This window comes from Globicephala melas, chromosome 17, assembly GCF_963455315.2.
Source record: "Globicephala melas chromosome 17, mGloMel1.2, whole genome shotgun sequence".
Lineage (NCBI taxonomy): Eukaryota > Metazoa > Chordata > Mammalia > Artiodactyla > Delphinidae > Globicephala > Globicephala melas.
The window spans coordinates 17,799,778-17,859,024 of NC_083330.1; the positions used below are offsets into that span (position 1 = coordinate 17,799,778).

The following is a 59,247-nucleotide window of genomic DNA, read 5'->3' on the forward strand; positions in this document are numbered from 1 at the left end:
GAAATGTTTTTCTTACTCTACAAGTCTGATCAGCCTTGCATTTCTACCGTACATTTTTGCACAAAATAATATTATATTTGGAAGTCTGCCTTTGCAAATCTTATTTTATGGCATCATAGGAAGCTTTACAGTGATCACTCCAACACTGCTTCACTTTCTTACAAAAGGCTATGTCGTTCGGTTGTACCATGAGGCCACAACAGACACTTATAAAGCCATTACTTATAATGTTGTGCTTTTGGAAACGAGTACAGTGTTCCACCAGAATGATGTGACAATTCCAAATAGCACACATGTGTTTACCACATTTTATGCTAAAACAAAATCACTGTTAGTTAATCCAGCACTCTTTCCAAACCCTGAAGACTATAACCATCTAATGGGTTATGACAAACCATTCACTTTTGATGTGGAAGAAACCAGTGAAAAGAAACAGCTTAAAGAAGAGAAATGAGTCTGTCGTTTTTATGTTTGCTTAAATGTGATTTATGTTCCAGTGTATAATAATTGCCTTTACTTATGATTTTTGTTAGTGACTGATTGTTAAAAAACTAATTTGAAATTGTATCACAGAACTTTTACTTTCCAGAGAATTATGTTCCTTTGTAATAAAAAAAAGTTACATTTGAAAAACAAAACATACAATACTCTATCATTTGTGTTAAAAGGGTGTGAAAATACATGTATATGCTGATATATGCATGGTTACTTTTATATAATAAGTGTGATTGCCTCTCAGCTGGGGATTGGATGTCAGAAGCAAATGGGAAAGTTATTTTTCCTTTGTGTTTGGATTTTTCTAAGGATAAAGATATTACCTTTTCCCACATTGAAAACTCTTTAAAAATTCACAGATTATGGGAGACTGTTAATCTGCTTCCTTTGGCTCAGAGCACAGGTTTTTGCCTATCATCTCTGGCATGGCTGCCCACGTTAAAGATATCCATGTCCAGTAGGGTGTGGTTAGCTCTTGGGGAAGTGGTGACCTAAGTAGTATCGTCTTCAGTGGTTCCATTTGTCCCTCCATGTACACTCTCCTTTGTTACACCCTGACACAGTGGGAAAATTGTATGTACTACACAGATGGATAGTACCTTTTATAAAATAAAAGTCTCCATGCTAATGTTAAGTTGGTTCTTGTGAAGGATTTTCAGCCAGGAACAAAGGGCCTCAAATCATGCTATTTAGACTAGAAGATACTGATTAAGTGCCTAGAGGGTGTCAGGTACTGGGCTAGTTGCCAGCGTCACAGTTGAGAACAAAACACCCAGTCTGTAGAGAGCTGCCTAACATCTATCACCTGCCACGATGATAAATCTAATCTTTCTGGCTTGCCTGTGGTATGAGGGAGGTGGATGGAGAAGCAGCAGGGACATCACTAGTTCTTAGGGGAAAGATCAAGTCCGAAGCTGCTAGAAGGTTATAGGAGACAGCTTAAGGTAGAACAGTGCTCATCTTTCTGAGACTTAGAGCCTGCCCTCTGCTAGGATCAGCCAGCTTGTGGTCTTAGTAGAGGGCGGGCTCTATTCTTAGATGAACAAGCTGCCACCACCTCTGTCCTCAGTTTGGGCCTCTGCCTGTCTGCTTTTCTGTCCTTTGTCACCTAGATGTGGACCTGTTGCTATCTTAGCAGTTAATGTGATTTATATCTTTCTGTAAAAAGATTATTCCAGGGCTTCCCTGGTGGCGCAGTGGTTGAGAGTCCGCCTGCAGATGCAGGGGACACGGGTTCGTGCCCCGGTCCGGGAAGATCCCACATGCCACGGAGCGGCTGGGCCTGTGAGCCATGGCCGCTGAGCCTGCGCGTACGGAGCCTGTGCTCCACAACGGGAGAGGCCACAACAGTGAGAGGCCCGCATACCACAAAAAAAAAAAGATTATTCCATAATCAAATACTCATTATCAAATGTTAGATAAATATTAGAAGAAAACAGTGTTGTTAACATTTCAAAGTTTTCTCTCAAGGGTCAGTTTTCTCATAACTTGTTTTTAGTACATCCTGTCTCTTTCTTTAAATGTCCTATATCCATGCAACCATTTTGTCACCTGTGGAGTGGAGTGAAAATCCTATTTTTATGAGTATCAATAATTCCTCAATTGTTTAGAGAAAAGAAAAAAGGCTTAAAGTACTACACGAGAAAGATGACTTCTCAAGGGCATGATTTGGAGTGAGACCAGGATGTAGAAAAGGATCAGCATGCGTAGGATACCATAATGGTTCATCACTGAAATAAGTCCGCAGAAACAGCTCAGGCCAAGGTAAGAAATATACGCACGTCCTTCCATGCCACTTTACCACCCTCTCCCCAGGCAGAGTAATCTTGGAAAGATTAGGAAGGTGGTGAGTCTCCCTCTACCTATGGGAAGGATATTGAGTCAGTTTTATTTGAGTCCCAAAAGGCAGGGTGATCCCCTTGGACCTCTGGGTTACATCAGATACTGTACCCTTTGATTATAAGATATAATCCTTTTCCTCAACGTAGATTACGTCATGCTGAAAGACTTCAGCTTTTGGAAGCAAAAGTAACAAAACGGTCATTAGGTATGAATGACAGCCTTAGCTTGGACACATTCGTTAAAATTATACTCTGATTTTTTCAGAAAAAGTGACTCATCATCCAGATTCATTGTTTCATCTAGACCACTTGCTGTCTACTTTTATTTGGAACCAAATCCCAGACATCATAAGATTTCTTTCTTAAACTTTTTTTTTAATTTTTATAAATTTATTTATTTATTTTTGGCTGCATTGGATCTTTGTTGTTGTGCGTGGGCTTTCTCCGGTTGTAGCGAGCGGGGGCCACTCTTCGTTGTGGTGCATGGGCCTCTCACTCTGGTGGCCTCTCTTGTTGTGGAGCATGGGCTCTAGGTGCACAGGCTTCAGCAGTTGTGGCACGTGGGCTCAGTAGTTGTGGCTCACGGGCTCTAGAGCGCAGGCTCAGCAATTGTGGCACACGGGCTTAGTTGCTCTGCGGCATGTGGGATCCTCCCAGACCAGGGCTCGAACCTGTGTCCCGTGCATTGGCAGGCGGACTCCCAACCACTGCGCCACCAGGGAAGCCCAGATTTCTTTCTTAAATATTTAATTTTGTAATTCTACAAGATAAAGACTTAAAAAAATAACAATACCATCATAATACCTAAGCTGCCCTTGACCCCAGTGTTATCAAATACCCAGTCTACTCAAATTTCCAATTGTTTCATAATTTTCACCCCCATTTTGTTTGGATTAGGATCTAATTAAAGTTCCCACCTTATTCACACCTATTTTCTAAGTCTCTTTTAAGACTTCTAATCTATGGGCCCTTCTATATTTTTCACTTTGTTTTTGTTTTTTTAGGCCCTGCCACATGGCATGTGAGATCTTAGTTCCCCAACCAGGGATCAAACCCGGCCCCCGCCCGCAGAAGCACGGAATCCTGACCACTGGATTGCCAGGGAATTCCCTCTTTCACTTTGTTTCCCCCGCCAGCCCCTGCCCTTTGCAAATCATCTGTTGAAGAAACTGAGTTTTTTGTTCTATATATGTTTTCATGGTCTAGATTTTCTGATTATATCCCCAAGGTGTAGTTTAACATGTTTGTCTGTCTACTGTATTTGTTATAAATTGAGGCTTTATCAGGTTGAGGTTTGATTATTTTGGACAAGACTGATTCGTAGCTGATGTTGTTTGTATTATTTTTCTATTGTTGCATAACAAACTGCCCCTAAAACTTAGAGGTTTAAAACATCAACAGACATTTATGATATTGCACAGTGTCTGTTGGTCAGGTATTTGGGAATGGCTTAGTTGAGGGGGTGTGGCTCAGGTTCTCTCATGGGGTTGCAGTCAAGATATCAGGCGGTGCTCCTGTCATTTGAAGGCTGGGCTGGGGCAGGAGGAACTGCTTCCAAGGTGGCTCACTCACATGACTGACAAATTGGTGCTGGCCTTTTGGGAGGAGGCCTTGGTTTCTTACCACATGGATCTCTCTTTAGAGCTACTTGTTTCCCCCAGAGCAATTGATCCAGGAGAGCAAGGTAGAGGGCAAAATGTCTTTTATGATCTACTTTGGAAGTTGCACATGATCATTGTGCAATATTTTCTTAGTTACACAGTCACCCTTATACATTGTTGGAGGGGACTACACAAGGATTTGCATACCAAGAAGGTAAGGGTCATTGGGAGCCATCTTGGAGGTTGGCTACCACCATGTTCACCCATCAAGAAGAATACAATGTCTTTCTGTCTCTCTCTCTGTGACGTTAGCAGCTACTAATGCTCAGTGCCTAAGTTTACTAATTCATTAGGTGTTGCAAAATGGTTATATTCTATCATTCCTTTTTCATATATTAGCTGAAATACTTCTAAAAGTAGAGAAAAGAGTATGAGAAGGCAAGGGAAACTTGCCTCTCTGTACTATTTGGTTACCGGTAGTTCAGTTTCTATAGAAAAGTCAGGATAAATGCTTGATTCTTTCCCTTTATCAGGTTTCAAAATAGAGTTGGTTTCCTAGCATCATCTGCTGATTAGACTTTAAAAAAATTATTATGAGCTGATTGATTTGAATATATTTGATGTATTTCAATTCATCGCAGTTACTATCTTATTAATGATCGTAATAGTCTACAGGTAGGCTGAATGTTCATGTCTGGAAGCTGTGAATGTTATGTTAAATGGCAAAAGGGATTTTATAGGTGGATCTTGAGTTGGGGAGATTATCGTGGATTATCCAAATGGTTCTACTGTAATCACAGGGCCCTTATAACAGGGAGGCAGGATATCAGGGGAGAGGCGATGTGACGATGGAAGCAGAGATGACAGTGCTGAACTTTAAGATGGAGGAATGGAAGGATTGCAGCTCTCAAACTGAAAAACGCAAGTAAACAGAGTCTTGCCCTGGAGTCTCCAGAAGAACTAGGTATGCTGACTCCTTGCTTTTAGCCCATTGAAACTGATTTTGGACTTCTGACCTCCAGAACTGTAAGAGAATTCATTTGTATTGTGCATATGTGTGTGTGTTTTCCGCATAGCATGGCTTGTGGGATCTTAGTTCCCCAACCAGGGATCGAACCTGGGCCCTTGGCAGTGAAAATTCAGAGTCCTAACCACCGGACTGCCAGGGAATTCCCCATTTGTATTGTTTTTTTAAGGCACTAAGTTTGTGGTTATTTGTTACAGCATCAATAGGAAACCCATCTTTGGTCAATGGGACTGTCATCAAATTGGGTGTCTAATATGATAAGATGTTTTAGGCGCATCTTGAACCTTTTCTGCCTCAGACCTGGAAACAGTAATTTCTCTAGAGTATTTGTTCCTTTTAGTGGGAAATGGTATTTTGAGACTACTAGAAGCATTCATGGATTTGTCCTCTTTTTTCCCCCACTTAAAAAATATGTAAAATACATATAACATAAAATTTACCATCTTAACAAAATTTTTCTTTTTTTGGCTGCACTGGGCAGCTTGTGGGATCTTAGTTCCCTGACCAGGGATCAAACCCATGTGCCCTGCAGTGGAAGCATGGAGTCCTAACCGCTGGACCTCCAGGGAATTCTCCATCTTAACCAATTTTAAGTGTACAGTTCATTAGTGTTAACTGTATTCACATTGCTGTGCAACAGATCTCTAGAACTTTTTCACCTTGCCAACCTGAAACAATACCCATTGAGCAACTCCCCATTTCCCCAGACTACGCCCCACCCCATGGATATTTACCTTAAAAAAAATGGGAAAGTAGTACAGTTCTTTAGTAAAACCTTTTACGAATATGATTATTTTCCTCTAAACCTGTAGGTTTTTAAGGCCCCAACTCCATGCTATTTTTTGGCTACTAATCCCAGACCATGTCCTTTAAAGAATTTCAGGTAGCAAAGCACCTAAAGGGGTGGCTGTTTTTCTAGAACAAAGTGAGAGTTTTGGAATGAAATACATTCCACACACAAAATAATGACCATTTTAAGGTATTCCCTGGACCTGTAATTTGCTAAAGTGAATGCATTCTCAAGCCTGGTGAGACCCCCCACCCACCATGCAGAACTACAGCTAATGTCCTGTGTCTGGGGTCTCATCCAGCTGGGCTCTACCCTCTGGCTGAACCTGTTGCCGAGCAGAAACACTTTGTGTGAGCCTGTTCAGTTCAGAGCTTTAGGTTCTGCTTTCTGGCCGTGAGAATTGTTGTATAAAGAACTTGTGGGAGGGAATTCCCTGGCAGTCTAGTGGTTAGGACCCCACGCTTCCAAGCCCAGCGGCATGGCCATAAATAAAGAAAGAAGGAATAGGAGAGGGTGCTTAGGGTTTAAAAAAAAAAAAAACCTGTGGGAGAGAGAATAGCAATGCAGAGGGATAAAGAGTGCTAGTCTTTTGATCTTTTAAAGAAGACCTACAGGCTGGTTTCTTTACTATTGATTGGGAAATACCTGATTTTGTTTTTAAAGCTCTGTGCTCTCATTTGTATCACGTGTTCGCAAAGAGTACATTCTGAATCGTTTTCCTTTCCTCTTGCAGCAAGTGCTCAGATATTAAACACACACACACACACATTCAAAAGAGGAAACAGTCGGATAGGAACTCAGAAATCATGTGACTGATGACTAAGTTAAATTTTTTCTACTTATTAAAAAGGAAGAGTCTGATGATTAGTTACTGACTGTCCTTGCATTTTTAAAGTTTTGAAGATCCTGAATCATGTTCCCATTTATGCTTTTTTCCGCCCTGTTTTCTTCCACATTTACTGAACCTGGAGAGAAACGCTGGATCTGTAACTCCTCTGACACAAGTGTTTGGTACTCCTACTGTGGTAAGTACGAGGGCAAAAGCAGGTACTCATAATGTGAACTGTTCCAAGGGCAAGTTTTCACAGGAACCTTTTTCTGCTGTCGCCGGGATGCAGGAAATGACCGTATGTTCCGGCTGCTGGGGAGGCTGCTGGCAGCAAAAGTGATGTCTGGTTCCTGCCCTGGGTGGATTTTCTCGATCCGTCACTGGCCTCACAGGTCTCTGAACTGTGTTGCACTTGACCTCCAAGTGCTTCTGTCCTTTCCTGTGGTCAGCTATCTCTACCTTGAACCCAGTTTCAGATTCTTCCCAGTTTGGGCAGAACTATCTGCTTCTGAGATTTTGCCTCAGCCCCAAGACTGACCGGGTCTTCTTGAGAAGGTAGAACAGTCCTAAATACTGCTTGAAATTGATTATAACTCCAGGCCATGATTTTTTTTTTTTTTTTTTTTTTTTTTTGCGGTACGCGGGCCTCTCACTGTCGTGGCCTCTCCCGTTGCGGAGCACAGGCTCCGGACGTGCAGGCTCAGCGGCCATGGCTCACAGGCCCAGCTTCTCCGCGGCATGTGGGATCTTCCCGAACCAGGGCTCAAACCCGCGTCCCCTGCATCGGCAGGCGGGCTCTCAACCACTGCGCCACCAGGGAAGCCCAGGCCATGATTTTTTGTTTTCAACGTTATGTTGGGTGTATAACAGGTGCTCTGTGTTTCAGGCTGTGGTTTTTGAAGGCTCTTGGAATTACCTCCCTAATTGGATGTAAGGCTGATTCTGTCCGTTATTGTGTGACCTTGAGCAAAGTCTTAGTCTCTCTGTGCCTCAGCTTTTTTATCTGTAAAGTGAAAGTGATTTTCGAACCCATTTTACAAGGATTGTTTTGAGGTAAAATTTTTAGCACAGAGCCACATAGAAACAATAATATTGATTACTTTAAAAAAAAAATCAGCCACACTCTAATGCTATTTACTGGTTGGATCACTGTTGTTTTGTTTTATCTTGTTTTGTTTAGTTTTCCCTCTTTCTCTACAAATATCTGCTGGTCTGAAAGCACAGCTTCGGGGCTTGACTACTGTTTTGGTTTGGTGCTTTGCATTGTGTTGCTCACTATAGGTTGGTTGACCTTTTCTACCCACTAGTGGTATCAGGAAGGTTTAAGGGGATGCTCCCGAAAATACTTGCTAGCTGAAATCCTCATGGGAAAAAAGGATTTATGGTCTAATCATTTGGGGGAGATTTACAAATGTACTTTGAGTTCTGAGAAGTTCTGCAATAAAGAAACCTATTTAATCCCCCAATTTTCAGTTTTATTTTGTTTTATTTTTTGAGTGTGTTTACAATCCTGCAAATACACTCTGGCAAATATTAATATAAAGTTACTTCTGGGGGGCTTCCCTGGTGGCGCAGTGGTTGAGAGTCCGCCTGCCGATGCAGGGGACACGGGTTCGTGCCCCGGTCCGGGAGGATCCCACATGCCGCGGAGCGGCTGGGCCCGTGAGCCAAGGCCGCTGAGCCTGCGCGTCCGGAGCTTGTGCTCCGCAATGGGAGAGGCCACAACGGTGAGAGGCCCGCGTACCGCAAAAAAAAAAGAAAAAAGAAAAAAGTTACTTCTTGGGAATTATGGTAATTGCCAGATGTGGGAACAAGACCTAAGTGTATGACTAGTCTCAGGCTGGTGGCTTTTTTTTCTGTTTGTGATTATGCTGCATTCCCTGAAAATTCCCCACCCCGCAAGGTCAGTTTACACTGCCCTGTTCCAGGCCCTCTTCAGTGCACTCGGCCCCCTTCTCTCCACTCCTTTGGCGCTTCTGCTCCATGCACTGATTATGCCACCTTCTCTGTGCTGTATTTCCTATGGCCTTTATTTATATAACACTTCATATTATTATTTAGCTTTTAATCTTCCAGTAACACTAACTCAATTTGTCTTCTGATTTGATTTTTGAGGAGAGATTTTATGTTTCTCTCCAATGCTGAGAAATTCTGTGGTCCTTTCCTGCTGCCCCATGGATATAGGGACCGTGGAGAGCAGGTGGGATATACAGCTAAGCGAGACCCTGCTTGCTGCCATGCCCCTCTCCCCTGCCCCTGCCACGTCAACCTTTCCCTGCCTTAGAGAATCCATCCTGACTGAGATGGAAATGCCTCATTTGTGGGAAGCACTGATCCCTCTGGGTATTATTGTCAGGAAGTTGGTGACGACAATTCAGTCCTTTCTGTGAGGATGATTCCCATTTGGCCAAGCTACTGGGCATACATGGTATACCTGTTTGCTAGGGCTGCCATAAAAAACATCACAGACTGGGTGGCTTAAACAGCAGAAATTTATTTCTCACAGTTCTGGAGCCAGGAAATCCAAGATCAAGGGTCAGTTGGTTTGATTTCCTTCTGAGGCCTCTCTCCTTGGCTTGCAGATGGCTGTCTTCTTGCCATGTCTTCAAATGGCTTTTTCTCTGTATGCACTCATTCCTGGTGACTCCCTGTAGGTCTAAATCTCCTCTTCTTCTAAGACACCAACGGTATTGGATTAGGGCCTACCCATATGACCTCATTTTAACTTAATCACCTCTTAAAGGCCCTGTCTCCAAAGACAGTTACATTCTGACGTACTGGGGGTTAGAACTTCAACATATGAATTTAAGGAGAACACAGTTCAGCGCATAACATACAGAAATGGCAAGAATTGGCTGTTTTATCCTCCACCTTTGGAAAAGGCAGAAAATGTGGCTGTCTGAGTCAGTCCACAGAGCCCTGGACATACACCGTCCTGTAACCTAGAGTTGTGAGACTCAGCTCTAACCTTTTTTTGGGCTATGGATAGTCCTGAAACTCAAGGAATTCATGGATTATTTAATTAAACCAATATTCACTGAGAATCTGGCATGTGCCTGTTCTAGACACTGAGGATATTATCTAGCAGTGAACAACAAGACAAAAGTCACGGGGCTTCCCTTGTGGCGCAGTGGTTGAGAGTCCGCCTGCCAATGCAGGGGATGTGGGTTCGTGCCCTGGTCCGGGAGGATCCCACATGCCGCAGAGCGGCTGGGCCCGTGAGCCATGGCCGCTGAGCCTGCGCGTCCGCGTCCGGAGCCTGTGCTCCGCAGCGGGAGGAGGCCACAACAGTGAGAGGCCCGCATACCGCAAAAAAAAAAAAAAAAAAAAAAAAAAAGTCACGGCCCTCCTGGAGTTTCAATCAGTGAAATATTCAGCATGTCAAATGGTGGTGATTGCTGTGAGAGAAAAATAAAGCAGGGGAGGGGATAGAGAGTACAGAGATGGGGATGGGGGTTGCATTTTAAATTAGGACAGGCAAGGAAGGCCTTACTGAGAAGGTGACTGTTTAGCAAGGACAGGAATAGTTGAGGGAGTGAGCCACGCCCATATCCAGTGGAAGGGGTGGAGGGAAGAGCAAGCACAGTGGCCTTGAGGTGGGAACGTGGCTGGTGATGGAGGGATAGCAAGGAGGCCAGTGTGGCTGCGATGGAATGAGCGTGGGGGAAGTAGCAGAAGATGACATAGAAGGGAATGGGGAGAGGGTGAGGGCCATGTAGGTCAGGGAATGACTTTATCTCTTACTACGAGTAAAACCTGGTCTGGCTCCTGGGTTGATAATAATCTGTAAGGCGGCAAAAGTGGAAGCAGGCAACCTGTTGGGAAGCTGTTGCAATAATCCAGGTGAGCGAGAGAATGGTGACTCGGACCAGAGGGGGAGCATTGGAGGCGATGAGGGGGGGTCTGGTTCTGGAAGTATTCCAGCATGGTCCTCTCAGCTAAGTGAGTGTATCTTGACATTTGGAGTGTCCCCCCAACTCCAAGCAGGCCAGCCTCTTTACTAGCCTTTATTTATACTTGCATTGATATATATGTGTACTATTCTCTAACCTGAAATATTCGTGTCCATCTTTCTGTTTCATGGAAACCTCTGAGGTCCATCAAAAGTCCTGCCTCCTGTACAGAGCCTAGTCAAGTCAGTTGAATTTAATCCTGTTTACTACGTCTTTAATAGGCATTAGGTTTCCTTATTATGCTGAGGAATACTGAGAATGCAAAGGTTATGTTAAGGTGTAGCTGGTATCTTCAAGGAACTTCTGGCTTTTGTCTTACTTATGTGTAGTAGGAAGGATAACTAAACATATCACCAGGATTCATTTGTTTATTCTACAAATTCAACATGGCCACTGGGAAGTCTAAGGGCCATTTGGAACTAGGACTCTTATACTCCTTTCCAAATCTGTTTCTTCCTAAATCTTCCCTATCTCATCATCCACCTAATTCCTTACCCCCCAACCAGGGGTATCCTTAATTATCTCCCTTATTTTTCACATCGTATTTATCAATGATTCCGTTTTTAATATCCCCAGAATATATTCTAAAGCCAACTACTTTTTTTTTTTTTTCCTGACCACACTGTGTTGCTTGTGGGATCTTAGTTCCCTCACTAGGGATTGAGCCCAGGCCATCACAGTGAAAGCACCAAGTCTGAACCACTGGACTGCCAGGGAATTCCCCAACTACTTTTTTTTTTTAATTTAATTTTTATTTTATATTGGAGTACAGTTGATTTACAATGTTGTATTAGTTTCAAGTGTACAGCAAAGTGATTCAGTTATACATCTACAAATATCCATTCTTTTTCAGATTCTTTTCCCATATAGGTTATTACAGAATATTAAGTAGAGTCCCTTGTGCTATACAGTAGGTCCAGTTGATTATCTATTTTATATATAGTAGTGTGTATATGTTAATCCCACACTCCTAATTTATCCCTCCTCCCTACCTTTCCCCTTTGGTAACCATAAGTTTGTTTTCTATGTCTGTGAGTCTGTTTCTGTTTTGTAAATAAGTTCCTTTGTATCAGTTTTTTAGATTCCACATATAAGTGATCTATGGTATTTGTCTTTCTCTGTCTGACTTACTTCACTTAGTATGCTAATATCTAGGTCCATCCATGTTGCCACAATGGCATTATTTCATTCTTTTTTTTTTTTTTTTTTTTGCGGTACGTGGGCCTCTCACTGTTGTGGCTTCTCCTGTTGTGGAGCACAGTCTCCAGACGTGCAGGCTCAGCGGCCATGGCTTATGGGCCTAGCCGCTCCGCGGCATGTGGGATCTTCCTGGACCGTGGCACGAACCCGTGTCCCCTGCATCGGCAGGCGGACTCCCAACCACTGTGCCACCAGGGAAGGCCCTGTAGTAAACATTTTAAATGACCATTGAAGGATGATCAAGTACTGTGAATGATAGTGTGTTTGTGGCTGTCGGGCTGGGGAGGTGTGGAGGAGTCAAGGAAGGCTTAACAGCATTGTTGATATTTGAATACATTTTGAAGGCAGACAAGGAGTTTCTAGACCGATGAGGACAGGGCATTCCCGTCAGAAGGAACTGCATATTTATGTAATGGAAATTCTGCTAAAGAGGTAAAATGAAGTGCTGTGATGGCTCAACTCCAGCTAATGCTTCCTCCCTTGATCTCCAATAGTACTTAATACCAACACTCAGGGTGGCACTGGTTTCATTTCCTGTGCCAACTGCAGTTGCCTGGACTGTTGGGTTAAGAAGGATTCTGAGGCAGAGCTCAGTGGGAAAAAGTGCTATGATGGATTCACAATGCTGACATTTGTGGTTGCAGAGGAAACCGGAGGCTCTTGTACTGTGCTTTTGCTGAACCTGGCCACTGCTTTCTTTGGTATTTAATAAACCAAATGTAGAATTTTACCATAAACATGGTGACTTTAAAGTAATAAAGCTATTTTCTGTTAGTTCCCCAACCTTTGCAAATAAATTAAAAGTCACATGCTATGTACTGTTATGTGATCTTTTGATCCTTACATCTAATTTTTTTAATGTATGGTGGTCTCGTCTTCCTAGAAAAATCTTAGGCTTCCTGACATAAAGATTAAGGTTACACTTCTATTCTCCGCCCTCACTCCACCCTACCCCACTCTGCCTTGCTCTGGTGCTGGCTTAACACTGAGCACCCACAGGGGTATTCTGAACATTTGTCTGATTGCATTGACTTGTCGATGGTTTCATCATAATCAGACCAACTTCAGACATGTGGGAAACTTAACTGAAAATAGAGAATTGCCCTTATGACATACAACATGGCCCTGGTGATTCACTGCTTTTAACTTGTTCCCGGCTTTGCTCCAGAGTCTTGGTTGTCTTGCTCTGAGGGTCTTCTACAAGCTTATCACTGAGAAAGAAGAGACACATTGCACTGTGCTCGGTAATGCATATGGAAGTGCCCACATTTCAATACCATGTCAACCTTTCATGGTAAGAAAGTTAATAAGTATATTAATTATGCAAACCTTCAAAAATATAGGTGAATAAAAAAGAAAAGAAGGCACCATAAGCCTATCACAGTTAAGAGTTAACCACTATGAACATTCTGATATTTTGGTAAATATTCTTTTAGATATATAATGATATATGTTGAAAACAGTAGAAGTAGAACCATATTGTATATACTGTTGGGTAACCAGCATTTTTTAAACTTGATAGTATACCATAAACGTCTATAACATTAAATATCATAAAAATTCATGTTAATGACTGTATATTAATTCAGTAAAAAGATGCACAATATTTATTTATTCAGTCACCTCTGAACATTTTTTTACTTGAGATATAATTGATATATAGCATTATATTAGTTTCAGGTATACAACATGATTCGATATTTGTATATATTGTGAAGTGATCACCACGATAAAGCTAGTTAGCATCCATCACCTCACATAGTTACAATTTTTTTCTTCTTTTGGTGAAAACTTTTAAGATCCACTTTCTTAGCAACTTTGAAATATGTAAAACAGGGGGCTTCCCTGGTGGCGCAGTGGTCGAGAGTCCGCCTGCCGATGCAGGGGACGCGGGTTCGTGCCCCGGTCCGGGAAGATCCCACATGCCGTGGAACGGCTGGGCCCGTGAGCCATGGCCGCTGAGCCTGCGCGTCCGGAGCCTGTGCTCTGCAACGTGAGAGGCCACAACAGTGAGAGGCCCGCATACCGCAAATATGTAAAACAATATTATTAACCATAGTCACCATGCTGTACATTACTTCCCCATGACTTATTTATTTTATAACTGGAAGTTTGTACCTTTTGACCCACTTCACTCATTTCTCCAATCTTCCACCCCCTCCCTCTAGCAGCCTGTGTGTCTGTGAGTTTATTTTTTGTCTTTTGAGTGTGTTTGTTTTTTAGATTCCACATATAAGTGAAGTCATACAGTATTTGTATTTATTTATTTATTTTTTGGCTGTGCCACACGGCTGATAGGATTTTAGCTCCCCAACCCGGGCCCTCGGCAGTGAGAGCTCGGAGTTCTAACCACTGGACCGCCAGGTAATTCCCTGTCTTTCTTTGTCTGACTAATTTCACTTAGCACAGTGCCCTCAGGTTTCATCCATGTTATTGCAAATTGGGCAGGTTTTCCTTTGGTCATAATCCACACAGGAATAAACATCTTTGCATCAGATGTTTGTGAACATCCATGATTCGATGAAATGACTGTTAATATAGCTCATTCTGTGAGACTTTTATTGCAGGCAAACTCAATTCATTGAATGAGAGATGTTAACATTAATTTTAAGGGTTGCATTCAGGGGCAAATTAAATAAAACTGGTTTAGTCTCTTTCCCCTCCTCCTCAGTGCTTTTATAAGCTCTTCTACATCCTTCTTGAAACTTCTTATTTAGGAAGATTTGTTTATTAACTCATTCATTCATGTATTCAGTCACTTACCATTTACTAGAATTCTAAGTACTTGATGTGTATTTTCTATTTTTAACCAATGGAACATACAGAGAGGTGAGGAGAGTATAGAAAAGAAGAGCAATGTGGAAAAGAACAGGTTAAAAAGTATGAAAATGGAACAAGTAATTTTATGAAAATATGTTTTGGGGAGTTCACCCCCTTCCCCACAGTTTAAAGTAATTCACTACCTTCAACCTCCACCTTAACAATGTAAGGGCATTAAAATACTAATCTGTTTACATTATAGGGAGTTTTTTTGGTATTCATACAGTATTTTAAATTTTATTTTACTGTGGTAAGAACATTTTACATGGGATCTACCCTCTTAAATTTTTGAGTGTACAGTACATCATTGTTGACCACAGGCATGAAATTGTACAGCAGATCTCTACAGCTTATTCACTTGCTTGACTGAAACTCTATGCCCATTGATTAGTATCTCCCTGTTTCCCTCTCCCGTCAGCCACTGGCAACCACCATCCACTCTTTGATTCTATGAATTTGACTATTTTAGATATGTGGGCTCAGGCAGTATTTGTCCTTATATGACTGGCTTATTTCCTTTAGCATAATGTCCTCAAGGTTCATCCATATTGTAGCATATTGCAAAATTTCCTTTTTTTTTAGGACTAAATAGTATTCCGTTGTATGTATAGACCACATTTTCTTTATGCATGTATCTGTTGATGGACATTTAGGTTGTTCCCACATCTTGGCTATTGTGAATAGTGCTGCAATGAATTTAGGAATGCTAATATCTCTTCGAGATCCTGATTTCAATTGTTTTGGATAAGTACCCAGAAGTGGGATTGCTGGATCATATGGTAGTAATAGTTTTAATTTTTTTTAAATTTTTTTTAAAGAGTAGCCAGGGTGGCCCTTTATTTTATTTATTTATTTATTTATTTTTGGCTGTGTTGGGTCTTCATTTCTGTGCGAGGGCTTTCTCTCATTGTGGCAAGTGGGGGCCACTCTTCATTGCGGTGCGTGGGCCTCTCACTGTCGCGGCCTCTCTTGTTGCGGAGCACAGGCTCCAGACGCGCAGGCTCAGTAGTTGTGGTTTGTGGGCCTAGCTGCTCCGCGGCATGTGGGATCTTCCCAGACCAGGGCTCGAACCCGTGTCCCCTGCATTAGCAGGCAGATTCTCAACCACTGCGCTACCAGGGAAGCCCATATTTTTAATTTCTTGAGGAATCTCTGTATTGTTTTTTAGAGCAGTTGTACCATTTTGCATTCCTACCAGCAGTGTGCAAGCATTCCAGTTTCTTCACATCCTTGCCAACTCTTGTCCTTCTTTTCTTTTTTTGATAATAGCCAATCTGACTGGTGTGAGGTGATATCTCATTGTGGTTTTGATTTGCATTTTCCTGATGCTTAGTGACGTTGAGCATGTTTTTATATACCTGTTGGCCATTTGCATGTTTTCTTTGGAGAAATGTCTATTCAAGTCCTTAGCTCATTTTATTTAATTAATTAATTTATTTATTTTTTCACACACACTGTATTTTATTTTTACAAGAGATAAATAAACTGACACCAAGCATTGTAAATGGATGACCACAACAAAAGCAACAAGGATTGCAATTACCAAACATGAAACACACTCATACTATGTCATAATATTGACATTCAGTCCAGTAATCCTCCATTGTAACCGCTCCTTTACTTTGCAGTGAAAATTGATTTGTATATTTTTTGCCTCTGAGTCCTTGTGGGATTTTTTATTTTTATTCAAACAGAAAGTCACAAAAATTATAATCATCCTCATCAGTTCACTCAGTCCCATGTAATTAATTTTTTTTATCTTGATCTTTTGTTAGCACTTTTATGAATTCATCAGTTTTCCATTAGAGTTCTGAAAATGTTTATTCATTCAGTTCAGCAGTATAGTCAGTTACCAGAAACCTGTACTTGTCAGAGTCTTTTCCATGAATTCCTTGAAGATGAAACCCTTTTTTTTTTTTGCGGTACGCGGGCCTCTCGCTGTTGTGGTCTCTCCCGTTGCGGAGCACAGGCTCCGGACGCTCAGGCTCAGCGGCCATGGCTCACAGGCCCAGCTGCTCTGTGGCATGTGGGATCTTCCCGGACTGGGGCACGAACCCGTGTCCCCTGAATCGGCAGGCGGACTTTCAACCACTGCGCCACCAGGGAAGCCCAAAACCCTTTTATAGGAACATTTTTGCAAAAGCATCAGAGTACACCCAGAACTGTCTGTAAATGACAAAAGACTTAAAAATGACCACGGTTAAAGATTTGATGAAAGTTCATAATAATGCAATTGACAAGGAAATTTAGTTATTTCTGAGATACACATTTTAAAGTAATAACTAGAATTATGACTTATAACTTTATAGCAGAACATATAAGATTTTTAGAAATTTCATGTAATGTCTGAAACATTTATATTAACATATTTCCATACAAATAACCCAAAGAAAGTTTAGTATTAGTTTTTTGTTTGTTTGTTTGTTTGTTTATACTGCAGGTTCTTATTAGTCATCAATTTTATACACATCAGTGTATACATGTCAATCCCAATCACCCAATTCAGCACACCACCATCCCCACCCCACCGCGGTTTTCCCCCCTTGGTGTCCATATGTTTGTTCTCTACATCTGTGTCTCAACTTCTGCCCTGCAGACTGGTTCATCTGTACCATTTTTCTAGGTTCCACATACATGCGTTAATATACAATATTTGTTTTTCTCTTTCTGACTTACTTCACTCTGTATGACAGTCTCTAGATCCATCCACGTCTCAACAAATGCAAGTCCTTAGCTCATTTTAAAATCAGGTTATTAGTTTTATTATAATTGAATTGTTGGAATTCCTTATATATTTTGGAGATTCACACCTTATCAGATATGTGGTCTGTAAGTATTTTCTCCCATTCCATAGGCTGCCTTTTCACTCTGTTGATTGTTTCCTTTGCAGTACAAAAGCTTTTTAGTTTGATATAGTCCCACTTATTTATTCATGTTTTTGCTGCCTTTGCTTTCCATGTCATATCCATGAAGTCATTGTCAAGATCAATGTCATGAAGCTTTTCCCCTGTATTTTCTTCTAGGGCTTTTACAGTCTTAAATCTTATGTTTAAGTCTTTAATCCATTTTGGATTGGTTTTCATTTGTGGTATAAGATAAAGGTCCAGTTCTTTCTTTTGCATGTTTTGCCAGCACCATTTGTTGAAGAGACTGTCCTTTCCCCATTGTGCATTCTTGGCATCCTTGTCAAAGATTAGCTGACAAAATACACATGGATTTACTTCTGGGTTCTCTGTTCAGTTCCATTGGTCTATATGGCTGTCTTTTTGCCACTACCATACTGTTTTGATTACTGTAGCTTTGCAGTATAGTTTGAAATCAGGAAATGTGATGCTTCCTCTTTCTCAAGATTTTCTTGCCTATTTGTCATCTTTTGTGGTTCCATATGAATTTTAGAGTTGTTTTTTCTATTTCTGTAAAAAATGCCATTGAGATTTTGATAGAAATGTATTGATTCTATAGATTGCTTTGGGTAATATGGACATTTTAATAACATTAATCTTCCAGTCAATGAACATAAGATATTTTCCCATTTGTTTGTGTCTTGTTTATTTCTTTCATCAATGTTTTGTAGTTTTAAGCATACAAGTCTTTCACCTCCTTAGGTAAGTTTAATCCTAGATATTTTATTCTTTTGGTTCTATTGTAAATGAGATTGTTTTCCTAATTTCCTTTTTGTATAGTTCATTGTTAGTGTACAGAAATGCAACTGATTTTTTTGTATTTTGATTTTGTATCCTGTAACTTTACTGAATTTTTTGATCAGTTCTGACAATTTTTAATGGAGTTTTTAGGGTTTTCTAGATATAAATTATGTCATCTGCAAGCAGAAAATTTTACTTCTTCTTTTCTGATTTGGATGCCTTTTATTTATTTTTCTTATCTAATTCATCTGGCTAGGACTTCCAGTACTATGTTGAGAGTGGGTATCCTTGCCTTGCTTCTGATCTTAGAGGAAAATCTTTTAGTTTTTCACTATTGGGTATGATGTTAACTATGGACTTTTCATATATGGCCTTAATTATGTTGAGGCCATTTCCTCTAATTCTAGTTTGTTGAGAGTTTTTATCATGAAAGGATGTTGAATTTTGTCATCTGTTGAGATGGTCATGTGATTTTTATTCTTCATTCTATTAATGTGGCATATCACTTTAATTGATTTTTGTGTGTTAGACCATCCTTGCATCCCACGGATAAATGCCTCTTAATCAAGGTATATGATCCTCTTAATGTGCTGTTGAATTCAGTTTGCTAATATTTTGTGAGGATTTTTGCATCTAAACTCATCAGGGATATTGGCTTATAGTTTTCATGTAGTGTCTTTGTCTTGCTTTACTATCACGGTAATGCTAGCCTCATAAAATGAGTTTGGAAGTGTGCCCTCCTCTTCATTTTTTTGGAAGAGTTTGAGAATGTTTGGTGTTAATTCTGACTTAAATGTTTACTAGAATTCTCCTGTAAAGCCATCTGGTCCTGGACTTTTCTTTGGGAAATTTTTGATTACTGAATCAATCTCCTTACTAGTTATAACACTGTTCAGACTTTCTTTCTTTAGTCCTCTGGGGATCTCCTTGGAAAAGTTGGGGCTCTGAACGCATGAACCAATCTCTTCGCTCTGAGTGAAATTGAGGGGTAGGTTAGCTCTTCCTAATTATGCTGTGCCAGGAGCAGTGTCTCTTGTGAGAGGTGTCCCGAACCTCAGTACTGAATTGGTGAGTCTGGTTTTACATTCTCCTGGGTGCAGGAAACTTTCGGTTGGTTTCTGATTTCTCACAAAGGGAAATTGTCCGTAAATTGTTGCTGAACTGGTGTGTTTGTCAAGGGAAGAAGGACTTTTTACTCTACCATCTGGCTGACTTTACTCCTCTGGGGAGGGAGATATTTTTAACTACCCTTAATTTTTCTCATAAAATTTTAATACTAAAGGGAGTTTTGGGGGGCTGATATTCAGAATACTTATTGTAAATGATTTATAGTAATTTTATTGACATTTTCTTTATTCCATTTAGATAACTTGAAATTCCCTATTTCAATAAATGCCGAGCCCTGTATAACATTGAAGGGAGGCCGTGGAAATCTGTATCTTTACTACATTCCAAGTAAGTCCAAAGTTTTGTTTTTGTAGATTACAATTAAAAGGGTTCCAGAAATATCAATGAAAAATGATGGTGTTCTAAATGTATGTGTATTAGTTTTCTCTTGCTATGTAACAAATTACCACAATCTTAATGGCTTAAAACAGGACATATTCTTTATCTCATAGTCTTTGTATGTCAGTAGTCTGGGCATGGCTTACCTGTGTCAGCTTCAGGAGGTCTCCCACAAGGCTGCAATTAAGGTGTTGGCCAGGGTTTCTTCTGAAGGCTCAACTAGGAAAGGACCCGATTCTAAGCTTATGTGGTCATTGACAGTGTTCAGTTTCCGTCTGACTGTTGGCCAGCCCTCAGTTCTTTGTCATGTGGGCCTTTTCATCATGGCTTCTTGTTTCCCTGAAGTTAGCAAGGGGGACAGTTAACTAACAAGATAGAAGTCACAGTCTTATGTAGCCTAATGATAAAAGTGCCACCCTATCACCTTTGCTGTATTCTGTTTGTTAGAAGCAAGTCACTAGGCTAGCTCATACTCATGAGGAGGGATTACACAATGGCATGGTAAAAATTGAAATAATTTGAAACTTCTAACCATCTACTAGGTATATCCATTGTCAATCATTAGATATTCAGCTGGTAAGTAAACTTGGGTTTCCATGAGTCAAAGATTTGTGTATGAGCAAGGAGGACTTTTTTTCCTAAAGGTGACCTTTCTAGAAAAAAATATGTTGATGATATGAAAAAAGGCAATGATTTTTGTTTTGTTTTGTGTTATTTCTTCTTCTTCCTCTCTATGATTTTACTTGCCATCATCTTATAAAAGTTAATTGGGTGATGGTGATAGCATTGGGCTGGATCTGAGTGTTTGTGAAAACGCACAGAAGTTTCATCCTCTCCTACCGGTCAGCTGTTGCCTGTAAGGATCCCAGGAAATTCGGTTGTAATCATCATCATTATCATCGTTGTTTTCATGATCACTATTATCATTTACATCCTAGCTTATATTTGGAGCTTATACTTTAAAATGTGCTTTTCCATAAATAAACTAAAGAAACATATCCCCCTGATTTTAGTTCTCCAGCTTACAGGAAAAAGGGTAGTTGAGAATCTAGAAATGATAGACGATAAACTTATGCTTTAATTTTCCTGAAAACCTGTATCTTGATACTTTGTTTCTGCATTCATTTATTCATTAAAAAATACTTAGTAAATGTATAGTTTATTTCAAGTATTATGCTAGGTGCTGTGAATTCATTGATAAATAAGACATTCTCTTGACCTTCAAGAATCTCTCAGTGCAATAGAAGAGGCAGATGTGTAGATAATATAGTACGATAAGTGAAATGATAGCAATAAGGCTTAGTGGTAGCACAGAGGAAAGAACAATGAGCTACTTGCTCCACTTTCTTGGCCAAGGGGGAAATAAATAATCTACATTTTTTTTTTTTTTACTGAAGTATAGTTGATTTACAATACTATATTGAGTTCAGGTGTACAACATAGTGTTTCAGTACTTTTACAGATTATACTCCATTTAAAGTTATTACAAAATAATGGCTATATTTCCCTGTTCTATATGATATATCCTTGTTGCTCATTTTATACATAGTAGTTTGTATCTCTTAATCCCCTAAAATAATCTAAATTTTTGCCCAACAAAGGCTCTACAATTTCTTCCTCTTTTCTCAGGTTTTGTTTTCCGGTCTATGTGGGGTGCTTAACCTCTAGGTGTTTGCAAAAGTGATTATTTACATAATGAATGACCTCATTTTCAAGTGAGCCCCTTCCCCTTAACACACAGGAAACAGGCCTTCCAGACCCAAGTAATAATAATACAACACAGTTTCACTTAGGGTTCTCTGAAAAGCAGATACCAAGAAGGAATTAGACATACAAAGGATTTTTGGGGGGGAAATGTTTGTGAACAATAAAGGAAAGAGGAAGCTAGAGCAGGCAAGGAGAGGAGGCAGATTGAAGTGTTGGTCCGATACCTTTGAAATGAGAGAGAAGGAAGGAGAATTTGGTAGGATGGTCATCAGACCAAAATGCATCCCTGAGACATCCTCAGCCAGGTCAGTGGGGAGTCTTAGAGCAATGATTGCCTGTTACACGTGTCCCATGATAGGCAGGTGTAGGCTGGCTCTAGTGTCCTTGTTGTGCTCGGTCATTATAGGAGCAGACTGTTCGAGTCTGGCCTCCGGATGAGTGCTAAGATATATCTAAAAGTGCAGTAGCTGGTGGCTGTCTGCCCACGGCCCTCCTCCACACAGATTCTTTGGAAGGGAGTTTTAAGCAGCACACCTCCATGGCCACCACAAATACCCTAATCACTTACTAAATATGACATTTATATAACATGATATTAATTCAGTAATGAAAGAATGATTCAGTCATGTTTGTTTTTTTTGTGTGTGGTTCGCGGGCCTCTCACTGCTGTGGCCTCTCCCGTTGCGGAGCACAGGCTCCGGACGCGCAGGCTCAGCGGCCATGGCTCACGGGCCCAGCCGCTCCGTGGCATGTGGGATCTTCCCGGACCGGGGCACGAACCCATGTCCCCTGCATCGGCAGGCAGACTCCCAACCACTGCGCCACCAGGGAAGCCCTGAGTCATGTTTTTTTATGATGCTTTGTAGTTATGACCTGAGTTTCCCTAAAATATACTAGAACATCTGTATAAAATGTGGGCCACATTTATAGAAATCAACCTTATTTTTGTGGCCCTATCGCTACTTAAATTCAGTAAGAGCTATAAGATCAATCTTGTACCAAAAATAGGTTGGGAATGGAAATGATTTGAGACTTCATAGCCTTGCTAATAAATTATATGTCACTATTAACTAATTGACATATACAGCTGGTTCATAAGCCTTCCTCAACGTTATTTTCAGAAGTTCCCAAAGTTGTGTTAGGTGAGCTCAAAAACAGTCTTCTTCGCTAAACCCCCGAGAGCCACCATGTTTCTTGTCTCTCACTCGAACACCCACATTGATATCTCTGGCCTGCTGAGCCATGCAAGTGGTACCTCACTTCAACCACTGTTCACGTGCCTAACATGACCACAGTGATATCTAAGGGCAAGAAGCTTCTCAAGATGTAAAGGGTTGAGATGTCAAAGCAGCACTTCCTTTCTTGGAATCATTGAAGACTGGAATCATAGTGTGTTCCACACAGAAATGGAAGAAGATTCTTTGTTCTGCATTATCATTGGATGCCACGCTACCATGTGCTTGTATCTCAAGGCATCCCTTGTGAAAACAGCTCTTCAACTTCTATACACATCCCTGCTTTGAGAAAGGTTCAGGTCCATGCCCGTGGCGTGGGCCACGGGGCCACTGTTTGAAACAGACTGTATAACGTTCTTCTTCTCTACACTTTACCCTGAAAGTAGAGAAGTGGAGACAAGTAAGGAAGTTTGCTGGTACTTTAGGCTCAGAGTAACGAGAGGCTGCATTAAGATAGTGGTAATGGGGATAAAAGGGACACCAGTAGGATCGACCGGGATTAGGAATTCTAGTGCTGATTTGGTGATGAAGATAAGGAAATCAATTTTGGATCTTTTGGGTGTGGTAATAAGTGACATTTGAGTAGAGATATTGAATGCACACAGGGGACAGATGCTTAAAAGAAAGGTTGAGACTAAAGATGAAGATTTGGGAGTTATTACCCTATGTGGTATTTAAAGCTGGGGAGAGTGTGCAGTGTGAAAATTGAGAAGCACTGAGATTAGAATCCTAAGAGAGATGAGTCAGTGAGCTAGACTGGGGAGAGGAGTCAGAAGGCAGAACGGTTGGAGGACAACAAGAAGAGAGTGGTAGCGCCAACACCAAAGGAAGGACAGGGTTTTGAGGAAGGAGCTAGCAGTTCTGTTCTGCATAGCCAAGTTCAAGGTAAAGATGGAAAAACTTTTTTTTAATTTTTATTATGGCTACAATGAGTCATGGTGACCTTATTAGGAAAATACTTTCCATGAGGTAGTGGTTACAATAATTGTTTTCATTATAAAAAAGATTGTGCATCTTGTCCAGTTGGGCCAACTGAGTAACTTAGAAGAGTTGAGCAAAATGCATTTCTTCCTGGAATTTTCCATCTTCATTGGTAATAAAGAGATCCTGAGGAAATAATAAATAGCTCATCTATTTAATTTTTAATCAAAAGGTTCAATTTTGTTCTCCAAGAAATCTTTCATCAAAACAACCTTCCTGGTCTTCCCTGGTGGCGCAGTGGTTGAGAATCCGCCTGCCAATGCAGGGGACACGGGTTCGAGCCCTGGTCTGGGAAGATCCCACATACCGTGGAGCAACTAGGCCCGTGAGCCACAACTACTGAGCCTGCGCGTCTGGAGCCTGTGCGCCACAACAAGAGAGGCCACGACAGTGAAAGGCCCACGCATCGCGATGAAGAGAGGCCCCCGCTTGCCGCAAATAGAGAAAGCCCTCCCACAGAAACGAAGACCCAACACAGCCAAAAATAAATAAATAAATATATAGGAAAAAAAAACCCTTCCTTTCTCTTCCCTCTCTTTTGAATTTCCTAGTGGAACTATGACTACAACTGGAAATTTTATATTTTCATTTGATAGTTTTCTCAAAAATATAGGTTATTCTATTTTTAGGCATAGCCCACATAATTCTCACTGTGGAACATTCTATTTGATTACAATCAACTAGTGGCCCTCTCAGAACTTCACTTTTCTCGTCTACAAAACAGGGTAATAATATCCACATTATAGGTAGTTGTCATAATTAAATGAAATAATGTAGGAAAAGCACAGGGCATATTTTAAGTATACACTAAATGTTGGTTTTTAAATATTTATTAAAAAATACCTTATTTGAGTGGCTAATGAAATTTTTTTCTTTTTAAGGAAGAGACATAAAAAGCTTATATTTCAATATCTATGTATCTTTTAAGTCCGTGAATTTCCCAGTGCGCAAACAAGTTATTTGCCGAGGATCTGACGATGATTATTCTTTTTGCAGAGCTCTGAAGGGAGGTAAGCATTCAATTCGTATTACCCTCAGAATAGAGTATAATACCTTATGAGAATGCTATGAAAATTAAATACATTAAAAATGTGAAGTTCCTTTTCTGATAATAATTCTTTATTTCCATCCAAAGTTTTTCTTTTAGCAGTTTAAACAATATTTTACAATTATGTTACTGGATTGTTATTAAGATGACACTTATTTGGTGTGTTTGAAGGGATATTAAAATTTTTACCTTGTTCAGATTAATACTGTATATTTACCCTTGGTTATGGTTCTCTGTTTCTAAATATTACATTTATTATTTTTCATAAAAACACAATAGATTTTTCTATGCACTTACATTCGTTCCCTCAGTGTCTTTTCTCCCCTTTTTTCCACCCTGGAATTATTCACAGAATCATAAAATTTCAAACTTTAGGAACTTAGAGGTCGCTTATTGCAAACCCATGAATTTTTCCTTAATAATTTTTAAACTAGCATTTTAAATAGTTTAAAAAATTCTATATATCATATTGTCACATTACCAAAAACTAGAAAATGAAAACAATCAAAAAGTCACAGAATCATATTTCTAAGAACATTTTGTTCTCATTTTTTCATTCATGCATATTGTTATGCAGTTGTAAGTATACTGTACTATAATTATTTTCTCTTTTTTTTTTCTTGCGGTACGTGGGCCTCTCACTGTTGTGGCCTCTCCCATTGCGGAGCACAGGCTCCGGACGTGCAGGCTCGGTGGCTATGACTCATGGGCCTAGCCCCTCCGCGGCATGTGGGATCTTCCTGGACCGGGGCACGAACCCGTGTCCCCTGCATCAGGAGGCGGACTCTCAACCACTGCGCCACCAGGGAAGCCCTAATTATTTTCTTTTTAAAAATTAATTTATTTAATTATTTGACCAGATAATCCATGTGGTTTAAAAATCAGAGTATAAATGTTACATAATGAAACATCTCCCTTAGTGGGTGTGCCCTGGTTTACTTAACTATTTTCCTATTAGACACTTAGTCTTCTTCTGATATTTTTACTATTATAAATAATATTATAATGCATATATAAATATTCTCATATTTTAGATTTGAATATTCTCATGTTTGGAAGAAGGAGTTAACACATAACTCCAAGGGAGATTCCTGAGCTTAAATGGTTTGAATCTATGTGGTTTTGTTTACATAAGGCTGAATTACTTTTCTGAAAGATTGTATCAGTTTATACATTGTACCACTGGCAATATATACGTATAGTAGTTTAATCTCTGTCTTGTTAACATTGGGCATTATCATTTTATTTTTTAAAATTTTTATTGGGGTATAATTGCTTTACAGTGGTGTATTAGTTTCTACTTTATAATAAAGTGAATCAGCTATACATATACATATATCCCCATATCCCTCCCTCTGGCATCTCCCTCCCACCCTCCCAATCCCACCCCTGTAGGTGGTCACAAAGCACCGAGCTGATCTCCCTGTGCTATGCGGCTGCTTCCCACTAGCTATCTATTTTACATTTGGTAGTGTATATATGTCCATGCCAGTCTCTCACTTTGTCCCAGCTTACCCTTTCCCCTCCCTGTGTCCGCAAGTCCATTCTCTATGTCTTCAGAACCTTTTTTTTTTTTTTTTAGATTCCATATATATGTGTTAGCATACGGTATTTGTTTTTCTCTTTCTGACTTACTTCACTCTGTGTGACAGATTCTAGGTCCATCTACCTCACTACGAATAACTCAATTTCGTTTCTTTCTATGGCTGAGTAATAGTCCATTGTATATATGTGCCACATCTTCTTTATCCATTCATCTGTTGATGGACATTTAGGTTGCTTCCATGTCCTGGCTATTGTAATTAGAGCTGCAATGAACATTGTGGTACATGACTCTTTCTGAATTATGGTTTTCTCAGGGTATAGGGCATTATCATTTTAAAAAAGAAGTTTTAAAAAAACTTTATTAGGTTAAAAAACTTAAGCCTAATTGTTTTTTTTTTGTTTGTTTTTAATAAATTTATTTATTTATTTTTGGGTGTGTTGGGTCTTCGTTTCTGTGCGAGGGCTTTCTCTAGTTGCGGCGAGCGGGGGCCACGGGCCTCTTCATCGCGGTGCACGGGCCTCTCACTATCGCGGCCTCTCTTGTTGTGGAGCACAGGCTCCAGATGTGCGGGCTCAGTAGTTGTGGCTAACAGGCCTAGTTGCTCCGCAGCATGTGGGATCTTCCCAGACCAGGGCTCGAACCCATGTCCCCTGCATTGGCAGGCAGATTCTCAACCACTGCACCACCAGGGAAGCCCCCAAGCCTAATTGTTTTTTATTAACATTTAAAAAATTACTATTGCAGTTGAATGTTTTCCCCTATAATTATTTACAAGTAACCAGTGCCGTCTCTTGTTTAAAAACAGATTTCAGGCAGTTTACATGCATACGTTAATTTGAGCAACATAACATAAATTAGATAGACAAAAATTAGTTGGGACAAAAATGGAAAATAAGGGTAGAGAATTAATGGAACGATAGTAATATAAAAATTCTTGACAGAAAGGCTTATACTTGCTTTGACAGGGACATCAATTGGATTATACATTTTTTAGCAGTCAATAAAAAAAAAAGTTTCTGGGAGTTCCCTGGCGGTCCAGTGGTTGGAACTCTGCGCTTTCGTTGCCGAGGGCCCACATTCCATCCCTGCTTGGGGAACTAAGATCCCACAAGCTGTGCAGTGTGGCCAAAAGAAAAAGTTTCTAAGTAAACCAATCTGCTTGTTATGCAAATGAAGCTTCAAGATATGTCTCCCAGCCAACCAACTCTCCTCATCTCTAACTTGTCTGCCACCCCCAAGCCACATACACATTGTGGAGCTGGCATTGCTTATGAGTCTGGGCTCAGAGCCATAAACACCTGAGTCTGTGTCCCAGCTTTTCCACCTATCAGCAACGTGACCTTGGGTGTTATTGATAGAGGTTAGCTCTATCAACCTCGTTTTCCTCATCTGGGAAATGGGGACAGTGAAACCTATTTTACATGGTTTTAAGGATTAAATTAGAGAATGTGTGTTAAAAAGCTTAGTACAGTGCTCAGCGTGAGAATTCTAGAATTATGGTGATTAAATATTCATGTGCATAATAGGATCCTTGTTTTGTTCCTGACTTTATTTATAGTCCTGTCATTTTTATAAGTGAGGAAATCGATGTCTGCAGTGGTTCAGTAACGTGCCCTTGGTCATTTGGAGATCTGGTAATGGAGTAGCCTCCTAACTCTTAAGAACTACTCTTCCACTGGCCATGCTTTCTTTCCCTTTGAAAGAAATCCTCGGGACTTCCCTGGCAGTCCAGTGGTTAGGACTCCACACTTCCACTGCAGGGGACATGGGTTCAATCCCGGGTCAGGGACCTAAGATCCTGCAAGCCTGCACTGTGGCCTAAAAAAAAAAAAAAAGAAACCAAAACAACAACAACAAAAAAAATGAAAGAAATCCTCTTGGTAGATTACTGTTGTTTAAAAAGTGTCCATTTCTCTCATACAACAGCTTTACAATTATTTCACTTAATCTCTGTGGGATTATGTTGACATTTATGTGACTTTTCAAGGTTTCACTTTCTTGAGATCAAAGATGTATCAGACTCAACCCAGCCTGTCTGCTTCTTCCCACCTCCTCTCCCTGCCTTCCACAAACATCTGTTGAACCTAATTTGAGCAAGTCATGATTTAGGTTGTGGTGATCCAAAGTTGAATGATAGGTTCTCCCTCTTCAGAAGGTCACTCTGTTCTGGGAAAAATAGTCATGGGAACAAATGTTACAAGGAAATGTCATAAATGCTAATAGATTATATGCTCTTAGTCTTAACTGCATAGTTACCAACTTACTGTGACAGGAGAACTCAGATAAGGCTTCAGAGAGTCTTTTATTAGAATCTTGAGTCTGAGAACATCAGAGAGTGAGGAAAAAGGACATTCCCTGAGAGGAAACAGCATATGCAAACGTATCTAGCCACGAAGGAATATGTTTTATTTGGGGAGTATCTTTTTTGTAGCTGGAGCAGAATGTGTTTGTGGGGAATTGCTGGAGGTGAGCCTAGAAAAGGGGGAAGGAGCCAACATGTAAGTCATGCATAAAATATTGGCCTGCATCTTGTTGTTAGTGGGTGGGGATGACCCACTGAGATTTCCATTTTTGCACATAACTAAGGTCCTTATGGAAGTGTTACCGACCAGAGTTCTTAGCCTTCCCTGATCGATAGAAATTGATAAGAGGGACTTCCCTGGTGATGCACTGGTTAAGAATCTGCCTGCCAATGCAGGGGACACGGGTTCAAGCCCTGGTCCGGGAAGATCCCACATGCCACGGAGCAACTAAGCCCGTGCGCCACAACTACTGAGCCTGTGCTCTAGAGCCCACGTGCCACAGCTGCTGAAGCCTGTGCGCCTAGAGCCTGTGCTCCGCAACAAGGGAAGCCACCGCAGTGAGAAGCCTGCGCACCGCAACAATGAGTAGCCCCTGCTCGTAACAGATTCCCTTGCTCCCTTCCCGAGGTGGGGCGAGCTGGCCAGGGGTTGACCAGAGGCGTGGCTTAGGTGGTCTGCCCACCTCTTAGGTGGTGACGTGTGCAGGGGGCATGCGCAGTACCCTGCTTTTGCTCCTGACACCCAGTTTTTGCTTCCGGCTCTTCAGAAGTGGCAGTTGGGGTTTTTTTTGGCCTTTTTGTATCTTGTTGTACATAATTTGCCCCAACTGGGCCTGCATGCAGTTATTTTTCCTCCCTTACAGTTTCTCTATGCTTTGTTGCTGGAGGAGACATTAGTCCAGGTGCAAGCACTGCAGCAAAGGGTCCCAGGTCCCAGCCTGTCTCAAAAGGAGGTGGGGTTGGCTGAGGCAAGAAACTTGGATGGAAGGAAACACAGCTGGGAGGCTGTTGAGGGACCGCGAGGGCGGCCCTGGGAGTAAAGAGGAAGAGATGGAAGAGAGCGTATTGAGGAACAGGACAGGCGGGAAGTGCTGACTGATCTCACGTGGCAGGCAAACATTAGATCAATCAACAACTGCTCCAGGGCCGTTGACTGGGTGGACGGAAGTGCCTTTATCAGCAATGATGTGTGCAAAAGGAAGGGGCAGATTTTTAAAGAGAAGGATAGCGAGTTCTGGTTTGGCACGTTGGGCTCAAGGCCATTTGGGAACATTCAAATAAACATGTCCATCTGGCAGCCGAATATATGGGCTTAGAGCTCAGGACATTCTGATTTAAGAAGCATTGATGCTGTCAACCGTCCCTTGAAAATTTGGGAATCAAATGAGTAAGGAACATACTCACCAACTTTTAAAATAACTTTCCTTTTTTGGGTTGTTACAAAGGTCATACATTTTTAGGATATGATATTTAGAAAATATGGGCAAGTGAACATAAAATAAAAATGACACATAATCATTCCACTTCTTTTATTTTTAAAAAATATTTATTTAATTAATTTATTTTGGCTGCGCCGGGTCTTAGTTGCAGTACGTGGGATCTTCATTGCGGCATATGGACTCCTTAGCTGCGGCGTGCATGTGGGATCTAGTTCCCTGACGAGGGATCGAACCTGGGCCGCCTGAATTGGGAGCACAGAGTCTTACCCACTGGACCACGAAGGAAGTCCCTCCACTTCTTATACACACACACACACACACACACACACACACACACACACACACACCCCTTCATTTCTTTCAAAAATACATTTATGAATAAATAAATGGATATTTCAAAAGTGTTTTAAACTTAATAAGTCTGTTAGCCTTATTTTCAGGATTTTGCAAGGGTTGCTGTAACAAGGTACCACAAACTGGGTGGCTTAGAACAACAGAGATTTATCATCTAACAGTTCTGTAAGCTAGAAGTCTGAGATCAAGGTGCTTGTAGGGCTGTGCTCCCTCTGAAGGTTCTCGGGAAGGATCTGCTCCAGGCCTCTCTCCTAGGATCTGATGGCCCCAGGAGACTCTTGCCTTGTAGATCACCTTCTTCTTCCTGTGCCTTCATGTGGTCCCCCCTTTATGCACGTCAGTCTGCATGTCCAAATTTCCCCTTTTCATAAGGACACAGTCATATTCAATTAGGGCCCACCTTAATTACTTCATCTTAATTTGACTGTCCACAAATATCCTATTTTCAAATAAGGCCATATTCACAGGTACTGGGGGTTAGGACTTGAATATATCTTTTGGGGGGACACTGTGCAGCCCCATAACACCATCCCAGGCTTGGGTCCTGCGTCCTGCATAGTTGCCAGGAGACCTGGACTGGACCACTGGTGAGCTGCGTGGATCCCTTTCGGGAAGAGCAGAGAAGGGCCTAAGCTGAGGTTCTGTCTTCCTCTTCTCTGACTCTACCTGGGTTCTCTCTTGGCTCCTTCAAGAGGCTTCAAGCTAACTTCCCATAAGAGGAGAGTGGGAGATATGTCTTTCTCAGAAAGAAAGACAAAACAGTTGAAAAAAGAGGGCTACTCCACAGAAGAGGTTAGAGCTCCTTCCCGCGTGACCTGGTAAACATTTGGGCAGTTCCCCCAGACAGAAATTTGGGAGTTACTTTTTTTTTTTTTTTTTGGCTGCACAGTGTGGCGTGCGGGATCTTAGTTCCCTGACCAGGGATTGAACCCGTGCCCCCTGCCATGGAAGCTCCGAGTCTTAACCACTGGACGACCAGGGAAGTCCCTTGGGAGTTATTCTTGATTTCTTCCTCAAACTCAAGTCCCATCCATCTCCCTCCCTCCCTCCCTCCCTCCTACAAAGCTGACAGGGTTTGCTTCACAACCAGGGCCCTATACTTAGAAGGGCTTCACATTTGGGGTGTACTATTCTGGGATCACAGTCTTGAGATGCTTAGTCATTTTATCTTTGAGCGTGTGTTTTGTACACAAAGTGTGATGGGACAGTGGTGTATGTGCCCACCTCCCCTGGACAGGTTTTGGCTCCCTGCTGCTCACTACCTGCTGGTGCCCTGGGCCCTGTCTGGCATCTCCCCTCTCATCCCATCCAGTGACGCCTGCCACCCTGTGCCCCTGGTGGAGGCCTGGAGCAGGGAGGGTCAGGGTCAGGCATGGTATATCCTGCAGTGTCCGGGCTGGGGTATGGCAGTGGCTGCCCCACCTGGGCTGGCAGCACCGCGGCACTGTTTAGTGGGTGACTAGGTGGGGGCCAGACGGTCTCCCCCGCGGCAGGCAGCTCGTGGAGTTATTGCACAGAGGTTGCAAAACCTTTGAGGGTCGCTTGTGGATCTGCAGGCCCGTGGTAAAGAAAGATGCCCGATTTGGCTTCCTTGCCCCGCTCTGGGGTATGAGGCACCTGGCAGCATGTGGGAGGGCGACCCTGTCAGGCCAAGGCTTTGCACAGTTGTACCCCCCCACACCCCCAGGTCATTGTGGAGCAGCCCCTGGGTGCCTGTGAGCTTCTACACTTACCTTGCGCCCTGTGCCAGGGAACATTCCCTCGGATTCTTTCATACCTGGGGTACCTTCTCTTCCTCCTTCCAAACCTCCTGAGCCTGGCTTAGGTCCCTTTCTCCTCATCAGCTTCAGGCACCTTCTGGGAATGAGCCACGAAATATAAATTGCGAAACTTCAGTGATTCTGCCTCAGAGTTAAATGCTCTGATATTTGTGTATACAGTCGGCATTGTACGATATAAAGGGGAGTGGCAAAATTCATGCTAATGATTAAAATTTTTGTTTTATTTTGAATACATTAACTAGGAAACAAAAAATATGGCAGTGACTGTAGTTAGCGCTGCTGTGTGGTGTATCTGTAAGTTGCTAAGAGAGTAGATCCTAAAAGCTCTTATCACAAGGAAAAAAACCATTTTTTTCTTTCTTTCTTTTTCTTTTTTTGGTTTTATGAGGTGATGGATTACCGTGATAATCATTTGGCAGTGTATGTAGGTCAAGTTAATTATGCTGTACACCTTAAATTTCTGTGCTATATGTCAATTATATCTCAATAAAATTGAAAGAAAAAAAGTTTAAAACTCATGACAAGTCTAGAGAGAGGGGGAGAGAGACTATGGAAGAAAGGAAAAGACTTTATATTTTAGTACCTTTAATGGATGTTTCCCGTGCTTTCTGAATAAGTGCCCTCCCATTTTCATTTTGTGCTTAGCCTTGCAAATTATGTAGCTGATCTCGGAGCCAGGTATGCAGGGACCAGGTAGTACCAAGAGCTGGAAATTCAGAAGTGGCCAAAGCAAAGCCCCTGTCCTCATAGAGCTTGTAGGCCAGTGGAGGAAACAAGATGGTAACTAGGTCACGAAAGAAGATAAAGATGAAAGTGAAATAAGATTCAGTTTACGATAAGTGCTCTCAAGGAAAGCAGCAGGATGACGAGACAGAGCATGATGAGGGAGGTTACCTGAGATGGAGGTCACGGGAGGCATTTACCTCCTTTTCTCTTCACCACTGTCACTGCCTCCTGGGCTCTCACGGATATCCCTGACTTTCCGTGCTCCCCTTAAATCCAGCTACTATACAGTCATATGACTCATCTCTCTAAACAAACTCTGACCATTTCACATCCTTGGATGTTTCCCTATCACCTCCATTCTCTTAGTGTGGAACCTGAGTGCATTCACGCTTACTTCTTCAGGTTTACTTCTTAGCACTCCTGCTGCTTCTATTTTTTTTTTGTGGTACGCGGGCCTCTCACTGTGTGGCCTCTCCCATTGCGGAGCACAGGCTCCTGGCGCGCAGGTTCAGCGGCCATGGCTCACGGGCCCAGCCGCTCTGCGGCATGTGGGATCCTCCCGGACTGGGGCACGAACCCGCGTCCCCTGCATCGGCAGGCGGACTCTCAACCACTGCGCCACCAGGGAAGCCCGCTGCTGCTTCTTTGCTTTAACAACATTGAGCCCCTTGCAGGCATACATGTAAGCTATACTGATTTTCACCTTCCTGCCTTTGCTCCTGTTTTTCCAGCCACCTGGAATGTACCCCCTGCCTTCCTTCCCATCTTTTGTGATGGACCTACTGTCACAATAACAATAATATTAACATCAACTATAATATTCATAACATTATCATTATTATTTGCAAGATGTCATGGGAGGGGGGTCTAGAAAGGAGTAACATTTAGTGTTATAATAAATGACATTTGAATGTTAATAACATTTAATGAGTGCTATGTTCCAGGCCTTGTTCTGAGCACTTACATGTATTAACTTATATAGCCCTTGTGGACAGAGAATGTCACCTGCCATATCAGTAAACAAAGAATGTTGTGGCCATCAAGGCTTCAGCCACTGCAGCCGCCCCCTCCCTTCCCTCCCTTTCCCCCCCACCAGGGTAGACTCTGAGGGGTTTCAGGATGGAGAACACAGGATACCGGCCCTAGATAGTTAAGGTGCACATCAAAGGAATGATTCAGTGAGCCCAGACTCTTGCATCTTCCCATACATGGAAAAGTGCTAAATTCATGAACTTGAGAGGTTTGGTTTTTCTTTAATTTACAGTAATCTTTTGATGTTCCGACTGCCTCAGTTTTTTTTGGAAAAACTTCTATATATTCTGGCTCCTCGCTTACCCCTTTGGAGCAGTGCCTCAGAACTATCTGAGAGACTGTCTCCCAGGCTTAAGTCCTCAGTACGTCCACCGAATAAAGCATAATTCTTAACTATAGGCTGTGCATTTTTTTCAGTTGACACTCTCAGAATAATCCTATGAGGTAGGTGTTATTATCCACTGCCTCATTTCACTGAGGCACAGAGAAGTTAAGTGACTTGTCCAAGGTCACACACTGAGTAAGTAGAGGAGCTGGGATTCAAATCCAAGCAGTTCAGGTCCCAGAGCCATCACTCTTAACAAAAATGCTATCCTGCCTTTATCCTTACTGCATCTTTTCATTGCACATTGTATTTGGAATGGTTTCTTTGCATGTCTGTGTCCCCAAAAGACTTTAACTCTTTGAGGGAAAGGATGGTATTGTACTAACCCTTGTATCCCCAGTCCCTGGTACATAGTAGGCTTTCGATAAATATTGGTTGAACTATTAAATTTGAATTGGATTAGCCTTGAATGAAGGATCATAAGATCATGAAGATATGATCACTTTACTAAGTTCAAGAACCAACATCTTAATGTATTAGTACCCCTAATAACAATACTCCCAGAAGCAAATAAATAAATGCTTATTTGTGAGAAATGAAGGTATAGATGTAGACATAATCTATTCATTTGCTGGTAAGGATTGTCTTTAGCCAACTTGGAGAAAAATAATCAATACAGTTTGCACTTGACTATTTATATTACTTTAAGAAAGATTTTTGGTCAATACTGCTTTTGTTAGAGGTTCAGAACATTTCTCTTTCTATCCCTACCCTGTAAGTTCACTCCTTTGTTGTTTCTGACTGGGTCAGTGGAGTGTGGTTTTTCCTGCATTTCTGACTCTGTCCCACAGCTTCCTCAGGGCCAGGCCCATGGCTGTGCATTTCAAGTGACTACATAGCTAGGCTTCTCGGTGGTGGGATTGGAAGGAGACTTGGTATCCTGGCTGCCCTCCCAAATCTCTCCTCCACCTTTAGGAAGATTTTTCTTTATCATTCCCTGCTAAGAGGCAGCAACAATAAATATGTATATACCTAACTTGGGATGAAGCATATTAGCACTAGCTTGTTCATCATTCATTCATTATTGAGACCAGTGGGCCTTACAAGTTTGTATCCGCTGAGGGATGAGATATAGGCTGATACTGAGAGGGGCTCAGTGTGGCAGAGGAAGCCACAGGAGAATCGTAGCCAGGGTATAAGATTCATTATTTCTCTACGATTTTGCTTGGGATTGCTTCTGCCAGTAGTAAAATTGTAAGAGGTGCACTGTGGACTACAAACAAAAAAAATCACCTGACGTTAGCCAATAACTTTTTGTATTTTGTATTTTGGTTGTAGAGACTGTGAATACGACAATATCATTCTCCTTCAAGGAAATACGATTTTCTAAGGTATTGTTCAAGTCATTTTGTACTTCCTTAACCTTTTGCAGTAACAGATGTGTTAAGAATTTGAAACAAGCGATTCACAGCTTCTAAAAATATCGATTCAAGATTAAGATGTTCAAGGCTTTTTTTCACTTCTTTTTGGTTTTCGATATTTTGCTCTTTCTTCTTTCTGTGGAATATGGAAAAAATAGAAAACTTACACCAAAGAAAGCCCTTTTTAAATTTTATTTTTTCCTTCCAACATACCTTGCTAAAAGTAATGCTCATTGTTAATATGTTGAATGATCTTTGGGTGAAAGCACTGTAGGACCATTGTGTATAACTCAGTGACTGCCTCCATGGATAATAATGATGTAATTTTAGATATTTGCATTAGAAGTGCAATGAAATTTTGCACATGTTTCACTTCTGGTAACTATTTTAAGATAAACATTAATAATGCATATTCTTTACCTATTTTCTTACAAATTATATCTAATGTTTGAAGATTTCATAGGCTAGGCTAGAAAACTGAGAAAGTAAAAACCAATTCAATTTAAAATTCTTATAAAAGTCTTACAAAATAGAAGCATCTAACATTTTATATTACTTGTATTTCTTACTACTCGTTTTAGGGACGATACGATTGTATTACAGAAGCCATTGCTGGGAACACTGAAGAAAGGCTCCTTTGCTTGAACTTTACCATCATATACCACCCTGATTTCAGTTAGAATAAATCGAGTATATGTTTTTATTTTTCAAAGGTTTCATTCTTCATTTAAAATCTTTTTTTTTAATTTATTTATTTTATTTGTTTATTTCTGGCTGTGTTGGGTCTTCTTTGCTGCGCGCAGGCTTTCTCTAGTTGCGGCGAGCGGGGGCTACTCTTCGTTGCAGTGCACAGGCTTCTCATTGCAGTGGCTTCTCTTGTTGTAGAGTACGGGCTCTAGGCGTGCGGGCTTCAGTAGTTGTAGCACGTGGGCTCAGTAGTTGTGGCTCGTGGGCTCTAGAGCACAGGCTCAGTAGTTGTGGCGCACGGGCTTAGTTGCTCTGTGGCATGTGGAATTCTCCCGGACCAGGGCTCGAACCCGTGTCCCCTGCATTGGCAGGCAGATTCTTAACCACTGCTCCATCAGGGAAGTCTTTTCACTTAAATTTTTTTTTGCACAGTGTATTAGTTTGCTAGGACTGCCATAGCAAATACCACAGACTGGGTGGCCTAAACAACAAATTTATTTTTCACAGTTCTGGAGGCTAGAAATCTGAGATCAAAGTGTCAGCAGATTTGGTTCCTTTTGAGGCCTCTCTCCTTGGCTTGTAGATGGCCTTCTCCTCCCTGTATCTTCACATTATCTTCCCTCTGTGCGTGTGTCCTAGTCTCCTCTTCTTATAAGGACACCAGTCATATTGGTTTAGGGCCCCCCTGAGTGACATCATTTTACCTTAATTACCTGTTTAAAGACCCTGTCTTCAAATCCAGTTGCATTCAGAAGTACTGGGGGTTAGGGCTTCAGCATGTGAATTTTGAACGTTCACAATTCAGCCCAGAGCACACATAGACACATAGCCCATAATACAGCCTCTTCAATCGGTCGACTTCTCTCCATTTCCTGCCTCTACTCTGGGACAAGTTGCCAGCATTTCTCCCCTGGACTCCTCTGCTGCCTCCTGACTGATTGTCCTGCACCTGGTCAGGTACCTCAGGTAAGTTATCCTCCACAAAGGTAGTTTCAATAATACTTTCAAAATACAGGTCCTGTCACGTCACTGCAGTGCAAATGGAACAAAACAAAACAAAAACAAACAAGGCCCTTCCTGTGGCTTTTGATGCCTTTCGGGATAAAGCTGGAATCTTTCGGAGAGTATGCCAGGCCCTGCCCACCCTTTCCCTCTCCAGCCCCTTTTCCCACCACCCTCCCCTTGCTCTCTGTGTTCCGGAATGTGCCATACTCCCTCCTAGTCCAGGACCTTCACCCACATGGTTCCCTCTACCTCAGCCCCATGCCTCCACATTACCCGACCTTTACCCCTTATCAGTAACAGGTGTGGATCTTCACTGGCTCAGGTGCTACTTTCCCAGGGAATTATCATCAGGTAGCATGAAGCACACCTCTTACACTTTTTTTTTTTTGCGGTACGCGGGCCTCTCACTGCTGTGGCCTCTCCCATTGCGGAGCACAGGCTCCAGACACGCAGGCTCAGCGGCCATGGCTCACGGGCCCAGCTGCTCAGCGGCATGTGGGATCTTCCCGGACCGGGGCACGAACCCGTGTCCCCCGCATCGGCAGGCGGACTCTCAACTGCTGCGCCACCAGGGAAGCCCCTCTTACACTTTTGATACTGGACAGAGGCAGTCCTGAGTAAAATTCTGCAGAAACTATATAACATGGAGCCAGGCTTCCAGTCTCCTGTGGCTTTCTTGGTCCCCCAGATCCCTTTCCTCCACCCACCTTTACCTCATCCAGGCAGGGCCAGCTTTCTTTGTGATATGCTTTTGTCTACCTGTGTCCCTTCCTTCCAGTTCTTGACACTCCTTTTGTCATTATATCAATCATCTGTCACAAGACTCAACTCCATGATCCCAGGCAGGGTAGTCAGCTCAGTTTTGCTCAGCACTCTTGACCCAGCACCTAGCATAGTACTTAGGCTTGAATTCGCTCTGAATCCATATTTGTTGAATGGATAAACAAACATTTTCTTCTTAGAAAATATTCAAATAATAGGTTAACTATAGAAAGCAATATTCCTGCAATCATTCAACTAGTATTTATTGAGCTCCTGCTATATGTCAGGCCCTGTTCTAGATGCTGGGGATACAGCATTTAACAACCCAGGCAAGACATATCCCTGCCCTCATTGAGTTTATATTTTTGTGGGAAGAGACTGACAACTAAATTACTTTAGAAGTGAGCATGCTTTGTAAGTGCCATGAAGAACAATAAAGCAGGGCAGGGTGTAGGGACCCGGGTGAGGAGGTAGTGATGGTTGTGCTTTCAGATAGAGTGGTCAGGAAAGGCCCCACTGAGAAGATGATGTTTGAAAGAGTTGAGGGAGCAGGCCATGTGGCTTTCTGGGAGTAAAGGCATTGTAGCTGAGAGAACAGCTGATGAAAAGACCCAGGGGTCAAGGAAGAACAGGGAGCTGTTCAGATGAAGTGAGTGAGGGGAGATGAGGTCAGAGAGGTGTATGCGTTGGCGGTGGGTAGGCACGTGCGGTAGAGTTTGATAGGCCATTGGTAGGGCTTTGGCCGTTGCTCTGAATGAGATGGAAAGCTCCTGGAGGGGTCTATGTGGGAGAATGATGTCAGCTCACATCTTAAAAAGTCTTATTCTGGCAGCCATCTGCTTAGACATTGGAAAAAACTAGGGAGCTTTTTGTGATCATCTAAGTAGGAAAGGAAGGAGGAAGTTGGGAGACTTTTGAAGTAATCCAGGTAAAAGATGATGGAGGAGGTGGTGAGAAGTGACCTACAGTGGATATATTCTGTAAGTAGAGACAACTCCGAAAATACTTTTGTCGATGGGTTGTATGTAGGATATGAGACAGAGAGTGGAGTCAGGGATGATTCCAACTTTTTTGCTTGAGCAAATGGAAGGATGGAGTTGCCATTACTTGAGATGGTGAAGTCAGGGAGGAGCATGTTTTAGGGGGGGAAACCAAGAACTTCGTTCTGGACATGTTGAGATATCATTAGACATCCAAGTGGAGACTTCCTAAAGGCACTGGATAAATGAGGAGAGGTCTCCTGGGCCGGAGATCGACACTTGGAAGTTGCCAACACGTAGAGAGGGGTGTTGAGAGAGAAAGTACGAAGTCCAAGGATTGAGCCCTGGGGTTCTCCCTCATCGGGGAGTGGGAGGTTTAGGAGGAGCCAGCAAAAGAGAGGGAGTGGCCATGGAGGTAAGAGGAAAACCTGGAATGCTGGCCTATTGGAAGTCAGGTGAAGAAACTCTTTCCACAATTTTGATCTGCTGATCTGTTAAATAAGATGAAGACTGAGTGTTGACTTGGATTTTGTATTGTGGAGGTCTGTGATTTGATAATGTCACCAATGGAGAGTCCCCTGAATTTTCTAAGCATCAGTTCCAACCATGTGCCACCCAAATGTAGGGGTCATTTATTAAGCTCTCTGCAATTCTCTGTGCAATCCCCACTCACTAAGGTTTGAGGTAGGAGGGCAGGTCCTTACCCACCTCCATTTCGTCCTTTAAGAGGAGGGGTTTGGGTTGAGGGTCACAGCACAGCTTTCTCTAAAAACACTTCCACAAATCTCCTTTAAGATCCTCCCTTGCATAAAAGATCCCTTGACCCTTTTTTATACTTGATGGAAATACTTTTATTACTTGATGTAAATATTTTTTATATACTTCATGTATGATAGCTCATTCTGTAACTTTTGAACTCTTGAGGGGGTTCCAGAGCTGGGGAATGGGTTATCAGACATTCCCTATTCCTTGATGTTGTTCTGCTATAGCCACAGCCCTAGCTCCAGGAATGGATCCTGATTTGCTAGATCAGCCAGTGTGGGGTATTCTCCAGGGAATTATTGGTCCAGTTGGGCACATGACTGAAATTGGCTCAGTCAGACGGCAAAAACATACTAAAATTCCTTGGCCGGCTCACTGGATATAAACAAGGAGGATATTGCCTCCATTTCTGCTGACAATCATCTGATGACCAAAGGGGAACCAGACTTTAGATGAAGCCAATGCTGTGGACAGAAGAATAGAGAATTAGAAAGAACCTGCAACTCTGCAGACACTGTTGAGTCATTGAGTTAACTAAGCCAGACCCTACCATACCTCTGGACAGTCCTGTTATTCGTTTAGTGAGTTGGAGTCAGGACTCCATTACTTGTAGCTGAAAGCATTCTTGTTGATTTACAACTACACGGTCTGACTCATCCCAGAAGTCAGGTTAATTTCAGATTCTGTAACTCCCTTTGTTCCCTTCTCACTTTTTCCATTGCTTTTTTTTAAAATTTAATTTTAAAAAATTGAGGTGGCCTTGATTTATAACGTTGTATATTTCATGTGTACATCATTATATGTCTACTTCTGTGTACCCTGCAGCAGGCTCACCACCAAAGATTTAGTTTCCATCTGTCCCCGTATGGTTGATTCCTTTTACCATTTCACCCTCTCCCCACCCCTCTCTGGTAGCCACTACTCTGTTCTCCGTATCTACAGTTTGTGTTTGTTTTTTCCATTGCTTTAACCCTTCCATTGCTGATACTTGTGGGGCAACTTATCTATTAGACATAGTGGGCACAGTGCTTAAGGCCCTCAAAAATGTTTTAAAATTGCCCTTCCCCCTTCAGTGTTGACCCCGGACCCTCTTTTCTTTTTATGTTTTGGGGGAGGAGCCACCACATCAGCAGCCATCATCAACCAACCAGTGGGATCTACTTAGTGGTAAGTGGATTAGCTGTTTAAATGCTAAGGGTCACTGGCCTGACCACACCACAGCAAGGCCACTCAGGTTCCTGCAGAGATGGCCTCAGTTTCCACCTTTGCCCCCAAATGTTTACTTCTTGCCTGATTGAGGAGGAGGGTTTCAAGACCGCAGATTGGAGGCCATTGAGCTCTTACCCTGCCTTGCTGTGTAGATACATGATATGAAGTGGGGATGGGGGGCTAAGGGGCTCTGACTGTCAGTTGGAGATACTTGCCTCACGTAGATCAAGCCTTAATGTTTTTCTCACATCCTAGTGATAGCAGACCCTACACCAAGTGGATATCAGGGTTAATACTGTGAGGAGACAAAATAATGAGAGTAGTTTTACCAAAGATCATAAAATATCACATCATGTCTGCATTTTACCACTGATTTGAGTACATCCTTAGAAAACTGAATGTAGCAAAAACCCAGGACATTTTTAGAGATTGTATGCTCTCTAGCAACTTTGTGTGAATTTTTTTACAAGCACTGTTTTTTGTTATATAAAATATTACAAAAATAGAAGCAAATGTTTAAAAATTTTAATTTCTCTTAAAATCAGAATTTAAAAAACAAATATAATAACAATGAATATATAATAATGAATCTAGTCTGGGTTATATTCATCTTTATGCCAAGTCAATTATAAAATATACTTTATTGTGTTTATTTTGTTTTTTTTTTTTTTTTGCGGTACGTGGGCCTCTCATTGCTGTGGCCTCTCCCGTTGTGGAACACAGGCTCCGGACGTGCAGGCTCAGTGGCCATGGCTCATGGGCCTAGTTGCTCCACAGCATGTGGGATCCTCCCGGACTGGGGCACGAACCCATGTCCCCTGCATCGGCAGGCGGACTCTCAACCACTGCGCCACCAGGGAAGCCCCCTAAAATATACTTTTAAAAAAGTTTTATTTGTTTATTTATTTGGCTGCTCTGAGTCTTAGTTGTGGTACATGGGATCTTCGTTGCCTTGTGTGGGATCTTCAGTTGCGGCATGCTGGATCCTTTTAGTTGTGACATATGGGATCTTTAGTTGTGGCATGCAGCCTCCTTTAGTTGTGGCACGTGGGATCTTTGGTTGTGACATGCAAACTCTTAGTTGCAACACGTGGGATCTAGTTCCCTGACCAGGCATTTAACCCGGGCCTCCTGCATTGGGAGCATGGAGTTGTAACCACTGGACCACCAGGAAGTCCCTAAAATATACTTTTTAATATATGTATTTTTGAAGCAGAAAGGGGGCCCATGAAAGCAAAAGCACTAGGACCCAAGAAAGTCGTAACATGGTTCTGATGCTTGGTTACTACACTCTCTGCTTTGGGGACTTTTGCTAATATTAGAAGGTTGCTAGATGAATAGACTTCTTCAGTGTTTATTTAATGCCTATTTTTTTTCCAGGCACTGTGCTAGGATGTGGAGGTAAACAAGGCAAACAAGAATAGCTCCTCCCTTCACAGAATTTTTGATCTAGTAAGAAAATCGAACAACAAAACAAGTGATTATTGGAAAATATGATGGGGGGTCATTGTTGGAGGGGAAGAATAGAATGGTGGGGCAAGAGACAAGAGGAGAATTGGATCTAGTCTAGGGGATGGGAAAAGATCTCCTGGAGGCAGTGACATGGAGGCTGAGAGTTGGAGGATGAGTTTGAAATTAATCCAAGTGCTATATTCCAGGCATAGGAAAGAGCACGTACCAGGTAGAGAGGTGAGAGAGATACAGCATATTCAAGATGTTGAGAACGCCTAATAGTTACTGATGCTTATCATGCCAGATGGTGGCCACTTTTCTAGGCATTTTGCAAGTAATAAAGCATTTAATCCTCACAGCAATCTAAGAGATATGTACTAGTATTATCACCATTTTACAGGTGAGGAAGATAGAGAAGAAGCACAGAAAATTAAAGTAACTTATTCAAGGTTATGCACCTAGTAAGTGGCAGAGCTGGGGTCGGATCCTAAGTCTGGCTCCAGGCTTAGGTTTCTCCTCTTCTTTTCAGGTATAGCTGGGAGTTAAAAAGTGAGAGAGAGAGAGAGAGTTGTCGGAGGTGAGGCAGGGGACAGCGCTGCATTGCTGGGCTGTCCTTTGCCCTCTTTTTTTTTTTTTTTTTTGTAGTACGCGGGCCTCTCACTGTTGTGGCCTCTTCCGTTGCGGAGCACAGGCTCCGGACGCGCAGGCCCAGCGGCCATGGCTCACGGGCCAAGCCGCTCCGCGGCATGTGGGATCTTTCCGGACCGGGGCACGAATCCGTGTTCCCTGCATCGGCAGGCGGACTCAACCACTGCGCCACCAGGGAAGCTCCTACAATTGACATCTACTCTTCTACTCTTGTCTCTCATTCCCCAAACCCTCCAATGGCCCATCTAATCATCCTTAGAATGAAATCCTACCATTTGGCCCATAAGACCTGGCATCTTCTGGTCCCCAAAGTCCACCCTTCCAACTTCATGGCCTACTTCTGGTGGCATCTTTCATTTGCTTCTGGCCACACTATCTCCTTACTTTTCCTCCAAAATGTTTAACACATTTTTATCTCTGATCTTTGCAATCATCCTTCCCTGAGCATGAAATGTCTTCCAGATATTTACATAATTTATTCATTCTTTCCATTAAATTTTCTGCTCAAATATAACTTCTTCAGAGAGTCCTTCCCTGGTCAGTCTATATAAAATAGAACCCACGGGCTTCCCTGGTGGCGCAGTGGTTGAGAGTCCGCCTGCCGATCCAGGGGACACGGGTTCGTGCCCCGGTCCGGGAAGATCCCACATGCCGCAGAGCAGCTGGGCCCTTGAGCCATGGCTGCTGACCCTGAGTGTCCAGAGCCTGTGCCCTGCAACGGAAGAGGCCACAACAGTGAGAGGCCCGCGTACCACAAAAAAACCCAAAAACAAACAAAGAAAAAAACACTCAAAAGCTGGCTTGAAATGTTCACTGTCCAAAACCAGGTCATTTAGTGCATCAAAATATATAAGAACAGTAATAGATTATTATCTATTAAAATATGAAGAGTCTTTAGAGGTGTACAAGTAAGTAAATAAAAGAATAAAGAAACAGGAGAGAAGGGAGTATTCTTTCTTACAGTAGAATACCAACTAGTAATGAAGTTAGAAGGAATAATGGAGTTACAAAATGACCAGATTTTAACCATCACAGTGAAGTTTTATTCAGGCAAGAATCATCAATGAAAAAAAAAAAAAAGCATCATCAATGGATGCTACATCTAGGGAGGGAAAGTCTGAAGAGAAAGGAAGTGTTTACCCAAAGTATCCTCCACCGTTACTTATTAATTACAACAGGAAAAGTAATAACTATCGAGTGGAGAAATGAGAAAACACCTTCACAAAGCAGTCACAGTTAATATCACCAATAAAGTGTAAGTGGACATCATGTGTCTCCCGATAGGATTCCTTGAAAAGAACACAATGCCATTCATCTAGCATTGCACGCAAAATGCACTGAACTTATCATGAGGACACATTAAAGAAACACAAATTGAAGATTATTGTATAAAATAACTGTTTTCTTGCCAAATGCCATGTCATGAAAGACAAAGAAAGGCTGAGACATGGCAACTAAATGAAATAAGTAATCCTTCATTGGATCCTAGCCCAGACAAAAATTGTTTATAAAGGAAATTATTAGGACAATTGAGATGAAATGTGGACTACATACTAAATTCAAATTCCTTATTAAATTTCTTGATTTTAATAATTATACTATGTTTATGTAAGAGAATATCCTTGTTTATAAAGGGTAAAGGGGCATGGTGTATATAATCTACTCTTGAGTGGTTTAGAAGAAAAAATATATATGCACAAACATATTTTATATATGTACACATACACACACATATACAGAGAGAATTATAAAGCAAATTAGTAAAATATTAAAAATTGGTTAATCTAGGTATACAAGAATTTAACCATTCCTGCAAATTTTCTGTAAATTTAAAACTAAATTCTGAAATTAAAAATTTATTTTAAATGATCTGTAAATAAAAATTTTAAAATTAATTTGAAAAAAAGAAATAAACGGGCATTGGCGTTATACTTATTTAGTTAAACTAACAGAAGTTGAGATGTGGACTCACTCAGAATTCTGCTCCTTTACGCAAGAGCCCCAGTGTGTTCCAAAAAGAGTATAGTACTCAGGTAAGATGAGAGAACTTGGAACATGGTAGGTTTACCATAAATATTATTTGTCTCCCTTAACGTCCCACTTCCATGTTTTCTTTTTTTATATAATATATTATAGTAATCACACTATATTGACAGTTTTTTCTTTTTTTAATAATTTTATATTTATTTATTTATTTGGCTGTGTTGGGTCTTAGTTGCAGCATGTGAGATCTTCATTGTGGTGTGTGGGATGTTTTTGTTGTGGTGCACGGGCTCTCTTTGTGGTGCCCAGGCTCCAGAGAGTGCGGGCCCAGTGGTTGCGGTGGGTGGGCTCTCTAGTTGTGACGTGTGGGGTCCAGAGCGTGCAGGCTCAGTAGTTGCGGCATGTGGGCTTAGTTGCCCCGCAGCATGTGGGATTTTTGTTCCCTGACCAGGGATCGAACCCATGTGCCTTGCATTGGAAGACAGATTCTTAACCACTGGACGACCAGGGAAGTCCCATGTTTTCTTTTATAAACTACTCAAAGATGGAAATTTCCAGTGCTTTAGAGTGGAAATCAGAGCCTCTAGGCTGCTTTTTTTTTTAATCTTCATTTTCATATATATACATATTTTTTTAACTTTTTTTTAACTTTTTTAACTTTTTAAATTTAAAATTTAAAAAATTTTTTTTAACTTTGACCCCCTTCACCTATTTCTCTTACCTTCCACACCCGGCCTCTGGTAACTACCAATCTGCTCAATGTATCTATAAGCTTGGTTTTTGTTTTTGTTTAGATTCCACATATAAAAGAGATCATATCTATCATATTTGGCTTTCTCTGTCTGACTTATTTCACTTAGCATAATGCCCTCCAAGTCCATCCATATTTTCACAAATGGCAAGATTTCCTTCTTTGTTATAGAAAAATAATATTCCATTGTTTACATATATGTGTGTGTGTGTGTGTACAAATATATATCTTACATCTTCTTTATCCATTCCTTCATTGACAGACACTTAGACTGTTTCCATGTCGTGAGTATTTATTGTAAATAGTGCTGCCATGAACATTGGGGATCATATATCTTTTCAAATTAGCATTTTTGTTTTCTTCAGATAAATACCCAGAACTGAAATTGCTGGATCATACAGTAGTTCTATTTTTAATTTTTTGAGGACCCTCCATACTGTTTTCTATAGAAGCTGCACCAATTTACATTCCCATCAACAGGGCACAAGATTTCCCTTTTTTCTACATTCTCTCCAACATACTTGCTATTTTTTGTCATTGTGGTAATAGCCCTTCTAACAGATCTGAGGTGACATCTCATTGTGGGTTTGATTTGCTTTTCCCTTTGATTGGTGGTGTTGAGCATCTTTTCATGTACCTGTTGGCAATCTGTATGTCTTCTATAGAAAAATGTCTATTCAGATCTTCTGCCCATTTTTCAATCGGATTGTTTGTTTTTCAGGCCTCTTTTTTATGTCAGTGGCCTTTGTCTGTCACCAGTCACTACTGCTTGTACTGCTGTGCCAGCTCCAGGGTCTGGCCAGTGCCTGTCAGCCACTGGGTGGGCTTCAGATCATGACTGGGTCATGACCAGGTGGGCAGAGTTCTCTGTCACTGGTCTAGTCCAGGTGCACAGAGCCCTGGCTCTAGTTGGTTTGCTGATGGAAGCCAGGAAACATTGATCCCAGACCTGGATCTATCACGCATCTGACCTCAGGCTTTATCATCCTCACCTGTCAAGTGACAGGTTTGGACTGGATCATCTCTAAAGGCCATGGCTTGAGGAAACAGGAAAACCTAAAACATGATTCACCCTCTTAAAGAATTCTATTACTTTCTAATTTTATCTTGGGTGTTTTATGTTCTTAGAGCATAGAGAGTTTAAATAATGTGAGTCAAAAATTAGACATGAACCCAAACCCTCACTTTCCATTTTAAATTAAATTTTTGTTCACAGAGAATAGTGGGATATTAGGAATGTAAAAGAAATCCTTCAAGTTGACAACCCACTGGGGACAAGACGGCTGAAATGTATGAGACAGAAGCCATTTCTTCTCCTTTTTGTTAAAAGTAAGTTAATGTGGTTAACTCATGACTGTTTAAGAGGGATAATTTGCTCAGAGGGAAGAAAACGTGGTCATCTTTGAATTTTTAAAGGGAAATTGTAAGGCAATGTAAGTCTGTGAGCATCTCAGCTTCTGACTGTCCCTGATCAAGCTCTTACATGCTTTGCCTTCTACCCAGACACACCTCTTCATCTCTCTGAGAAGAGTACTGTCTGATGATCTTTGTTCCCTAATAACTGTGCGCAAGAATAGATATGATTCTCCTTTCATTCAAAATATCTGCCCTGAGTTCTATTCTGTGCCAGGTGCTGTGCATGGAGGATACAAATAGAAAACACTTCCCTGGCTGCAGGGCCTTCACAGGCTTGTCAGTCCAGAAATTAGAGGCTAAAAAGTGAATCAAGCAAAGATCAAATGGGAAAGAGTGGCTTCATGCCCTAACACTACCTAACAATAAAAATCTCTCAAAGAACAACAGGTGAAAATGAAAACAAAAACACAAAGGGTACAAAAAAAATGCCAGTGACAAGAATAAAGAGATTGTTCATTTCCACTTGCAGCATGGTGACTCAAAATCAAACATGGACATTTGCATGGTGTCCATGGTCTATTGTTTTTTTTTAAAAAAAACAACTTCAGAAAGAGTAAACCAAGTACAAATAAATTAATGAGAAACTTTAAAAGCTCTTACCTGTAAGTTATTATTACTGTCAGTCAGGGTCCCAGCAGAAAACATGGCACATTTAAATTAGGATAATTTAAGGAGCCTTTAGTAAAGAAAGAGTTTACCGAGGCCCGGGTGTGGGGAAACCATGAAGATTAGTGCAGGACCCCAGGGCTAGGAGCAGAGGAACTCCATTATTGCTTTAGGTCAAGGGTAGGGGACCATGTACAGGAACTGGGAGGTAGAGGGTCTGTCTGACGGAAGCGGACATCCCCTACATCCTTTATGCAGCTAGACTAGCCAGGAGTAACCCCACAGGGAGGGACTTCACTCTGCTTCCTCCCTCAGATCTCCTGCTGGGGTCCCCGCTGGCTGAACCCAGTGGAACCAGAAGGCGTGGAAGCAAGCTTTATCCTTACAGGTCAGCCCCCAGGGCACAGAGCAGGGCAGAGAAGGGAGGGGTGAGTTCCATCAAAAATTTTGCCATGTATTAGGGACACCTTTTCCAAATTAGTAAGGCAGTGTAATCTAAACAAAAAGGGTGTTCTGCATGTGAGAAAAACCACTTCCTTACTAACCATAAGCAGGAAGCTGTCCTGAATATTTTTTGGTATTGTGTGATCAATAACAAAGACCAGGAAAGCCTTACTAAGAAAGTCAGCCTGTTCTTGGAGCAGGCTCTGCTAAATCGTGAAGGGCAAATGATGAATTTGCCTTTGTCATCCTTCTCCCTTTCTTTCAGCAATCCCCCATCTCCTTTCCTACATGGCTGTTTGTGTGTTTGTTGTTTATCAGAACTTTTTATCTTCATGGCCTTTTGCGGAAGGTGAGCATGTTTCCTGATCCACTCATCCTTTGGGGATTTTCTACAGGAAAAGATTTTGTTCTAATTTAATGGAAGAACGTTTCCTGAACCAGTTCCCATCCTTAATAAGCCCCCAGGAACAACAGCACAGAATCAGAGGGTTCAAACAACATCATTTGACTTCTTTTTTTTTTTTTTTTGAGATAAGCACTGTTATTTTTCCCATTTTAAGGAGTATCCACTGTCTATAACCATGCATTCTATTTTTATTTTACTTTTAAAATTTTATCAAAGTATAGTTGATTTACAATGTTGTATTAATTTCTTCTGCAGAACAAAGTGACTCAGTTATACATATATATATTCTTTTTCGTATTCTTTTCCATTATGGTTTGTCACAGGATATTGAATATAGTTCCCTGTGCTATATATACAGTAGGACACCTCGTTGTTAATCTGTCCTACATATATAGTTTGCCTCTGCTAATTTCAAACTCCAATCCTCCCCTCCTCTCTGCCTCCCTCCCCCTTAGCAACCACAAGTCTGTTCTCTATATACGTGAATCTGTTTTTGCTTTGTAGATATGTTGATTTGTGTTGTATCTTAGGTTCCACATAAAAGTGATATATGGTCTTTGTCTTTCTCTTTCTGACTTACTTCGCGTAGTATGCTCATCTCTAGGTCCATCCTTGTTGATGCAAATGGCATTATTTCATTCTTTTTGATGGCTGAGTAGTATTCCATTGTGTATATGTACCACATCTTTATCCATTCATCTGTTGATGGACATTTAGGTTGTTTCCATGTCTTGGCTATTGTAAACAGTGCTGCTATGAACACAGGAGTGCATGTATTTTGAATTATAATTTTGTCTGGGTATATGCCCAGGAGTGGGATTGCTGGATCATATGGTAGTTCTATTTGTAGTTTTCTGAGGAACCTCCATGCTGTTTTTCATAGTGGCTGCACCGGTATACATTCCCATCAACAGTGTAGGAGGGTTCCCTTTCCTCCATACCCTCTCCAGCATTTGTTATTTGTAGACTTTTTAATGATGGCCATTCTGACTGGTGTGGTGTGGTACCTCACTGTAGTTTTGATTTTGACCACACATTCTAAAACACCCACTATTGCTTATATATCATGGCTTAAACTAAATCTCGATTAGTTGTAATTTACCATTTGACCTCTTTACACAGCCAAAGAGGCATGGTGGACCCTGCCCCTCACACTGTGCTTTTGGCCCCATGACTTATGGGTGAGCCCAGAGGCCGACCCAGGAGTCTTTCTCCACTGGAAACAGTAGAAAGACTCAGCACAGAGTGACTGAAGGATGGAAGAAGATCTCAGTGGATCAAGTTGCCTCATTTTGAAAGTTGGGTAAAGCATGGTGCCCAGTAACACAATCTTTGTGCACAAGACACAAGAGAAAAGCTATTCTGCTACCTGAGTCCAGTGACAGGCAACTGGTAAATAAATGCCGGGTGTACTGGTCAGGCCTGGCTTTGCATCCTGGCTCAGCCACGAACTGTGTGATTTATGCCTCCATTTTCCACTCTAAAATACGGCTGATAATAACATTTACCAGCTCAGGTGATGGTGAGGATTACCAGCCAATGCATGTAAGGTGCCAGTGCCTGAGGTGCAGTCATCTCTCCACAAATGATGGCTATGAGGATGATAATCAAGATAATTCAATCAACCAAAGTATCGAGTCAGATCCAAGTCCAGGTTATTTTAAATCTCAGGCATGTTTCCCATTTGCTCTCTTGCTTCTATTCTCAGGCTGCTACCCAGGCCAGGCTTAGATCTCTCTGCTTAACTGGTCTTCCTGCTTCTAGGCTTGTCCCCTCTTACCTTTCCGTCACTCTGCAGCCTCAGATTCTTTGCCCTCACCCCTTCCCACCTATCACGTCTCTCCGTTTAGTTCTACTTCTCCATCTTTCAAACCACTCTTCTAGGTCTTTTGCTTGTTTGCTTGCTTGTGAGATACAGCAGGCATGCAAAAACAAATGTACAAACTCTGTACACAGTTTAAGGAATGATCATAAACTACTCAACAACACTGTTGCTCTCCAGAACCCTCTCCACTCCTGTGTGCACTTCCTTGGTTACAAAACCAGCCCTCTCTCCAAGAAGTAACCACTATCCTGATTTCTGTGATAACGGTTTTGCTTTTCTTTTTAGTTGTACCACCTATGTATGATGAATCACTAGACGATATATCTCACTTTAGTGAATCCAAGAAGTTCTCTTTTTTTATATTTGAGCACGTCTGAAGTGGAGACATGCTTCTGATGATGGCTCGTCAAGGTTTCATTGGCAGCACGTTTTATCTTTCCTAGAAGAAGTATAAGATATAAATACAATAATATAAAATAATGGTGTGTTTTACAATTAGTGGCACCTTAGAGCTGATGTAGACTAGTTGTGCTTGCTTTTGAACCATATGAATGAAATTATACTGCACGTGTTCTTTGACCTCTGTTGTTTTTCTTTTTTGGATCAGCAGGGTGCTTGTGAGACTCTTTCACTGTTATTGCAAGCAGTTGTAGCTTGTTCATGTTGTCTACTACAAACAACAACGCTGCCATGAACAGTCTTGTGCCAGTGCCCTGGGCTCACAGGGGTTGCAACACTAGGAAAAGGCACCATAATTTCTCTCTCAACCACTGCATTTTTTTTTTGTTTCTTTTTTTGGCTGCCCCGCACTGCTTGAGGGGATCTTAGTTCCCTGACCAGGGACTGAACTCAGGCCATGGCAGTGAAAGTGCAGAGTCCTAACCACTGGACCGCCAGGGAATTCCCTCAACTACTGTAGTATTATCCAGACATGAGCTTAACATTGATCCCAGCTAGAGCAGTGTGTTTGAAACACAAATCTGATCATCTTATTCTCCTGCTTAGAACGTTTTAATGGTTTGCCACTGTTCTCAGACTAAAGATTGACATCTCTGATACAGCTTTCAAGCCCTCCAAACCCAGTGCCAGCTCCCACCATCATTCTTATACATTTTTCCTCTATGCTCTACAGCTACAGCGGTCTTCTTTCAGTTTTTTAAACAAGCCTCCCCCAGGCCACTCCTACCCACCCCACCCCCCAGCTGGTTAAGTCCACCCATCCATCAATCTAAGCTCTCACCTCAACTCTTCAAATAAGCATAGGTCATGACCCTTTACTGTGTCTCCTCGGAGAACTCTCTTCCTTTTAGAATATGTATTAGATAGGACATGGATCTGCTGGTGAAACAGAGACTCTGGTGACATTAATGTGATAGAAGTTTATTTTTCGCTCAAAATACACCGTTTGCCTAAGGAGCTGAGGACTTGTCTGGAGGCTCTGTTCTGTCGGGAGCCCAGGATCCTTCTGCCTTGTTGCGTTGACATCTCTAGATTGTTGCTTACCAGCCTGCTCTAAGATGATTCACCACCATCTCACATTCCAGCCGGTGGAAGGGAGAAGGAGGGCAGGGAGGGCACAATCACTCCTTTTAAGTGTATGACTCAGGAGTTCCAATGATTACTTTTACTCACCTCTTACTGATCAGAAGTTGGTCACGTGGCCACACCTGCTGTAAGGGAAGCTGGGAAAAGTAGCCTTTATTTTGGTTGCCATATGCCTGGCAGTGAACCTGGAGATCTGTTCCTATAGATGGAGTGAATGGATATGGGGACACCTAGTGGTCCCTGTGGCATAACACCCAACCCTGACTGCATTAATTAGTCAGGGTTAATGTATGCACTACATTAATTAGTGTAATTACTTGATTGATGTCCATCTATCCCACCAGACTGTAATCTCTACAAGAGCAGGGACCATATCTATTTTTGCTGACCATTGTGTCCTCATCATCTATCCCCATGCCTGACACAGAGTACGACCTTAATAAATATTTGTTGAATGCATGCATGAATGAAGAGATTGGGTCTCTGACTACCTCTTGTTATTTCTGGTGTCACACTTGACACTCCAGCCAGACCAAACCACTTGCGGTTGCCTTAATTCATTCTCTATTAAAAAAAAAAATTTTTTTTTTTTGCTAATCTGAAAAGCAAACATAGTCACCTCACTGTTTAACGTTCTTTGAATTTTGAGATTACACACATTTTTCACATATTTCCATTAATACTTCTTGTTCTGAGATTTGATATGACCAATTCTAACAACATCCTTTGAAGTACACTAAGAGCTTAACACAGTTGATTTTAGTCAAAGTTAGGCAGCATACTCAGGCACCTGCTTAATGAGGAGTAAAATATAATAATGCTTGGATTAGGGCTTTCGTGCAATTCTACCTGAATGCTCTTTCTTAAACCTGAGCTTTCCACAAGAGTTGAGAAGCAAAGAGTCAAAGGTTACATTCCCTGTTTAGAACCTGGAAGGTTGGCGTGATGTTGTGATTTATAATAAGAAATCTGTGTTTGGTCTTCCTCTCCTTTCTGCCACAGAGCTCCTAAAATCCTCGGCATTTCCTAAGTGTTAAGAGCAATTAAGGTGCCTTGATAGATACGCATAACAAACCCCTTTCAACCACACCTGAGTTTATGTTAATGAGGTGACTTTTGGAAAGGATCTAAGGTTAGGGGCTTGTTGCCAGGGGAATGTGATTGGAGGGTTGGACATTTCAGTCCCACCCCCTGACCTCCAGGGATGGGAGAGGGGAGAGGGGCTGGAGGTTGGCCAATGGCCAATGATTTAATCAATCACGCCTGCATAAAGTAGCCGCCATAAAAACGCCGAAGGAAGGGGTTCAGAGAGCTCCCAGGTTGGTGAATGTAGCTACATTCCGGGCCTTACACTCCACGGGGACAGAAGCTCTTGCACTGGGGACCTCACCCTATGTATCTCTTCATCTGGCTGGTCATTCGTATCCTTTAATATCCTTTGTTATAAGCTGTTAATCTAGTAAGTAGACTGGTTTCCTGAGTTCCGTGGGCCATTCTAGCAAATCAGTCAAACCTGAGGTGGAGCTTGTGGGAATTTCCAATTTACAGCCAGTTGATCAGAAGCACAGATAACAAGCTGGACGTACGACTGGCATCTGAAGCGGGTGAGTCTGGTGGGACTTGGCTACTAACCTGTGGCATCTGAGGCTATCTCCAGGTAGATAGTGTCAGAATTGAGTTAAATCGGTGGGACACCTGGTAAGTGTCCTCTGAGAATTAAGTTAATTTCCTGATGGTGTGGAAAAAAACACCCATTGGAGATGGTGTTTTAAATTGCTCTTTAAGGTCATATCCATGAGTTTCAGCAGTCAGTAAAGATTAACGTTGTATTGATAACTGAATAAGTCTGATTAAGGCACGGTGGGAAGGATGGCCAGCTCGCCCGCAATTACCCAACCACACCACCGACTACCAGATATTTTCCTTTTTTAAGAGACAATAGGAGTATAGACACACAGGGATTGGAAAGGGTGGGATTAGAGCACCAGAGGGAAACTGTCCTTGAAAACGAGAGAAGCGCGAAAGGGCTGCAGATCCAGCCACTGGTCGAGTTCGCACTTGGCATGAGGACCTATTCAGGTCACAGCAGCAGTGATTACCAAAGGAGACAGACAAAAGACAAGTACAAGAAAGAGCTGAAACCCCTAGCTCTGTGCTGACTGCCTTCGCGTCCGCATGTCTCCGGCAGTCCGTATGCGGGCGGCCGCCATGATGCTGTGTCAGTTCCAGGCCACAGCCACCAGCCGCTGCAGTGCAAAAATAAACAGGAGAAGGCCGGCTTGGAGCTGGAATGGGGAGGTCGGCTCTTCCGGTGGTCAGCAGGCTTTTTGCCTGACGCTGATTCTCCCAGCTCTCTGGGTGATCTCACCACTCAGGGGGAGGCGGGAGTTCATGTCAGCAGAGTGGAACGGACTCCTTGTCCCTTCAAAGTTGAGAATGCTACTTTCTAGACCCTTCCATATCTCCATATAAATAAACCAAGCGTGGAGAGTCTCCAAGTCACCTCTGTTAAACAAGACAGAATTTAAGCTTCTCCTGAGAGCTTTCTGGTAACCTGATTTCCATTCCGGTGAAGAAGTAAAGGTACGCCCACCAGTGTGGTGGTGACAAAGCAGAAAAAATATGAGAAGCTGCCTGTGGACACGTGTTCCAGTGGTTACATCACGCACATGGATTTCCTGTTTCTTAGTAAAATAGATACGAATACTGTCACATTGAAAATTCACAAAGTTCCACGTGTTTGGTTTCATCCTCACCTTCTTTGCTTTTTTTCTTTTTTTATAAATTTATTTATTTATTTTTGGCTGTGTTGGGTCTTCGTTGCTGCGTGTGGGCTTTCTCTAGTTGCGGTGAGCAGGGGCTACTCTTCGTTGCGGTGCGCGGACGTCTCACTGCGGCGGCTTCTCTTGTTTTGGAGCACCGGCTCTACGCGTGCAGGCTTCAGTAGTTGTGGCACACGGGCTCAGTAGTTGTGCCTCACGGGCTCTAGAGAGCAGGCTCAGTAGTTGTGGCACATGGGCTTAGTAGCTACGCGGCATGTGGGATCTTCCAGGACCAGGGCTCGAACCCGTGTCCCCTGCATTGGCAGGCTGATTCTTAACCACTGTGCCACCAGGGAAGTCCCCTCACCTTCTTTGTTGATGAAGTAAAGTAAGAATTTTCTATCCAAAAAAAAAAAAAAAGATAGTAAGAGTATAAAAAATATGAAAGACTTTAATATGGACACACTGAATGAAGCTATAGGAAAAAAATGGAAATATGTGACGGTGGTGGGATTTAGGTTTTATTATCGTTATTTTAACATTTTTTAAAATATTGTTGCTAATGAAGCTAAATCACAGCACCATCACCATCTCCAAAACATAATCACCACCACCAGTTCTGTTAGCAATGTCCCTTTAAGAATACACAAGACCTGGGAATTCCCTGGCAGTCCAGTGGTTGGGACTTGGGCGTTTTCACCGCTGGGGTCTGGGTTCAATCCCTGGCTGGGGAACTAAGATCCCGCAGGCCACGTGGTGCGGCCAAAAAAGAAAAAATACACAAGCTCTATAAGATATTATGGGTAATAGAGAAAAGGAGAGGGTCTGTTCTAAATATAAGCATGAATGTGGCCAGTGTGCGGAAGACACATTTTCCTGTATAAGATTCAATTATAATTCTGAAAGCCAAGAGAGGAAGCAATAATTCCAGGGAAAGGAAGTAAAGGGCTTCTATTTCCTTAGTGTTCATGAGCAGGCATGGACATTACTGCTAATGAGAACAGCATGCTTTCAGACATAAAGTACGTGCATGCGTGCCAAGCTTCTGTGTGCAGATACCCAGCACAACTCCAGCAGTCGGGAACTCAGCAGTTTTGCTCCTGAGCCCCACTGAGAGTGACCTCTTAAAAAATTCTTCAGTGACTGCTCAGAAACGCATTTGACTATAGATGCCCCAGTGCACACGTATTTCCCGCTCGTCATGTCGTTTAGGAAGCTTCTCCCTCGTAATGCCAGAATCTTCAGCAGGGTTCAATTTTACTCACTTCTCAATTCAAATGCCTGAGTTTTTCAAGTTCAACTACTGTCTGAGTAAAATTTACTCATACAGCTGTTTAGAGAGGCTGAATGTGCAGAAAAAGAAAAAGGAAATGACTTGGTAATATAGTTGGGGAGAGAAGATTATTTCAGAGCAGGGAAGGAGATTTGGGTAGAAGGACAATTTTGACCAGTTGGAGGATACCACGTGAACATGTACATGTGAGTGTGTGTGTCGGGGGGGGCAGATAAGAGGGGCTAAGAAAAGAAAGTAGACTTGTGACATAACTGCCTCTATTACAATTTTATAAAAGCACTGGTGGCAGCCCTGCATAAGCAGATGTATCTGGAAGGCGGTAACTAGCTTCCTCCAATTTAGCCTAGTTTGCCCTGACTAGGCTGATGGATTTCTGACCCTTCCTTTCCTGGTCTGATGGAGGCCTACCCCTCTGGTATTGGAAGGGACAAGGGCAAAAAAGACAAAGGAAGGGGCAAATGCTCAGAACTTACAGGCAGTGGCACCTGGAAACCAGGCACCCCTTTGGGGACATAGTTGAAGCTTCAAGCCCAGCTACAGAAGGAAAGAGTGGTTGGTCGTAGCAGGGGCTCCAGATGCTACTAGAAATGCACCTAGAAAGTGAGGCACCCGGGAATGATGGGAACTTCATTCATAGGATACTTACTTCTCTGACATCAATTGCATCGATAAGAGGGGTTGCAAATTCAGATCCCAGATCAGACCAGATAGAGCCTGCTGCGTGTAAGATAACGGGGAGGGGTGTGATTATGGCGAATAGAAGCACTTGAGGACATTGTGAATTTACTGTAGAGAGATGTAGAGAACAAACGTGTGGACACCAAGGGGGTGAGTGAGGGGATGCTGGTGGGATGAACTGGGAGATTGGGATTGATATGTATACGCTAATAGGTATAAAATAGATAACTAATAAGAACCTGCTGTATTAAAAAAAAATTCACTGTAGGGGAACAAAATTTGCCACCCCAAAACGTCTCTTTGATATGCAGATTGTTTCAGGCTGAAAACAATCAAATTCCAAAGAACTCAAGAAGAAACTTTGACCTTCCCCCTAACTGCCTGAAAAATGTGGATAGAGGACCTGTTCCAGGAAGGGAACCATCACCGTAGATAACTATACAGATGACCTAGGTGTGTAGACGGGGAGGAATCTAGCAAAGTCTGTTTGTTAAAATTCCTCTCTGTGTCCCACTGTCCCTGCATATTCCGGAAAACATTTGTTTACCAAGCATTTGCTTTTTCATCTCCATGTCAGTTGCCTTTCTCCCCTTCAAGTTCCCAAACCACTATCCCCAACATCTTCTTTTGTCTTTAGCTGAAAACAGTATTTAAAGTGAGGTTTCAGCCATTTTGGTGAGTTACTCAGTTTTCCTGGGTCTCTCACATGTATACATGTTGTTAAACTTTTGTGTGATTTTTCTCTTGTTAATCTGTCTCATGTCAATGTAACTCTCAGACCAGCCAGAAAAACCTAGAAGAGTAGAGGAAAATTTCTTCCTCCCCGACATCATCATATGAGAATCCCGGCCCAAATTATTCAGATCTTCTGATATTTCAGGAGAAAGTATAAATTTGAATTTTTATGCAAAAAATTTAATCACAGAATGTTGGCAATCGATTTTAAAAGTTTAAAAGTACCATGTGGGACAGATTTTGGTGTACCTGCCAAACCACATGTGCACATCCCACAGCCCCTGAAACTCAATATGCCAAAAATGGAACTCATTAGTCTCTGTTCCCCATTTCAGTGAATGCTTTCACTGACTGCCAGTAGCTCAAGCTAGAAAGATGGGCATCAGCCCTGATTCCTCCCTCACCCTCACTCCTTACATCCAACTGGTGACCTAGCTATGTGGATTCAACTTCTGAAATCTCACTTATATTTGTCCCCTAACCTACTCTCACTGGCTTTGTTTAGGTTTTCACAATTTCTTTCCTGGCCTAATCCATTTCTCAGCCTTTAGTCTCATCCATTTCTTTTTTTAAATGAAGATTAAAAAAAAATTTTATTTTGGCTGCACCGGGTCTTAGTTGTGGCACGCAGGATCTTTGTTGCAGCACGCGGACTTCTTAGTTGCAGCATGCGTGCGGGCTCTAGTTCCCTGACCAGGGATTGAACCTGGGCCCCTGGCATAAGGAACGTGGAGTCTTACCCACTGGACACACCAGGGAAGTCCCTAGTCTCATCCGGGAAGTCCCTAGTCTCAACCATTTCTAATCCTTTAGTGACCTATCTAAAATAAAAAAATTGAAGCAAGTTATTGCTTTGTGCAAAAAATTCCATCTTCCCTACTACCTGTTGGGTAGTCAGTGTCCCCTGCATCGGCAGGCGGACTCTCAACCACTGCGCCACCAGGGAAGCCCTCAAGTTAATGATTTTAGTGCTTTTCCATGTATGGAAAGATGTAAGAGTTGGGCTCCTTGAAATTATTCCTTTGATATGCATCTTAACTATCTAGGGCCAGCTGTCCTGTTCTCTGGCCTGAATTTCCCTCAGGACATGCAGCTGTGGGAGACTGTAGTGGCTGATGGCTTGATGTTGGGCAAATTTCATTGTTTACACCTTCCTCCTCCTGTTTCATGCTCAGATGCTGACCTGCCTGCAGTTCCTCTAAGGGTCGAGCTGTTTCATTCCTCTCTACCTTTGCTCTCACTGCTCCTATTATCTAGGATGAACGCCCTTGCCTTTCTGTGTCAGGATGTGTTCAGTTCTAAGTAACACAAAACCCAATTCAAACTGGCTTAAATAATAAAGTAGGTTTATTGACCTATGCAAATAGTAGGGTAAGCTTCAGGGTTGGTCTGATCTAGTGGCTCAGTGATGTCACCAAGGACCCAGATTCCTGTTTTTCCAGCTTCTGTTGTCATGTCTTCCTCTTAAGGCTAGCATTACAAGACAGCCGCTGACGACGCCAGGGCTACCTGCCTCTTTGGCCACATCCTAAATACGGGTAGTGGTAGAGGAGAGAAGAAAATGAGGTAAACATATTTTAAAATCTTAGATCTGTACAATTAAGATATGTGCCTTTTATAATATCTAAGTTATAGCAATAAAGCATTTTTTAAAATTCTACATTACTCATCGATACATTCTTTTTGTGTGTGTG

General features: G+C 41.9%; 2 protein-coding genes across 3 annotated transcripts in view; both read left to right on the forward strand.

Moving 5' to 3' along the window:
• The window catches only part of TMEM70 (transmembrane protein 70), a 6,901-nt gene extending 5,835 nt beyond the window's left edge, over positions 1–1,066 (forward strand). The window contains exon 3 of the mRNA XM_030859541.3: positions 1–1,066. This exon is cut by the window's left edge and continues 4 nt beyond it. Within this exon, the coding sequence (XP_030715401.1) occupies positions 1–454 (454 nt within the window). The 3' untranslated portion in view covers positions 455–1,066.
• Positions 1,067–5,691: 4,625 nt separating this feature from the next.
• Positions 5,692–36,294, forward strand: LY96 (lymphocyte antigen 96). 2 transcript variants are annotated; one of them, XM_030859540.2, is made up of 5 exons: positions 5,692–6,779; positions 19,566–19,655; positions 24,511–24,639; positions 35,521–35,573; positions 36,185–36,294. In XM_030859540.2, exons 1-5 carry the CDS (start codon positions 6,668–6,670, stop codon positions 36,281–36,283), a joined length of 483 nt encoding a protein of 160 aa, XP_030715400.1. In that variant the 5' UTR covers positions 5,692–6,667; the 3' UTR covers positions 36,284–36,294. The 2 variants fall into 2 exon arrangements, with proteins under 2 accessions (XP_030715400.1, XP_030715399.1); XM_030859539.2 differs by lacking the exons at positions 35,521–35,573; positions 36,185–36,294 and adding an exon at positions 25,350–25,901.
• The last annotated feature ends 22,953 nt before the right edge of the window (positions 36,295–59,247 follow it).

Excerpts from the sequence above, each read along its gene's own strand:
- LY96 (XM_030859539.2), top strand. The coding sequence starts at position 6,668 with ATGTTCCCATTTATGCTTTTTTCCGCCCTGTTTTCTTCCACATTTACT. Across the intron at positions 6,780-19,565 it reads TGTTTGGTACTCCTACTGTG|ATAACTTGAAATTCCCTATT; the intron begins GTAAGTACGAGG and ends TATTCCATTTAG. Across the intron at positions 19,656-24,510 it reads GTATCTTTACTACATTCCAA|GAAGAGACATAAAAAGCTTA; the intron begins GTAAGTCCAAAG and ends TTTCTTTTTAAG.